We start from the raw sequence: 72,089 nt of genomic DNA on the forward strand, positions 1-72,089 counted from the left end.
TTTCTCAAATAGAGGTATTTCTTTTACCAAAAAAACTTCCTATTCGTATATGAAAGTATGTCATGACTTTTTTTCACCTACCTGGATACCGCAGGATTAAGCTTAGCACAGCTCAGGAGATTGTCCTTCTAACTTAAACGGGGTAAATGACTTACTAGAACCAGTGTTAACAATGATAGGTAAATGAAAACGGTACAGAAAAATACGATACGGATCTTTTTGTGAAACATAAAAACAATAATTTATTAAACAAAAAAAGTTAATAAAAATACATAATACTAAATCATACAATATATATATATATACATCTTCGTACAGGGTTGATACAAATTATATCAGAACTATCCCAAGTTAGGCCGCAATTTGTTTTAGAATCTATTAATAAAAATAAAACTGGGTTAGGATTAGTTTCTGGTTTAAATACTTTAAATAATAGTCCCTACTATTAGCGTGAATATAATAAGCGTTGATGTCTCTTTAGCTGCTGATTATGGGTTAACCACAGAAGTTCATGTTCAACCTAGATAATTATGATAGGATGATGATGATAGGACTAATATATTTAATTGAACGGAGTGTCAAAAAACGAAGGTCAGATTGCGCATCAGAAAAAAAGCTCATCTGAACGGAAGGTGCTATTATTGGACGCCGTCTCATCCCCAAAACTGTTATGAAACTCCAGAAAGTTCTACTATATAAATCATCTATAAAAATTAAAAATTGTATAGGAACCAAAAATTGAACTTTTGCAGTCCCACAGATATTGCGATGAGATATTTAAATAATTTATTTTTATTAATACAGTTACCGCTGTAAGGAAAAAATATATAATACTTAATTCCACAATACCATAAATCTCTTTAAAATAAAGTTAATAGTGTAAATGATAATATTTAACGTTATTGTCACTATTTGGCATATTAAACTGAGATTATGTACCAAAAAGATAAAAGGGGGATTGTTTTAATAATTCTGTATCAACGTATAAAAACAGAAAATATTTTATCCAACGTAGGGCTCAAAAGACTAAATAAGATTATTGTAAACCTGGTGTTCTTGTCAAAAAAATAATTAAGCAATACGGGAGAATTAAATGATATTTCGGGTCCAAAATTAGGTATTCAAAGTACAAATATTCCAAAAAAAAAATCTTTTATGTTAGGAAATACGGAATTAGGATCTTGTAGTAATTCTAATAGATAAGGAAATATTTGTTGACCTAATGACTTAACTACATTTCCAAAGTCAATTATTTTAGATTTAAAATTACGGAATTTAGGACTAAATATAGCTAATTTTGGCTCTAAGCCTTTGATTCTTGGGCGAAAACCGGACACTGTAGGCATTGGTGAAGCATAACGAGGTATTTTAGCCATCATATTTGTTACACGAGCTTCAGATACTTTTGGGTCATTAGAAGGAATAATAGTGTCATACCGAGCTATATTTGATCGAAAAACTGGCATTATTCTACCATTCGCTCCAAGATCGCTATACTTATAACGAGACTTTCCAAGCCAAAAATCAGTATGATCCAGCCCAAAATCATGCATTCTCGGTCTAAAACCAAGACCTTTTCCTTCTTCTTCTCCAGTGGATCGTGCTTTTCGTTCCTCTGAAAAAATTACCATTTACAGACAATGTTATTATTTAATAAGAATTTAAAGAAGTTAATAATTATGAGATTATCTCTAAACAGTTACTTTAGTTAAAAGTAGGAAAGTATTTGAACTTGGTATTTAAACTCTGAGAAAGAATAAAAGTACCTACAAAGCCTACAGGATAAGAGCTCTTGCTAGATCAAAATGATTCCGAAGACCCCGTGGTTCCCTGCAACCTCCCTGTGTAACTAAACCTACGAAACTGGATTGTGAAAATGGAATTATGAAACTGGATTGAGGAAAATTAATTATTAAATGGAATCAAGTTTTAAGACGAATAATCTTCCCTTACAGGACATAAGGCATGAGATCAGTTTCATGGGCTTTTTCGGTTAACAGGCGACCATTTCGAGTGTACTTCCAATTTGAGGATCGAATATTTTTCCCAAGAGGTAGCAGAAAATTAATAAATTATTTGTAACGAAGATTTCTCAGATTTATGCTATAAGAAATTGGTATTCTTCTAATACCTTAAGCTCGTCTGGGAGAGGTTTAAACTTTTCAAGGAACGCTCATCGCTAGAATTATGAGGCCCACCAAGAGGAAATATTCGTATAACACGCAGAGTTCCACATGTATAACAAAAATTATAATGTCGTATCTGACCGGGCGTAAATTGCGCTGTGAAGTGGAGAATGGGATAGTGGAGTGAATCATCGAAAGGGGAGTTCCGCAGGGGTCGGTACTTGGACTAACTTTATGGAATATTGCGTATGACGGGGTATTCTGGCTCCCGCTCCCCCCAAAAGTTTCCTTACTGGGCTATGCTGACGATCTGGCCCTCGTGGCTGAAGCCAAGAACACAGAGACAGAGGCAGACGAGAAGATAACCAATGCTTACAACACAATAAGCGGATAGATGAACGAAATTGGGCTGCAGATGGTGCCCGAAAAGACAGAAGCTGTCGTGATCACAAAGGCCAAACGAAGACCACCATAGTGATACCACAGAAGAACAAAGAATAGTGTCACGACCGACAGTTAAGTACCTAGGCGTCTGGATAGACGCCCGGCTTCGCTTCGGCACACACGTAAAGGAGGCATGTGAAAAAGCTGAAAGAACAAGGAAGTTAGTTGCTGCCCTTCTCCTGAACTGCTACGGCCCGAAGCAGCAAAGGTGGAAACTACTTGTAAGCGTAGTTTATTCAACGCTACTCTATGGAGCAGAGGTATGGGGGAGAATAACGAAGTATCAAAAGTACAAAGGCATGATGGAGTCCTTACACAGGAGGTGCTGCCTAAGAATCACCGCAGCATACAGGACCGTGTCGAAGGATGCGATAGAAGTACTTGCGGGAACCCTTCCGATAGATTTGGTAATCGAAATACGGATAAGATTACGTGAGCTTTGGGCTCTCTCCTCCGCAGACAGAAGAAGATGGACACGTACACTGACGGAGGAGATGGAGAATAAGTGGCAAGAACGGTGGGATGACAGCACAAAAGACAGATGGACACACTGCCTGGATAGAGATGTAAGGCGCGGCGAGGGAGAGCTCATGGCTTGCTGGATTACAGCCTTACCCAGTTTATTGCGGGCCATGGGGGATACAGAGCATACCTTCATAAGTACGGCCTCGACGATGAACAGAACTGTCCGGTATGCGAGGAGGAGGAAACGCCATACCACGTGTTCTTCCACTGTCCGAGATACGAAGAACCTAGGACAGAGCTACTTGACGTACTAGGCAGGGAAGTGATGTTCCAGCCTGAGGAGGTGATGGACATAATGATGGAAAAAAAAGAAAACTGGAAGGCGATCACTACGTATGTGAAAATCATGATGAGGGACCTCCAAGCATGTGAGGTGACACGAAAAATAGACGGCGTCGGAGAGTGCGGGGGCGGACAGGTTCGTGGTGAGCGACTAGGGGTTCCCTCGTACATGTGGGGAGTCGCCTTGACGGGAAGAGGTCGCGGACACTCCGCTCCCGTATCTACTGGCGTCCACAGATATTGTGTGACTTTTTTCTTTGTGTGTAGTCTGTAGTATGTAGTTTCATAATCTGTTTCTGTATCTTGATGTTTCTTGTTTGCTGTTATTTTGCTGTAACTGATGTGTTTCTGTTGATATTGCACTATGACGTATGAATGTGTGAGTGGACGTGTAACCCCCCTTCCAGAAGGAATGCTTCATTAGCGGTTCCAGGAAGAGTGGTAGCCAGGGGTGGCGGTTTAGTCGGTAGTGCGCAGGTTTATATACGCATATTAACAACATCTTGCGGCACCTGTTAGCGAGCCCGACACTGCTTAAGCGTCCTTAATTGGGATTCCCCACCTCTTTTACAAAAAAAAAGAGAGAGGAAATATTCGTTGAAATATCAACCATATTTTCAGACTCCATTAATCTAATAGTAAATGCTTATAAATCCTTTCATAAAATAATAATATATTTTGTATTTACGATATTTGTAATTTAAAAAAAAAGAAGAAATCCATAGACAAATATAGAAACAAATTTGTTCATTTAAACCAATTGCCAAAATTTAGCATTATAATCAACATCTATGTAATCTTTATTTTACTAACTAGCTATATTTTTTCTAATATTAAAGTTGTTAAAATTTTGTTATAGAAACATTTTTTATTTTATGTACAAAAATAAATAAAAAAATTAACAAAATATGGAAACTGTTAAATTACTTTTCATCCTTTACATGTAGAAAACTGAAATTTAACAGCTGGTCTTAATTCAAAATGAATATTTATTGATATGATACCACCATACCACTAATTCCTCATGAAGGAGGGAGTTAAAGTTTTCAAATGGAACGAGTAGAATTGTGATAAATCATATTAAAGTCATTAAACAAATTTTTCCTGAATGATTTTTTCCTGAATGAATTTGTTAAAAAGGTTGTTTTTAATTAATAATTTTTTCTTTTTTAAATTATTATAAAATTTACTTCTCATGAGCAGGGTGTTCTACAAAATATATAATTTAACTATATTTTCCAATGTTCAGGAGCTAATAATCCTTCTCTTCAGAGTTACTTGGAGGGCTGAAAGCTAAAGAAGCTTATAGAACAAAATTGCGAAAAAAAATTTTTAATATTTTTTTTTGCTTCTCTGATCTTTTTTAAACATCGAACTCTCTCGATCTGTGATCCGTAATTACACTACTAATTTTACAACATCTTTAATTCCCATTCCACATAGAGAGTCACCTCTTAAAAAAGTCAGTTTTTGAAAGTCTTTTTCTCAATTTTATCATTTTGTGGAGTGGATCTAAAACATATCAAATGGATCTCTGCTCAAATAAGAAATAATTTTTTTTTTTACCATATGATTTAATTAATTTTTATTATAAATACTTTTGACGCAATTAAATATTCACAATATATTCCTTCGGTACAATGAATAAATGTGTTGAATGTATATAATTGACTTGAATGATAAAAGAAGCCCAACACCAATTAAATACTGAATATTCCGGTTTATTCTGACTGGGTAACAGTTGCCGATGGATGATACTGAAATTAATTTTTTGTAGCGAGTAAAAAAATACCATTTATTGACGGAACTCGAATCCAGAAACCCCCGGATGAAAGGTAGAGGTCACTACGCCAAGAAAACTGGAAATTTATTAAACCATGCAAATTTATAATATTATTAAATATTATTATAATTAAAGTAAATTTAAATTTTTAGTATTTTAATTCCGTTTTTTATGATATGTTGAACGTTTTGTACATAAGTTTTATTTAATCCTCTTAAAAACTAGGTAAAACTAGCTTTTAAATTTTCATCCAGGGTGTTTCTATGAAAAGAAGACAACGCAACAAAACCATGATTACAAACAATTCAACTCTGCATAACTTAGTTTGCAATTAAAAAAAAAAAATATTTCTTATAATAAAAAAGGGGTTTGTAACGAGGACTGTTTGAAATTACAAAAACTGTGATAACTATTTAATATACTATAAATATTTTATTTTGTTAAATTTGCGGCCATCTTTTTTATTTATATACCCTGCGTACAGCTCTAACGATGAGCTTTACAACGCCTTCCTCCATCGACAAGAAGCGGAGACTAAACATATATTCCAATTTTTTTCCAACCATTTATATATGATGTATAATTATTTCGGTTTCATATAGAAAGTGAAATCAATATCTCGAAAAATGGTACAAAATTGAAATATTCTGTTTATGTATTTTACTAGTTATAAAAAAATTAGTATATATCCAGACGTAAATTTCAGAAGATTCTCGTAACAAGCAATATCTCATACCAATTAAAGAGCTCTTGTGTTCAACTACATCATATGAAACACAATAAGATAATTTTTTGAGCACATTCTTAAACTACTCCTGATTTATTGTTTTTCGAATATACAAGTACACTCCATTTAATAATACCATCCATTTTATGATTTCGACGTTTTCTGTTCATGAGAATCTGATGAGATTTCATAAAATATCTATTACACAAATTTCATTTCATTTCTTAATGTTTTTCTGATAAATATGTTTTTCTGATAAAGTTAAAAAAAAAAAAATATTTTGTAAACTCTGGAATGCTCATTTTATAAACTAATTATTATTACTATTTAAAAGTGAAAAATTAAACTTATTAAGTTACCTTTAAATTTTGGTAATATTGATGGATAAGCTGAAGCTATGGTGAAGAATACAATCGATAAAAGAACAAAATTTGTAGTAATAAAGCCATCTGGGTTGAACTTCATTGTCTTCGATAAAAATTAATTGTTTCAGTATTTTCACTGAAGAAACTCAGTAACCAGATGCGTTATATACGATTGTTTTCAATCATTTATTTACATAAAACAAAATAGAGCAAATTTATATAATCGAAACAGAGGAAATAATTATGCGTCAAGTCATTTGTACGTGCTATAAATTTATCATTAAAAAATTTAATTTATAAATAATACATCTTTTTAATAATTCTTTTATCTACTTACTAGATAGCTGACGTCAGTCAGCTATTAACGTAAATATTTTAAAATCATCAATAATAATTTGGAAATATTTTTTGCCATATTTTGGACATTTCTTAAGTTATCTGTATTAAAAAAAGATTATTAACTATATAAAATATATTTTTTATCATTTCGAAGATTGATTCGGATTAATAAATGCAAATTAGAGATTAATTAGGGACCATTACAAAGATTATATTTTTATCAATAAATGGATTACATTAATTAGGGTAGTCCAGATAAACATGTGCTATAAATTATTGAGCGACCAGGTTAATTGCTTTTATCTCTTTTATAGTGAGATCCGTGTGACCTAACACAAAAGTAACTAAAAGCGTTTTCCATGGTTAAAACATTTTTTGGAAAACGTTTTTTAATATGGTTTTTAGATTTTTCATCGGGACCTCTCAGATCTAAAGTTGTGATCCTTAAATCTCTTTCTAGTTTTAGGACTAAAGAGTAAGGTATGTACGGGAAACCTCGGAAAACGCCTGTTTTATTAAACAAATTTCTATAAAGTAATCTGCAAAAGCGTTGTAATGATGGAATTTCCATCTACCGGTTTGAAATTTTGAAGTAAACATCTAGAATACCATGCAGAAGTTCTTGTTAATGTCATATTTTACTACTTCATAATTTGAATCATATTTGTGATGTACAACTCTACGGTAGTAAAAACAAAATCACCCTTGCTTTCTTTAGAGAAGCATAGTTTGAAAATGTCCATTGAAATGACTGAATCTTATTTATTCACCTTAATTTCATCAATACTAATTATGATCTAAAAATTAATTTCCTTGTTTCCATTAATAGAATTCCATGCGTTATAGTAGTAAGAGCTTATACGTTCAGTAGAAAACAGTTTTGGGTAGAAACGTTTATACTCTTTTTCTCTGCTGAAAATAATCGGTTAAAATTTCTATGCTAAACTTTCACTAACACTAACGTCAACCCAACATCTTTCATGACAAAATTCCGAAAGTTTTTGAATAACATTAACATTTTCTATTGTCGATACGTTAACATATTCTGTTGTTAATGCATTTTCTGAAAAAGTTGTAATTCTGTAGAACTATTTAGAAATAGTTCTACAAATAGTATACAAGTAGTTATACAATAGTAATAGTTCACAAATAAAGTACAAATAGTATGTAATTCTGTAGAACTATTTACATTATTTTCAGCAGAGAAAAAGAATATAAACGTTTCTGAAATCTTACGTCTCTTTGCTTCTCTAACACCATGCATGGCACTAAGAAACTGTTTTTCTCATTCATAGGTAAATTTCTTAAGTATCTAAATATCAATTTCTCAATTGTTGTGTTGTGTTGACTCGGAGAACAAGTAGCAAAAACGAAAAGTAAATATTTAAAGGTTTCAGAGAAACTTCTACAAGACATGCTTCATTTAAGTATTCTTTAAATACAAAATCTACTAGCCAAGTTAGAGTATGTTTAAAAAATCTGTGTGACATTACTGGCATAACACCTAGTAAAATGCAAGTTTTACAAACTAAAATAAAATGTGTTTTGATAGATTTCTCTGACTGTAGCGGCAGACATAAAAACAGAGCCAATAAAATTGGAGAGGATAAATCTTCTTAGACAACATATGAGCTTTCCTAAGCAAAAAAGCCATTATTCTCGGAATAAGTCTGCCAAAGAATGACTTCCAGCTGATAAAATGTATATTTTATTTAAAGAAAAATATCCCGATTTAAAAATGACTGAATTTTATTATAGACAAATTTTTAATGATGATTTTAATTTACGTCTTTGGTTACTAAAATCAGACGCATGTGCTACATGTGACTGAAATTTTATGTTCTTACCGCTGCAGAATCGGATAGCAAAAGAAATAGAATTGCTTTGGAAAGTAAATTGCATTACAGAAAAGCAGAAGGCGCCTGTAAATCTTTAAAACATGATACAGAAGCAGCAAACTTAAATAATTTACCTTCATGTTTTGCGTACTAACATGCAGCAAGTTTTGTTTTGAACCACACTTGCACATTCAACTATATTTTACCAAAGATCTATCTGCAATAGCTGCATTCATGACCTTGGAAGAAATAAAGTAACAATTATTGTATGGGATGAAACGTGGCCAAAAGAGGCTCTAAAAGAGGCTTCTGTGTTATTAAGTTACGTGTTAGAAAATTTTAAACTTTAAATGCTGGCCAAGATCGAAGTTGATAATACGGTCAGACCGTTGTATTGGTTAAAATAACAACTGGAAAATCGTTGCTCTTTATCAAATAATGTTGGTGAATAAAGGCTATTTTACACAAATTGACCAAATATTTCTAGGAAGTGGACACAGTTTTATGCCTTGCGATCGTGATTTCTCTTTAACTGAAAGGAAAAAGCGATCAGCTACAAAATTACAGAATCTTTATTGAACCAAATAACAGCTGACGATCCTCGTTCTATTAAAATATAATCAAAACAACATCCTGTGTACATCAAAGCACGTTTCAATAACTAAACTAAAGCAAGGCAAAATGGACAGAGTTACATACGTATGTAATGCCTAATGATTTACCTCCACTTTATACTGAGCCATTCTGTATCAAAAGAAAAGAATAAAGATCTTTGTGACGTGATTAATTACTTACTTCCTGGCAAAGGATGTGAGAAATTTTATTTAAATTTTACTTAAGAGTGATAATAATTAATAATTTTATATGCTTAATGATAAAAATAAAAAAATAATGAATTTTTTATATTTTATAACTATTCATCATAAGTTATTTTATTATTTTTTTAATTTACCTTGTCAGGAATAATTTAAAAATATATGTTAACTGTTTTTGACTTATAAATTATTAAAAGAATTATTATTTTTAAATGGATTAATTAATAATTTAATTTATGACTTACAACATTTCATTTTCTTGTACCTTGCAACTTTATTCCACAACTGAAATCTAAAAATTTCAGATTATTATTCTAGTGAGTATTTTGCAGCATAAAATATACAAAATCACGTATATTTTGTCTAACCGTATCATTTAAGATAAATAAAGAAGAAATATATTTTAATTCTGGGGTAAAATATATTTTTTTAAATTTCTGTAAAAGTTTATTTAGCCTTACAACATTTTTCCAGGCAGCTATTCAATTGTCAAGATGTATCCGTAGAACTATAGCGATTATATTAATATTTTGCTTGTTATTAAATTTCAACTGCATCATTATTAAATTCCTGTATTCAATATTACAAAAAAACTATAGAACAGTAATAATGTGATAGGCTTGAAATAAAGAAAAAAACTATAATTAGGTGAATAAATAGAATAATACATTAATTGGATTGTAATTTTGTAAAACTTTATTGACAAAGCCAGGTGAGGCGATTTATTTTGATATGTCGTTTCCTTTTGAGTATTTTTGATTCAGACACAACACATATTTATCTAATATTTTTACCATAAAATTTTCTGTTTTAAAATTAGATTTTTCTTACCCAGAGGATAAAATAATTATGAGGAAAAGCTTACTTCATCAAGCCACAAATTCTACAGAGAGAATATGTGGTTTCCTTTCCGCTCCTAACGTCACTTGTTTCCTATGTAACTCACTGTTTTTAGTTTGCCTCTCAGCGAACACTGCTAATATATTTTAACTAGTTTAACTAGTTTTATACTATCATTGGTATCTGAAACCTTCTTTATACTGCCGTACAGAGTCATACTTCCATACCTTTCTTATTTCAATATTAAACACTTAATCTTCGTTGGTTTTCGATAATGTTTTTTATCCCTTACCCATCTGTTATCATTTTTACAAAAAATTTGCAAATAAAAAAAATGTCATGGGGATACAATTGAAGTATATATCTTTTCGGCAATCATTATTCAGTAATATTAGTTAGTGTCCTTGGAAACAACGCTAACGAAACTCTCGTACATTCAATAGCGATGGAATATTTTGTTCTGTACTTGATTTTAATTTTCAATTTATTAGTCGAATTTCATTTGTAAATGGGGCACCAAATTAGAGTCAACTATCCGATAAAATATTAGTATTTTAAGAATAAAGGAATAAAAATGAAAGCATTATAATTTTGGTTTGTTTTTTGTTTTCATGTTTTGCAGATACATGTTTTGGATGAGGGTACATTCGTTCTTTGAAAATAGGTCTATTTATTTTCTATCAATTGAAGTTCTTAAACCGTCATCTTGTAAATCTTGTTGTATTGGGTATTCTTTACAAAGAGTAATTTTAAGAAGATACGATAAAGAATCATATGTTTGTAATTGCATTTAATTAATAAAAATAAATAAATAAAAGTAATTACTGATGGGAGGATAAATGACCGTCCGGTATTTTCATTTTAGTCTTTCATTATAAAATATTGTGTTAAATTATCGTTGCAATAACTGTTGCTTTGAAATTACTTTAATTTTATTATTCATCATTTCCATATGTAACACGTACTAATTTATAACACAGAACCTGCAGAAAAATGTTGTTATATATTTAATAATATTATACTCTTTCCTCCTCTTTTCTCATTATCCAGAGTCGGGAGGGATCAATTTCAATTAAAACTATTATTTTTGTTATATTTGAAATTATTGTTAAAGACTACATTTTACATTAATAAAGGTTTCACTTAATTTAATCGATTTTTTAAATAAAGTAACATAATAAATTTAAAATTAGATAAGGCCTCTGCCGTAATCCAACAATAAAAAAAAAAAATAAATAATAATAATAACTTTCTTTTTATCATTAGAGGTATTCCAATGATTCAGAACTGTGTTGCAGTGTAGTGCAGCTTAACAACTTTTGTGGGAGATTAGGCGAAATCTCATTGAACTTCACCTTTGTAATAAAACTGGACATTGCAGAAATTGTAAAAACCTTTAGAAAACCTTCCAAAATTGAATTTCTTAAAATTATATTATATTTTAATAAAATAATTTTATTAAATATAATGAAGACAGAAGACACATTTTTTTTTGTAGAAAAATATCTAACAAAGACAACAGTCGGTGTTTGACAATGATACAGTTGCTTTGTAGGACTTGTGTTTGTTTCATTAATATTACAATTATTAGTAAAGTTCACTCAAAACTGCAAAAATATGATATAACTGCCATTGTAATAATGCAGAACACGATCCTTTTATTACAGTAATTTCTTTTTGTTTCATCTGTCATTTGTCTGATTAGATGGTATCTTCTTTTTATTCCATGATAATTTTTACTTTCCTGGTATTATAGCTCTTTTATTTAGGCAACATAACTCTAAAATACTGTTTATTTTCCTTATTTTAATTTTCGGCTATATTAAAATAGTTCAAATGAGGCCATTTTTATTAAGAACATGGGTTGAATAAGTGAGTTGTAATTTTTTCAAGTTTGTTCAGTATCATTCTTTATATTTCTTATAAATAAATTTAACTACTGTCTCGTCTTCTTCTTTATAGAAAGCTGTATATTCAGTTGGCTTAATTACAGCTGATATTTAATATATTTTATTATTTTTCACTGTATTCTTCACTCTTGTTTATAACTACAGACAGTCAAGATCATCTCATATCATACATCATAAACATAACACAACAATAAAATTCATATTACTTGTAATATGTATATATGTAAATGTATAATTTTTTTTTCTTAATAACAATTATAATTACAATCGGTTCTACTGCGGAGACATAAGTAAGTTCTTGACAAAAACACATGATAAGGGGGTTCTTCAGGAATCCCCAAAATAAGTAATACACAATAAATAGTTGCAAGTAAACTTAAAGTCCAATATGAAATTTCAAGCTCAGTCATAAATCACAAAACATTAATTCCAGCACCATGTAGTACACAAGAACAAATATTAATAACAAAGAATAAAAAGAAAGAGAAGTAACAAACAAATTAGATGCAACATCACTAAACCTGACGGTGTTGGATTCCAAACTGTTACGCAGATCCTAAGTCGAGTACATGGACACATCTCAACCGTCGGACGTCACTCTGTTATCGAGTAGATTAATTGCAAAGTGGTTGCAATCTCGCGAATCGACGGGAGCTCCAGATAATCTTGAATCTCATCATTCCGCGTAAACCATGGCGCTTCAGCAATCACCTTCCCTACTTTGTTCTGGAATCGTTGTATAATTTTCACATTATCAGTATTAGCTGTTCCCCAAAATTCTAAACCGTACGTCGAGAGGGTGCAGGAAAGCCTTATAAATTAAGATCTTGTTGGATAAAGTCAGGCCTGAGTTCCTCCATATATACTTAAATATGTAAACGTTAACAAGAAACATTAAATAAAACATTATTGAACAAGTGTAACCAGTGTATTTTATTTGATATAAAATGATCCTGTGGATTACAGTATTAGAATAGTAGGAAATTTACTCGGATGCTATTCAATTTACAAATAGTGTGTTCATAAAATTTTATAGATATAAGTCGGTTAAAATTTAATTTAATAACTTATATATGTATATTCATAATTTTTTGTATATATATAATTTCTTAAACAGGGTATAATTTACTGTTCATAATTGATGACTGTAAAGAGGAACACAGAAACAGATTCAGGTCGACTAACATTCTTAAATAATAGATCGTCGTTACAACTGTACCGGATTTTCACTTTCACGCTCTGACCGTTTAGTAAAAATATAATTTTATTCGCGTATAGATGTCAAGTGATGGGTTTTAACAATCTTATGTTGATAATTTTGGAAGAGTTTAATATTTTATGCGCTTTGTAGTATATTGATTCAGAGCTAGAAATTATATTCTTAATGCTTTTATTTTTGTAAATGTTTTTAAGAAATGACATCTATATTCACTAGGTAAATAATTTTAGTAAAGGAAATTTTATATTTTAATTATAAGTTTTCTCTCTTCTCAAATAGAGGCAATTATTTTACCAAAACAACTTATGATTCGTATATGGAAATATATCATAGCGCTTTATTATTGCCAGTGTTAACTAAGGATATGTAAGTGAAAAAGGTACCGAATAAAATATATATTTTTCATTAGTTAAAAACAATAATTTATTAAACAAATTTACGAAAAATACATAATACTAAATCATACAACAATATATCTATATATATATATATATCCTCGTACATGGTTGATATAAGTTATATAAAAACTACCCCAAGTTATGTCGTAATTCATTTTATAGTTTACTAATAAAAATAAAATTGTCTTATGATAAATTACTGGATTAAATATTTTAAATAGTAGTTCCTACAAAATAATAAGAGTGAATATCTCTTTAACTGCTGATTATGAACTAACCAGAGACATTTCTCTCAACCATGATATTTGGTTACACTAAAATCGCAACTACAAAAAGAACTCTGAGGATCAAAATTAATATTATGTTAATTTGTATGTATGTTATTGTATCAGATGTATTAATTTATTTATGTTATGGAGCTCCTGAAAATAAATCATTTAAATGGAGTTTATAAATTTAAAAAGATTACAAATAGTAGAGAACCCCAATACTGATGAAATTTAGCTGTCCAACAAATGTTACAATGAGATTTTTGAATAATTTATTTAAATTAATACAATTAACAACAGTAAGAAAACAAAGACATAATTACAAAATACCAAAAATTAATTTAAAATGTGATATGTCCCTACAGCAATATTCAACTTTGATATCACTATTTTTTATATTGAGTTTATAAACCAAAGATTAAACAATTACCAAAGATTGCTTACTTCTGTGTAAAATTATAAAAACAAAAATTACGTCATCCAGCTAAGGACTTAAAAAATTATACTTCGATCAAAAAACAGGTATTCTGCGCAGAAAAATGAGATAATATGAGAAATATTCATATTAAGTAATATTTTTGAAAATGTGGTGTTCAGAAAAAAAAATTAATTGATAAAATTATGGTAATTTATCTGGTATTGCAGGCCCTGAACTTGGCTTAGAATTAGAGAATCCAGGCATCTCAGATGGCTCAGTTATAGTTTCAGGTGATGGGGGTAATGTTACGGGATCTTTAGTTCCAAAATTAAACAATTTCGATTCAGAACCAGGTATTTTAGATTGAAAAATAGTTACTTCATGCTCAAAGCCTGTAATTCTTGGACGAAAACCATACATTCTAGGCGTTTGTGAACCATAGCTAACAATTACTTTATTTCGCTGGTCATTTTTACGATCTTCAGGTATTTTAGGGAGAGAAGTAGGACTCATAATGCCATATTTAGCTATATCTGATGCAAAAACTGGAATTCTTCTATCAATCGCTCCAAGAACGCCATGCCTAAAACGATCCTCTTCTGCAGTGGGTCCTGTTTTTCGTTCCTCTGAAAAAAATTACCATTTATAGACAATATTATTTAATAAGAATTTAAAGAAGTTAATAATTATGAGATTATCTTTAAACTGTTATTTTAGGCAAGATTAGTAAAGTATTTTTAACTTGATATTTAAATACTGAACAAGAATAAAAGTTCCACACAGCCTACAGGCTAGGGGCACCAGGTAGATCAAAAAGATTTCAAAAATCCCGTGTCTCTCTGTAACCTCCAAAGATCCCTAAGGTTTCGTAGAATTGGGTTTTAAACCAAACCTGCGGAACTGGATTGAGGAAAAGAAATTGTGGAACTGAATAAGAAAAATGAAATATGAAACTGAATCAAGTAGTAGTATCTTCCCTTACAGATGGTAAGGTATGGGGTAAAAATACATCAATTCATAGGCTGTTCCGGATAACAGTCCACCATCTCCAGTGTACTTCGAATTTGAGAACTGACCATTTTTCTAAGGAGGAAGCAGAACATTACTAATGAGGATTTTTCATTGATCACTTGAAATATATGTTGTAAGAAATTGCTTTTCTTCTAAAATCAAATGCTTATCTGGAAGAAGTTTAAATTTTGTTAATGATCGCTTACACTTCAGTTATCTGTCAAATGGAAGTATTCATCTGAACTATCAAGCATATGATCAGAATCTATAATACATATATATATATTTTATAGCCTTACATACTTTATATTTACGACCTTTGTAATTCTAAAAAGAAGAAATCTATAAACAAACCTAGAAACAAATTTGTGTATTTAAATCGAATGTCAAAATTTAGCATTAAAATCAACACCTGTGTAATCTTTAATTTCACACTAGCAATATTTTTTAATATTAAAGTAATAAAAATGTCATTACATTTTTCAATGAAAATTGTTATTTTATAAACTAAATGTTAAAAAATACAAAATTTTAACGAAGTATGGAAATAATATAGATGAATAAATAACTTTTCGACTGAAATTTAGCAAATGGTCTTAAAACGATCTAGTTTTTTGTTATGATAACCCCTCATCCCTAATTCCTCAAGGATAAGGGTGGTTTCTACATTTTTAATGAAAAGGGTTGGATTGTGAAATATCATATTAAAGGCACTGAAAAAAAATAAACTTAAAGACTTAAAAGAGTTCAGCTTATGAAAATCTTTGTCGAAATGCGCTCATTTAATTTGTTGACAATTTCAATACAATTAATTTTTTTGAGGTAGGAGCATTTGATAAATATTATTTTTCTATGATTAACGATACAAGTTATAATTATGGGTTCTTATAATTAATTAAAATTTTATATTAACAGATTAGACAAATTAATTTCACTTTCAGTATAAAAATGGATTCAGAAAAGTAAACTAGATGATAATTAATTTTTTTTTTATAAAGGCGAATGTGAAATCAGTAATTCATAAACAATTAACTAATCATTTTTTAATAGTGAGAAAGCACTAAACAACTAATAACTAACTAACATATTTAATATACTAGTAATATATAACTAATTCTGATTAATGATAATAAAAAATTACAATGGCATTTAATTTTAATCACTTATTGCGACAAGTAATGAACGAGTAGTTCATTACTCTCGTATTTCAAATTACAAAAACAAAGAAGAATGAAAGTCAGGCGACTTAATTAAATAGTTTTAAAATTTACTAACACAATAAAAAAATTTCAATAAAAAATATTTTTCTGTTCAGCTACTACACAGTAGAAAATGCAATTCATAAGGCCGGAGTGATGCTGGTTACTTACTACCCACGTAAAAATGTTTACTCCACACTTGATAATTACTTCGAATAAACTGTAATCATTTAATTAAATCGATTAATTTTTCGTATATTCGGTAGAAATTCTATCAGGTTATTTTTTTCACATGTAATAATAAATATTCTCTGAAATTTTTAACAAATTGATAGGATTCCACTTATGACTATTTTTCCTGTCGATAGCCTAAAATATTGGACCCTCTCGAAAGCTTCTGTAGCTTCTGTAGTGTTCTAAACACTTTTTTAAAGTGTTTAGATATAAGATTATTATCTATCCTTACAAAAATGTATTTCTTCCCCAAAAATTTAATTTCAACTACGAGACCCCTGCGGTCGGTAATAATTTTTATATTTAACTTTATTTATTAAGAAGAAAAAAATAAAAAGAACAAATCACTTGTTTAAAAGATTTAAGATTGTGCATACCTAATATTAAGAAACGATAAATATAAAATATAAATATCGTGGACGTTTAAACATTGTATAATTTTATAAGCAGATATGTATGCATAAGAAACAGAAAGAGAAATTAAGTAACATGAATAATTACAATTTGATAAAACTATAAATTAGTTAATTGAATTTTATAATAGAGATATGTTACGCAGCTACTGACTGTTGGTAGATAATTAATTCAAAAAATAATAGTTAATAATAAATACTGACGTGCCCTTTATATTGTATGATTTCAGTCGGGATGACTGATAAATAATTTTCCCAGCTTATGAATTGCTGGTTAGGGCTGTTCGATAATGTAGCGAGCGTCATAACATTTTACTAATAATAATATAAATGTGGTTAAAAAAAGGATAAAATAAAAATTCAAATCGTCGCTTGAAAATCTTAATTACTTAAAGACAATAAACATCTGCACAATCTTACTTACACTGTCTAAATGATATGAATCGACATTAAAAAGCTATGAAAAATTGGTAATTGGTAATTGGAAATTTTAAATGTTTAAAAAATAAAAGCTTTTACGTTTATTATAAAGGCTAATTTTTTAAAATTAAGTTCAGGCTAAGTTTATTGGTTCCAAGTCAGTCGGCTTTGCCGGCCTCCGTGGCGCGCGCGAGTGGTAGCGTCTCGGGCTTTCATCCAGAGGTCCCGGGTTCGAATCTCGGTCAGGCATGGCATTTTCACAATTGCTACAAACCATTCATCTCATCCTCTGATGAAATATCAAACGGTGGACCCGGAGGTTAAACAAAAAAAAAGTCAGTCGACCTATCATTTTCATCCGGAGGTCCCAGGTTCGAATTCCGGTCAGGCATGGCATTTTCAAACACGCTGCAAACCATTCATCTCATCCTCTGAAGTAATACCTAGCGGTGGTCCCGGAGGTTAAATAGAAAAATCTGATGTAGCACCATATGATAGATTTTCAGTTAAGAAAAAATTCAAAATTCAAATTGATTTGGATTTTGGGCTTTTTTGTACACTTTTGGTTCAGTAGATTGCAATCAACAAATAGATGTTACAGCAGTCCTAAATCTAAAATTCAACATCTTATGGCTAATCGTTTTTGAGTTATGCGAGGTACATACGTCCGTACATTGAAAAAATGGGGTTTCGAAGACAAAAAAGAATCATACCAACCTTAATAGGCACAGTATCGAATCGGTTTAAAGTGTTTGTTATTCCTCTAAACATTACCTAAAACTTTTGTCTGAAACTATTTTTGATATGACAACTATTACGGCAAGCGATGACCAAAACATTGCTAGAATTGTAGAAGGTGGGGCTTGTCGTATGCTAAACATGTGAAACTTTTTTCACATGCAACCATTGTCGTATTGAGTAAATTTGAATGAAGTTTTTTTTAACTTTGAGGTGGAAATCTTTTTTATCCCCTACATAGCACCGGTGAAATCTATCTCTGCCTTCCGGCGTGCCGGAAGGGATTTTTTTATTTTATATTAATTTAAAAATTAAAAAGAACTCGAAATTTAAAAACGTGTAATAAAATTAATAAAAAATATTCCTTTTTATAAAACTTACTTCTCATAACGTGGTGTTCAACAAACGTGTATAATTTAACCATATTTTTCATCATTCAGGAGCTACTACTAATTCTTCACTTCAGAGTTACTTGGGGTCTGAGAGCTAAAGAAGCTTATAGAATGAAATTGTGAAAAAAAATTTTAAATATTTTTTGCTTTCTCTGATCTATTTTACAGATCGAACTCTCTCGATCTATGATCCATAATAACACAACTTATTTTACATTTTGAATTCTTATTCCGCATACAAAGTCACCCTTTAAAAAACAGTTAGCTTTTGAAAGTCTTTTTCTCAGTTTCATAGTTTTTTTGGGGTGGATGTCTATAATCACAAACGGATCTCTGCTCAAATAAGAAATAATATTTTTTAACATATGATTTAATTAATTTGTATTATTAATATTTTTGATTCGATTAAATATTCACAAGGTATTTCTTCCGTACAATGAATAAATGCGTTTAATGTTTATAATTGGCTTGAAGGATAAAAGCCCAACACCAACTAAATACTGTATATTTCGTTTTATTTTGATTGGGAATCTATAATAGTTCCCGATGGATGATATTGAAATGAATTTCTTGTAGCAAGTTAAAAAAGAAGCTCGAACTTGTATTAACGGAGCTCGAACCCAGCAACCCCGGATGAAAGGCCATAGAAACCTCTACGCCGAGGAAACTGAAAATTTATTAAACCATGAAAATTTTAATATTATTAAAATTAATTATAATTAAAATAGATTTAATCTTTAGGATTTTAATTTACTTTTTTATGATTTTTTGAACAATTTGTACGTGATACTAAATTTTATTTAGTTCCTCTAAAAATTAGGAAAATAGCTTTTAAATTACAATTCAGGGAGTTTCTATGACTGAACAAAACAATGCAATAAAACCAAGATTTGAAAAATGCAGCTATGCAGAAGTTAGTTCGTAATTAAAAAAAATATATATTTTATAATCAATAAGTTTTTGTAATGAGGACCGTTTGAAATTACAAACATATAGAAGATAAGCTTATATTTAATAAAGTAAAAAAAAAATTGTTTTATGACCATCGTTTTTTAATGGACTTTTGAGTACATTTCTAATGAAGAGCTTTCCAACGCCTTATCAACGCCTTCCTGCATCAGGTAAAAGATGAGATGAAACATGTATTCCAAACTTTTGTCCAACCATTTATACTCGTACATATAAAATGGTATATAGTAACTTCGGCTTGATGGATATATTTAAAAACACTATCACGAAAAATGGTACAAAATAAAATGATCTGCTTATGATATTGCGAGTTTAAAACAAAGTAGGATATATGCGGTTGTAAATTTCAGAAGATTCGTAACAAGTAATACAATATTCCATACTGGTTAAAAAGATTCATTCTCTGAGTTCAAATACATCATATGAAATACAATTTAAGATCATATTTGAATTCATTATTAACCTACTCTTGAGTAGATAATTATTGATGGAATATACAAAGAATAATACCATCCTTTTTATGATTTCGGCGTTTTTCTGTTGATGAGATTTCATAAAACATCTATTATACAAATTTAATTTATTAATGAAATATAAAAATACTTTTATCTGGTAAAATTTTGTAAATATTGGAATGCTTATCTTATAAACCAATTATTATTATTACTATTTAAAAGTGAACAATTAAACATATTTAGTTACCTTTAAGTTTGGATAGTATTGATGGGTAAGCCGAAGCTATGCTGAAGAATATGATCGATAAAAGAACCGCGTTTGTAGTAATAAAGCCAACTGCGTTGAACTTCATTATCTTCAATAGAAATTGTTTCAGTATTTTTGCTGAAGAAACTCCGTAACAAGATCCGATGTATAAGACTGATTTTAATCATTTATTTATACAGAACAAAATAAAAGACATTTATATAGTCCAAACAGAGGAAATAATTATGGAAAGTCATTTGTATGTGTTATCAATTTATCAATCATAAATAATACATCTTTTTAATAATCCTTTTTCTTTACTTGCTAGATAGCTGATGTCAGTCTGCTATTAATATTAATAATATTTTAAACTCATCGTTAATATTTTATAAATAACTTTTTGTGTCATACTTTTGACATTTCCTATGTTATTTACATTAAAAAAAGATTAACTGTTAAAAAAAACATATGTACTATAATATTTATATAATTCTAAGATTGATTTGGATTAATAAATGCAAGTTAGACATTAATTAGGGACCATTAGTAATTTTTATTATAAAAATATATATATTTTTAAATATCCATATTTTTAACAAAAAATGGATTATACATTAGTTAGGAGAAGCCCAACTGTATATATAAAACTGTATGTATTTTTATGCAATATTTTAATCTGATAATACCGTATAATACTTAAATGTAGTATTACTCGTCAAAGTTTAAAATTGTATAACATAGATATACGCGAGTTCTACCTGGAATTTTTGAAATAAGTTTCTTACAGCAAATATTTAGAATAATAATGAACTGGATATTTTACCACGACAGGATAACGTATTTTGTAAGAATTCAGTCGCAATCCATTTCTACCTTGCGCGTCAATAGAGTTTTTGAATTTTGACAAGTAATACTAAAGGATGATTATATTTCTTTTACAATAATATTAGGAGGAGCAGTCAACAATAGTTATTTTAATATGCGGCCGTCGATTTTATAACTTTTTTTATTTTTATATCTTATTTTAAAGTACGAGTTTTGTTCAAAAAGTATTCGTTTTTAAGTATTAAAATAAAATAAAAAAATTAATGAAATCCTCCCCACTATAATTTTAACTCTTTGCAGTATCATAATTATTTCAAACAGTTCAGGCTGAACTAACAGTTACCGATGTATTTACGATTTTATACTTTGAGCAGTAATACTACATTTAAGTAATATACGTTATTGTCAGATTAATACCTGTTATCTCCCTTAATGTGTAATCCTTGTGACCCAACACACAACTAACTCACAGCGTTTTCCATGATTAAAATATTTTTTTAGGAAAACGTTCTTTAGTTTGGTGTTTAGGTTTTGCTGGGAACCTCTCAACTCTAAAGTCGTGACCCTTAATCCCTTTCTAGTTTTAGGACTAAAGAGTAAGGAACGTACGGTTAACCTCGGGATTACAAAATTTTGATAAAGAAAACTTCAAAAGCGTTGTAATAATTAAAATTGCAGCTGCTCGATTTTTTAGGTTTGAAATTTTGAATTTTTTGTTAATGTCATTTTATACTACTTGACCCTTTGAATCACATTCGTGATGTACAGATCTACGGTAATAATAAAGCAAAACCTCTCTTGTTTTTTTTAGTGAAACAGAGTTTGAAACCTTCAATTTTTGTTAACCTCCAGAACCACCATTAAGTACTGCTTGAGAGGATGAGATAAATGACAAGTAGCGTGTGGAAATGCCATGCCTTACCGGGATTCGAACTTGGGATCTCCGGATGAAAGGTCGAGACGCTACCACTTGCGCCACGGAGGCCTTCCATTCAAATTGAAATTTTCGATTGAAATTACTGAGCCTTACACATACACCTATTTCATCACCACTAATTATGGTCTAAAATTACGTAAATTTTCAACCCAAAAATAAAAAAAATTCTATTATAACCGTGCTTTTTTTTATTGATGATATCGCCGCATAAGTACACATCGCCACGCTTTTGCGTGGGATATGGTAATAGAATTTTGTAACGTATGAAGAATGCCATGCCTGACGAGGATTCGAATCCGAGACCTCCGGATGAATGGCCGAGACGCTACCACTCGCACCACTGAGGCCGGCACCTCCGTGGCTCCCTTAATTTCCCTTACTTGGGAAATCAGTTTCCGAGTTTACGTCCCCAGTTTTTCTTAATTTCAGTACCAGTTTTTCTTAAAATTCTTAAAATGATTTACAGCCGTAAGAAAAAGTGGGATAAATGTTTTAAAGGAATAAATTAATATAGGGGGTATTTTATATGTTTTTCTTTACTTTGAGTTAAGCAAAAATTTACGTTCAACATACTATTATAAAGTAGACAAGGAAATGTTATTAAAAATTTTCTATTTTAAGGAAAATAAAAATAAAATAAAAATAAATAAAGTTTTAACATTTTTACTTGCATATCACACACACACACACACACACACACACACACACACACACACACACACACACACACACACACACACACACACACACACACATATATATATATATATATATATATATATATATATATATATATATATATTATACACAGTGATTCAAGAAGAAGGGAAGGATAATTTGGGAATTGTTTCTAGAGCTTGAAATAAGGAAAAATTTCATCCGAATATATGTCCGAAAACTCTTTGTTATCTAGTTACGGCTACCGAAAAATTTCGCCTGTATTTCATTTTCCCTGCTGAAACGAGGATTCACACTGAAATTTTGTAAGGCGTTATATAAGGCATTAACGGTTTTTTATGTGTTTTAACTAGAGAAATCGAATAAAACAGTCTATAAGCTGTATCTTCTATAGTTTTCATGATATCCACCGTAAAACAGAAAAAGTTTGTTACGGAATCACGTTTTTTTTAGGTTTGAAATACAGTAGCTTTGTTAAATGACTAATAAATACGTAAATTTTATTAACAAACCTTTTAGAGAATTTAATTATGGGAAAATTGATATAATAAAATGTTTGAAACACAAAAAAATAAATGAACTTTTATTATTAAAAACATAATAGAAGAAATTTTTCATCTACAAATTGTCTTCATTCCTGAAATGTGTCGGTTCTTCATCAAGTTGATAGTAATAATAACTACTACCCGACGACTACCCAAAAAAGTAATCAAATATATTTTTGTAATTTTTTTTTGTATTTTTTAAAGACTAAAAATAAAAGCTTTTAAAAAAGTAAAAATATATAATTTTTAAACTACGAAGTTACATCCGTGTACAAAATTTCAATCATTTTCATACGATAGTTCATGAGAAATGAAAATTTTCAACTAAATGCATGAATTTAGTGTAGGGGTAGCGTGTGGTGGCGTGGGGATGGGTCATATCAAATTCCGACACCGTAGTGCTGTATAGTCATCGAAGTTACATACGTGTACCAAATTTCATTGATTTTCATACGATAGATCAAAAGATATAGGTGTTGCAAAATTTGATTATTCCTAAAGCGAGTTAAATAAAAGCTATTAATAAAGACTGTGGAATAAAATAAGACAATTTGCGAATTTTTTTATTATTATGAAATAAGTTATTAAACTTCAAATTCATTGGCACAATCTAGTATAAATCCCTGTTATTAATAATAGACTTATGTTAATTTAATGTTTATTACTCCTTTTACTATTATTTTATTATCATAAAACATATTTGGAAAAAAGTAATGGTAACAGCAGTTTTTAAAATATTTTTTATTTTTAAAGTTGCAGATAATATATCTTCTGGTTTTTTTTAGCTGATAGCGTAATTTTATAATAGAAATATAGTAATAATTAGTTTGTTTTTTAAACTAAACTTGATAATAATATTTAAGTTACAATTAACACATTATTCATCTGTAAATATTAACACATTTACACTCTTTATGTCTGTTACAAATTCCACTTGTAAATCCTGCAATTTGACAATCAACGTTACATGAGATAGTTTCTACAAATCCTCCACAATAATAGAAAGCGCGTGAGCTGATAAGCTGGGAAAAATATACATCATCTGTTGTTTGAGGATCTAAATTAAAAAAAAATAAATAAATAAACAAGGTGTAAATGTACGAGTAAATTAAAAATAACAATAAATAAAAATAATAAAACTGTTGTCAGTATTAAGAATCCAAAAAAAAAAATTAGTATAAGAATTCTATATTCTTTAAGAACCAGTATATATGGTAAAGGATCAAAGCCTTTTATTTGTACATAATAATAATAATCATTTTTTTTTTTTTTGTGGAGGGAGGTGGGAATGCATTTACGCTCGGAGTGTCAGACTCCCGCTAATGGTATTATCCAATCACCAACAGCAGACTACCTACTAAAACCACCCTCCTTTTTACCAGGACGCGACCGGAACCGTTTAACACATTACTCCGAGTCCTCCTATACTAGCCTGAGAAGACCGCTATCTAATCTTCAGGACTATCCAGGTCACCTTTCTTGGTCCTAAGAATGCTACCGACGAATCGGCTACACTCTCCCAGCTGCTCAGGTTACGGAGCATCATCGCAACCACGTTGTGGGGGCTCAGTGCTCTGAGATCCGCCTCTAGTGTCCCTCGATCTGCCAAACTTGTGCAGCGCACCCAACCAAGACAGACTCTTCAGGCATCTCCAGCATCAACAAGACATCATAGACGGTGTTCCAAAGGTCGGGGCCGAGAATTGACCCCTGCGCCGCCCCGTGATCGCAGCCTACGCCAGCCTGTTGCGGTCTCTTAAATGAGACCGCGGTCTCTCAGGTATGCGTCCACATTCTGAGGAGGTATTGAGGCACATGGAACGAATGCTCCAGAGCCCGAATCATATCGATCCACCGTGCAGAGATGAAAGTGTTTTTAACGTCCAATGTAACGAGAAGTTGCGCAACGTAACCACACGTTGCGAAAAATGATTGTGATCCTTTGCTCGCCACACTATCTCTACAACCTCTTAAACTGTATCTAGGGTCTGTCGACCCTGCCGGAAACCGTACTGGTTGGGTGACAGGCTAACTGCCTGATTTATCGCCGCAGCCAGTCTTTTCTTTAACAGCTCCTCCAATACCTTCCCAGCTGTGTCAAGCACACACAATGGGCAGTAGGAGGAATGCGACTCTGGATCTACTTTGCCCTTGGGAATCAGCTCAAGATGCGCAGGCTTCCATCTGGTACTAAAAGCCCCAGCCTCTAGACATGCATTGTACATGTCTAGAAGCAGATGGGGCTGCAGGACCCCACAAGTTTGAGCATCTCGGCCTATGGTTTCAGCGACCATAGGACTCCCTCCAGTTCCTCAATCGAGAAGAGCGAGAAGTTGCCCACGTCGCCGAAGTCTAGCTCGGCGCGGACAGAGTGAGCCTAGAAATAATAATGCCCTGAGGTAAATGATCCCACGTTAAGTAAATACCATCTACGTTCCACGTCCAGGGCAGTAATAGCTCTACGTAAGTACAATACATGTACTGACTAACGGAGCTCCGAGTGGTTTCCTCGGAAATATTAACTTACTTTTGACTTGATTTCCACCTGCAGCTCACTACAAGTATTGGACTTTTCGGCCACCTTCAGATCATCCAGATTTGAAAACGATTTTGGATACTGACTTACACCATCTTCAGAACTAATGATGTGGTGGGCAGGGTCGATGTGATACAGAGACCTTTCCATTGTTCACATGTCCCTCCCGATTGCAAGCATGTTGTAAGGTGCCCATGTATGTCGGAGCATGGTAGCCCTGAAACCTTCAGTGAGTAGCACCTGCCCGGAAACAGTTCAGAGATTGCGCATACACTCTCTGCCAGTTTATTTGCGGTTCTACCGGAGTATCGCACCGGACCTCAAGGGTTGGAGTGAGGGTGTACCGTCGCGGCTGGTCTTCCTGCATAAGGGATTAACTGATCATTGTGGAAGAGGGTTCACGTAAACACCCTCGTTTAGAACCAGCCTTATTGCTGGAAGTGAAACGGAAGAAGAGTGCTAAATCAGGAAAAATTCGATATGAGGTGAGGAGTCTACAGGGAACTGCCTTCAAGAACAGTTCATCCAGACCTTAATACCTTATGATCACGAAGGGAGCTGGTAATTTTGCGAGTTTAATTCCTTTTCGTATCGCTTGTGAAATAACTAACTATGCTGAAGGCCCAGAAAGAAAATGCAACAAATTTTCATGGGTCTTTACTCTAGGCACCAACGATATTTAGTCTCAGAATATTCTTGGATTAAAGAAAGCAGGTGAGTCTGCTGTATGCAGATATCCTCACAACACTCTCAATACTTCAAAGGTGATGTGACTTGTTGATATCTACTCAATTATTCTGAGCAAGAAATTGTGGAGGAGTTGTCACCGCAGGGAGTATTAGAGTGCCGAAGGCTAAACATAAAAAGAAATGGCTAAGTTCTACTTTCTACCTCTCATACCCACACTTTTAATAGACCGACTCTGCCGGAGAAAGCGCACGTTGCTATACACCGTCTGAATGGGCGAGCTTTCGAGCAACGATAAATGCGATGCTTCAAATGCCAGCGATTTGCCCACACATCGATTCGATATGTGAGACCGCAAATATGCGTTTGTAGTAAAGAGACTCAAGAAGGCGAAACCATGAAAGGATCCTCCTGTCTGCGTCAATTGCAAAGGACGACAGTCATGCCAATCAAGAAACTGTCCTATTTACAAAGAGGAATAAAATTATTATTAAATAATATTTTAATTTAATAATATTTGTATATACATGTGTTTAATTTTTTTTTTTTCATTAAATTAATATTATTTAAATATTCATTTTATAAAATTTAAATAACTCGAATTTTTTCGAAAAAGATTAACTTATTCGTCAATCTCTATTAATGTCACTGGAAAAAAGTATTTATTAAAAAACAATATAATTAGTTCTTTTAAAAATAACCAGTCTAGAGAAACGGACTCATATATAACTTGGGCAATAAATTTAAATTTAAACGTGTAATTTTTTATAAATAACAAGTTATATGTATATGTAATGTGTATATGATAATGTAATGTGTAATATGTATTCGAGTATTTTTTATATGTATGTAAGAATTTTTTATATTATAAGAGTATAAAATAGGATTTTTATGTCTATCAATAAATAAATAAATAAATAAATAAATAAATAAATAAATAAATAAATAAATAAATAAATAAATAAATAAATAAATAAATAAATAAATAAATAAATAAATAAATAAATAAATAAATAAATAAATAAATAAATAAATAAATAAATAAATAAATAAATAAATAAATAAATAAATAAATAAATAAATAAATAAATAAATAAATAAATAAATAAATAAATAAATAAATAAATAAATAAATAAATAAATAAATAAATAAATAAATAAATAAATAAATAAATAAATAAATAAATAAAAAATAAATAAATAAATAAATAAATAAATAAATAAATAAATAAATAAATAAATAAATAAATAAATAAATAAATAAATAAATAAATAAATAAATAAATAAATAAATAAATAAATAAATAAATAAATAAATAAATAAATAAATAAATAAATAAATAAATAAATAAATAAATAAATAAATAATTATTATTAGTGGAATCATTCACCCTTATTCACAAAAATCTTTAATGCAAGGTGGAAGATTTATCTTCCACCTGGCAAAATGAATAAGGACAAGAGTTTTATAAGTTATACGAATTGGGGTGTCCGTTAAGTTCATAAATGTGCTTCACGAGTTATAAAAATATACACAGGCGAGTGTATGATGCACGCAGTGTACGACAGGAAATTTCAGAACTTACTTCGGATTAAAACACGAATGTCTATTGCCACCTTTACTTTTTCCTTTATTTATCAATGATAAACGTAATAGATTGTTTGGAGGAAGGTTTATGGGTTAAAAGCTTAAATACTAGCGACTCTTATACGCCGATGACTTGGTAATTTTGCTGTACCTCCAAAAGCCCTACGATATAATAAATAAAGCCCTGCAATTATATAATAAAAAAATTATTATCCAAGTAATTTTTATTTATTTGTTTTTATTTTACAACTGTTGTGTAATTTCCAGTTTGATTTGTTTTTTTTTACAAATTTTTTACATCACGAAAAACGGATTTGGTTTTTGTTTATATTAAATAAGTTCTTTTCTGACAAATGCAGTAACGTTACTCTTTCTAAATAAAATTCAAATTTTTCTAACTTTTCTTTGTTTTATTCAACTTAAACCATTTTGTTCAGAACTAAATTCTATTAAAACATTTTTTAAAGTTTTTTATGTTTACTAGAGGTTATCTCTAAAGTAAAGACCATCTCATGGTAAAAAAAAATTATTCTGAAAACTTTATAAATATATTTTTTTCTCTTAAACTACATATCTTATACTACTTCTCTATATAATCGCCACATAAATTAATACATTTATCGTAACGATACACCAGCTTTTCAGCATACCCTCGTCGTAGTCTTCTGCCTTCAGTCCATTTAGCCACTGCTTAACAGCATTTTTACATTCATCGTCACCTGCGAATTGCTTACCACTCAAAACTTCTTTCAATTTCCCAAACAACTGGTAATCAGAAGGAGCTATATCCAGACTATACGGTGGGTGATCGTAAATTTCCCATCCAAATGTTCTCAGAAAATCACGTGCCGGACCCGCAACATGTAGACGTGCATTATCATGCAGCAGGACGACGCCGTCGGTCAGCCGCTCACTTTGCCGATTTTGAATGGCGCGCCGTAACTTTCATACAGTTTCGCAGTAGGCTTCTGCACTTATAGTCGTTCCACGCGACATGAACTCAATCAGCAGTATGCCAAACAGATCCCAAAAATCTGTAGCTATCAAAATGCGTCAAAATGGCTGCGGCTTGACCTTTGTTGGTCTGGTTGGTGATTGAGGTTGACGCCATTCACTTGACTGCCATTTGCTTTCTGGCGTGTAATACGAAATCCATGTTTCATCGCCGGTAACAATCGAATTAAGGAACTCAGCATCTTTTTCTGTATAGTTCATCAAAAGTTCCAAGAAGATCCCATTCGGATTTTTTTATGACGTTCGTTAAGACGTGCGCACCGAACGTGCACAAACCTTTCTGATGCCTAAATGTTCTTGAAGAATGCGACTAATAATAGCTCTTGAAACATCAGGAAACAGAAGGGCCAGGTCGGAAATCGTTGAGCGACGATCTTTCTGATTTCATCATCGACGCGTTTCAACAAGTCCTTGGTAATTATCGAGGGCCTCCCCGAACGTTCTTCATCGTGCACATCAATTCTGTTATTTCTAAATATTTCACACCATTTTTGGACGTTTCTTTCATTCATTGCATTATCATCGTACACAGCAACCAACTGCCTATGAATTTCAGCCGGTTTAACATTTTGATGACTTAAAAATTATGACTCCACGTATTTCACAGTCGGCGGCAACATCGATTTTCCTATTCATTTTATAACTTAATAACTCACACGTAATCAAAGATACTACAACGCGACAACTTGCAGACCACAATGCAGTGTGTACATTACTAGCGTAGCCATGAAGGACACAGGTTCGCCAGTCTTAAGGAGTCAAAAATTTCCCAGCGGTCTTTAGTTTAGAGATATCCTTTTGAACGAGTAATTTAAGAAAAAACTTATCATAATTTTTTGTCTGTTAAATTTTTTTTTTTTAGATGGCAGTCAAACGGTAAATATTTCTAGCGAAGAAATATTAGATATTGCTAAAATTTCAACCGTGTAATTGATATCCCTTGTTAAAATCAATAATTTATTTCAACATATTTCGTTGAAATGATTAAACGTGGATTCTAGAGTGGAAATTCCTTTTTCCTTCAACATCAAAAAAAAATTTTTAATTTACAAAATTAAATTTAATTACATTATTCATCACTCTTCTACTTAGAGTAATTATTTTGCAATAAAATTTTGTATTGGCTCTCTGGTATATAGGTAACAGTTTAGTCTATAAACGAAAGCAAAAATAAAATTTTGTCTATTTTATAAACTGAATTTCCAGAAACCATATAAAGAATATTGTACGAAATAATGATGATGTAAAATAAATGCACTGATTTTTTCATTTATATTAAAGAAAAAAACAAAATTCAAAATACGTATATAAAATATAATAATTTTTTATTCATTTATTTTAAACACCCCTACACACACTAGCAAATGTTTTGGGTGCACAATTTCAGCTTATTCACCATGTTGTATTCCTTTTCAAACACACTTTTTTTTAATTTAAATTAATTTATTCTTTAATACGTTTTTGCCTGCTCTTATATTAGTAATATATATATACTCCAGTTTTTACTAGACATAATTTTACATTAAATTTATTTACTTACCTCCCTTTAAAAAAAATGCTCTTACCTGCTTCAACGAATGAATTAATTGTCATTAAAATAGATATAATTATTGTTAAAGATATGGTTTTATCCATTGTTTTCTTATAATTAACGATTAATATAATTTGCTCTTTATAAAAAATAATATATGTTTTAAATTATTAAATTTAATTTTACTGCATAGAATGTTTTAAGAACTGTGTAAGTTTCAAACACGTGTGTTCTTTAAACAGTTACGTTTTTTATAAAATTTACTCTATATTTAGTGATTCATTTATGAGCAATAGTAATTTTAATATAAAATAAATTTTTAATGTTACCATAAAAATTAATTAATTATTCTGCTGTGATCAAAGAATTTTTACTTTTACACCATTTATTAAGATTTTATAAAACATTTCAAGCTGATAAAAAAAATAAAATGATTTACAACCAAATTATACTTTACGAATAATTAATTCTGTTACTAATCGCTCATAAAATAGTAATATTAATTGTTCTAATTTGAATAACCTTGATAAAACACTTATTTTAAGCTTTAAAAAATAATTAACTTTAGTTCTGTAAACCAATTCGATAATTCCAGAAAAAGGTACTTTAAAGAAAAAAATTATATTACCAAATGTTAATAGTTCTATTTTTAAGCGAAGCTTCTTAACCCAGGTCTCGGGATAGGGAGTCAACTGAGAATAAAGGAGCGTCACGAAAAAGCATCATGCGCTTTATTTCGATAACTAACACGATAACTTTCTATCCATAACTATATATCAATACTAACACGCGCTTTCGGTAAGCGCGCGCTCTCTCTCTCTCTGTCTTATACACGGCTTATGCGTGTAGGTGCGTTCTCTCTTTTTTATAATATCTGTATTTCATTGTTAGTTCATATTTCTTATTGATAAAAAATCGTATCATTTGTATTGCGTATACGTTATTTTGCACCATTAATTCATATAATATTGCGTACGAAGCTTCACTTCGTGTGTCCACGCACCGACGCACTAGTTCTAATTTTTTATTTTTTCATTTACGAACCATCATCACCACGTTTCCAAGGTTAATCTATGGAAAAAAAGTCGTGCATAATAAATTGGACGGGCATAAATACCATTACTAGAGTTTTCAACTTATTGAAAAATAAGTAAAAAGTTGAAAAATCTGGCAAAGATATTGTAAAACTTTGAAAATATTTACATAGAAATGTAACTTTCCGTTAGAAATAAAATTTTATTTTATTAACGTTTTTTCTATTTATTGATTTACGTCTAAATTATTACAGTTTACTTTTTTCTAATTTATTTCTTTATTTGTCTATATTTTAAAATTTGTTTGATTTTACCTTGTACAGAATAAAGGAAGGTTCGGTTTTCAAATTTTAACGGAAATATCATTTTTGACCATCCCTGAATCCATTTTGACTAGTTTCGACGTGACTGTACATCGTACAGTACATACGCATGTACATATCCCATCCGCATAACTCAAAAACGATTAGCCGTAAGATTTTGAAATGTTGGATTTAGAACTGGTGTAACATCCAGTTGTGCATCTTCCTTTTGATTGCAATCCACTAAAAAAGTGTCCAAAAAAGCCTAAATCCAAAAAAAATCTGAATTTTGGACTTTTTCTTAACTGCAATAAGCCCTTTTTGAGAGATTTTCAACGATGTATCATAAATGGAACTTATTTGATTGGTTCCAGAGTTATAGCCAAATAAAATTTTAATTAATGAAATATTTGGATCTTACAAGGGAATGAAAATCAGTTCGACTCAGAATTCATCTTTTTCTTTTTTTTTAACTTTCTTTTTTTAAATTTATTTCTTTCAACTTTTTTTTTTAATTTAAATATATTGATTTATTAATTATTACTAACCCGTGATTGTTAAAAAAGTTTTTTACAATAAATAATTATTTAATAATTACAATAAGAAAAAAATGCAAAAAAAATCAGAAGTTATTAGTAAAATAAAATTTTATGTACTTTTAAAAATGTGTATACGAGTATGTAATTTAATAGGCATTATTACATATGTGTATGAGTAATAGATTTGGTGAAACATCTGATTATTTAATATTAATTGAAGATTATAATTTAGAATCGAATTTTGGATTTTCTAGTTAAATTTCTGTTTAATTTTATAAACGAGTACATTAAAGTTAACTACAGAGTGACTGAAAAATAGACCCTCACAAGACAATATATACAGTGAGGCATACATACCCGATCTTTAATAAAATGCTAAAAATTCTTATCTTATAGTTCATTACTTCTCTGACATTGTCGGACAATATTCTCCCTAAGTCGAAGCTGATCATCATTTCGTTTATTTGTTTTTTGTTGCCAATCATTTAATCGCTCTTTGGTTTGATATAATTTTTCTGATCTTAATTTGTGTATACGTTCTCTAGTTTTCAAATTTTCTCTCTCTTTATATTCATCATGCTCTCTTAATCTGTGTTAACGTGTAAATGTAATTTATAGGCGTATAAGAGTGTTGGGACACTAGCTACTTACGCCGGTTGGGGGAATATTTTGGCAGAAGGATTAATTGTAAATTCTATGTATTCCTTGACGACAAGGCATCGAGTGAGCAGGTGCTAAAGAGTCGTCTTCCAGAGAAGAGGCCGGTGGGGCGCCTACAGCGATCGTTGTGAAAGCGGCGGGGAGGTCCTATGCGGACCTCCTCCGAACAGTGAACGGGGTTTCCCCATTAGTGACAAGACGGGAGGGAATGTAAGTCTGCAGTCCCGGTGGGGGACCGTCTGGGGATTCCTTACTAGAGGCAAGGCGTAAAGACCGGCGTCTTGCTGAGGAAAACCCCTTGCGGTCCTCTCATTTGAGGCATGACGAATGATCAAAAGACCGGGTCCAGGCTCCCTGGGTGAAAGCTTGAGTTCTACCGAGGTAGTTTGAGGCGATGGCGTCCACCGGAGCTATAGTTATGCTTAATTTTGGGTCCGACTATGGGGGCCGGGGTAAACAGAGAAAAAAAAGGAAGTCATGTGACGTCCACATCAGATTATTTTGTTATTTTCATATAACACAATATATGTTGTACTTTATATATATATATATATATATATAAAGTACAACATTTATATATATATATATAACGTATACTTTTGCTTACATGGATTCTTTTTGAGGAGTTTCAATGGAAACTTTCTTATTCATGCCATTTAAGTTACTCATCTAATTTACTTGTAGTTTCATAAATAAAACTATTTGAAAATAGAACTTGGCATAAAAAATAACATAACGCTGTTATTGTCGTATTATGATAACCCAGCAATGATGTCAAGAAATGAAAATTATCCTGGATTAGTGTATGTACTATATTGTAAATTTTTTTTTCCTAAAAAAAATTTCTTGTTAAGGTAACTTAATAAAGGACCATTAAAGATAAAAAAATAAAAATCGAAATTTGTGTATCTTTATAACCATGTGGAGCTATTCTCTACATGGGCTTCCTCAGAATTAAACATAGATTTTCTTAAATTAGAAATAAAGATTACAATTTAAAAATTTCAAAGAAAAAAAAATTGTTTAATTAAATTTAGGTGGCCAGTAAACAATCATCAGTGGACATTATGGAAAAGTTTATGTATAAATATTGAAACAGAACAAAGAACTCATAAACAATAATAAATGAAAAATAAACAATAGTTATGAAACACTGTAAAACAATTATTTTAGCTAGAATTATAGAAAAGAAGAAGAAAAAATAAAACATTACAAACAACTGTTATTCGTTTTAGATAATAACATACGGCGTAAATTCATTTTTTTTAATACTTTTTTTACAGTCGCATCAACAATTACAGTCAAATTAATTTAGTTTATACTATTTTCACCATTTAAATTTCCCATCCAGACGGCCCACCATGACTTAGTGGATATTTTTTTTATAGATTAGCCTGATAAAACCTGACAAAAACTATAAAGACAGCATTTTAAACACGAGAACAGATTGTTCGTGTGGAAAATGTATTCCTCGTAAATCAGTTGATTTCGAAGTCGAAGGTTCTTAGGTTCAAATCCTAGTTAACATAGTTGTTTTTATTCGGATTTGGTGACTAGAACGTGGATACCAGTGTTCTGTGGTGGTTGGGGTTCAATTAACCACACGTTTCAGTAATGTTCCGCCTCAGTCTGTTCAAGACAACACGTTTACTGGTATACTTACAGTAACATTCCAATCGTTAATGACTATAATTTTTGATGCGACTTTAAATAAAAGGTTATTAAAAAATAAAAATATAGAATTAATTTTTATTCTATTTCTAAAATCCAGTTTAAAAATGTATTTTTATAGTGTTCCATAAGTATTGTTCATTAGTCATTTAATAATGTTTATTATTTCTTATCTTGTGATTTTACACATTTTTTTGCGATTTTTTTTCTGTAAAATTTACTGATAACAATTATTTAATAATCGAAGTGGTAATCTAGGTTTAAATTTTAAGTAAAAATTTATTAAATTGGTTTTTGGAGGTGTAATTTTTTTTTTTTTAATTTTCTTTACCACTGGGAGTTGGTCCTGCGCAGCCACAGTGGGTAGTCATGGCCTTTAACCCCCGAGGGGACTCCATGAGATCCGGCTATGCCGTGCCCCACAGAGGTTCCCCGCTGGCCGGGACTTGGTCCTTTTTATGTTGCCTCGCCTCTTATCGGTGCCCTCCGGTGAGGGTGGATTCCAGCCGGGTCTACGGTCTTTTGTTTCCCAGCAAGAGAGGTCCTCGGTTGCTCATCAAAGACGGCCCACCTTAGCGAGCCGCCTTCTCCCGAGCAAGAGCTCGGGATAAGTCCCGAACCTACCTATCTTCCCGACCTTGGAAGTCCCTATTTTTCAAACACCGTCCTACTCCTTTGCTTCCCGATCTTTAGTCTTAAGAATCCGCGTAATTAACTTCACATCCGATTCTTACTGTCTCCTTCCAGTTATCTTGTATTCACAGGTCAATTCAGGGGTACGCCAACTCAGCCTCAACCCCTGTCAAACAACGTCCCACCTTTTACACCGAAAAATAGTATGTTCAGGTGTGTCTAACACACCTGAACATTCGGTATGTACCTACAGTCAGAGGAATCCCTCTTACCAAAGCGATGGAAATAGGTTTCAAAATCCCCATTTTCAGTCAAAAGCTGGGAAAGGTAGAAGCACACATCCCCAAAGCCTCGCTGCACCCAGTCATGTACTCGCGATATTATTTGCCTAGTCCATACACCCGTTGAGGAGGCATTCCACCCGTTCTGCCACTCATCCAGTAAGACAAGTTTAGCTTCAGTCTTAGGCATGTCGTTGTATACGCGAGTTACAACAACATCTGAGCCCTCAGTTTCACTGGTGGAATACCTGTAATCTAATTTTCCAATTTATTTCAGTAACTGTTTAGCATATCTCTTTATTTGTAAGTAGAGTTCTTAGTTTCGTTTGAGTAGAAAAATAATAGATCTCGATTTAAAATTTTATTTATTTATTCCCTATTAACAATTTATACATAAATGCGCTCAAAAAAAAAAAATGGAAGTTTTTTGTACGGCTTACCTGCTGCATTGATATTTACTAAGATAGATGATTTACATAGATATCTACTAATTAAAATACAAAAAATACATTACAAATTAATAAAGTAGTTTTGTATAATTATATTTCCTGTACCCATCACTATGCAGAATATTCTATAATCTTGGCTAAAGGGTAATATATTAATATAAATCATAAATGACAAAGATTTGTTACGTATTTTTAATTTTTATTTATATTTATTAAACAATTTAAAATTAATTGTTAGTTATAATATTTTATAATTTAAGTATCATTCTATTTAATTACAATGATAATCTAATTGACAAGTATTTAAAAAATATTTTTCTTAGGTCTATTGCAGCAGCATACACCAGTTGTATCACTTTTGTCATCCATAACTACTTTTCCGAAAGTCTTACAAATATCATAACAGTTCATTCCTGCAGGTCTAGTAGAAGCACATCGTACATAATAATGAATATCTGAAAAAAATTATTACTTCAATTTTAATAATTTTTTACTAATTTTTTGTGATTGAATTCGTAAAAAAATAAACTATATAATATAATAAATTAAGTGTATCATATCTCAGATGAGAAACGGTAGTGAGGTACAGAAAAATGTAAAAAATAAAACCATATTTCTTTCAAAGAGAAATATTTAGTTATTTGTTAAGGAACAATTTTCAGGAAAGTACAAGATAAATTCAGTTTTTTTGCCTCGATTCATTGTATTACAAAATTTTTGTATTTTAATTCCATTAATACACAAGCAAGTGTTTTAAAGGACACTGCAAAATATGATGAACATGGTATAAGTCTGTTCCGTTTCAAGATGTATTCCTTTTAATTGAATCTGAACGACAACTTACTTGTGAAATTATGCCATTAGAGATTAATTAACGTTGCTGTTTTAGAAGTTTAAGATTTTAAAAGACGGACAGCAGACTGCAATAGGATTAACTCCCTACAAAGCTTCTATAAAATCTGAAAAATATTAACTAAATTTTTATTTTTAAAATATTCATTACTATCCTAACCTAACTGTGTTTTATTTAATTTATAAATACTAATAAACACCATATTTTCTGATTCCATTTTACGATATTCCAGTTTTTATTTTATTGGAAGGATATTATGTAACTACATTCCTTGTTCGTGTAGGGATTATGGTTGTTATGGTAAACAATACTACAAGTCCATTACCCCATCACATTTGCTTTTTTTGTTTGACCAACTTTTATAGCTTGTGAAAAAATGCCAAACCTGATAGGAATTCGAATCGAGAACCATCCGGATGAATAACAAAGAAACTACCACTATGCCAAAGAAGTTGGCTTATTATTATTACTTCGGTAGCTTGTTACATTCATGTGGATTACCAACCCAGTGTATGTTTATAATTAATATCTACGGCTGTATAATGAATATGAGGAGCTGTTATTATTAAAGTACAATGGTCAGGGTTAACCTTGAATCCTCTACCAACCGCATGGAAAGGATGTACTGATTCACTTATCTACACCGATTTGTAACTTAAAAGTTAAGTGAATTTAACCTATAATCATTTTATTATATTTATTTGTACGTGATTTCACTAGCATCATATCGGAACAGTAGTATTGGCAGGTTTCGCTGCTGGACTATCGATAACTGGTTGTAATAAACTAAAATGTAATTTTTTTAATAATAATAATAATACGAATATAGTACAAAATGTTATGTGCTACACAGATAATAAATATGACTGAAAAGTTCTATTAGATATTTTTGTAAATAATTATATTTTCTATTTGTTCTCCGTTCGATTTGCTCGCTCTCCCTCAATTTTTTCACTTAATATATATATGTATATAATTATTTTAACGAAAAAAATTGGTTTTCCATGAATTTTAATCATGCTATTTTGTTTTAATTTTACATTTGTAATCTTATTTTATGAAATAAGAAATTACTTTTTTTGTTTTATGATTTGAGAATTTGACTGCTTGCATTAATTTTAAGAGTATTTTTATTTTTATTTTCATGGTGTGCATTTACCACAACTCCTCACTATGTTTTATTTTTATTTCTTATTTGAAGTCTTTTTTAAAATAATTTCTTTTATAAATTTATGGCTACTATTTTGTTATTTATTTAAAAATTAAATATTTATAATACATAAGATCACTGAGGGGTAGCACATTTGTTTTTGGAAAGAGGATAATCTTATTTGTAGATCCCTTTAAAACAGAAGAAAATAGAAAAATTAAATTAAACAAATGCTCCTGTACAAAACGATCGATCTTTCGGTATGAGACTATTACAACCCCAAGCTCCCGTGAGGAGATACTAAAATATTTTAAATTGAAAAAGTAGGTTGTGACAATCAGTATAAAGAACACTGAAAGACTAAAATTTCGACCTAAAGAATATCGAGCTACAATAACCATAACCAAAATAGTACTTTTATATTTCTCAGTTGGTTTCAAAAGTACACCCCAATTTGTGGTCTTTAGAAAAAAGTAGTTGTTTTGTAGTAAAAACAACTGATAAATTATTTTTTTTTTTAGTTTTTCATTGCTGATAGATATTTACACTTTTCAAACTAGCTGTGATAAATATTAGATCGCCGTCATTTTTATAAGGATTGTAATAAGTTGAAGATTATAGCCTTTATTTGTCAATGCCCTTTAAAATGATATATGATCCTACCTTTCCACATAAACATTTTCACTTCCAAATCCGATGTTAACTGATTCCTCTGAAGGCGTGAATCTCACTCATCCGGAAGAAGCTAGGCTCGAATCCCGGTAAGACGTTATATTTTTCATACACTACATAATTTCCATTCTCTAATAATCCAACGGAAAAGTCTTCAAAGTAATATGGGAATTTAATCATAAAAAAATATATTGGGAGAGCTATCTTCTCTTTACCGTATGTAAGCAAATGCATAACTTAATTTTATATTTTTATATACTTTATTATTAATATTTATGTCTAGAAAAATGTAAACATTTAATCCAACAGTAATATTAACCTATAATACATATGAAATTAGTTTTTTTAATTTCAAAATAAATATATAAAAAACAATTTGTACTTTAGAAGGGGACAATTTGTTGAATTTCGATCAAAATTAAGTGAAAATAAAATTTTAGTCTGTAAAATAATTGAAGTTATTTACTTAATAACAACAGCTGATCTTCTATAACAGTGCTTTATTTATGATGTAGTGTAATATTTATTTAATTTTTATTTTGTTTCGAAAGTAAATTTTCAGTGACAATGAAATAAACAATCAACGCAAACTATTCTTTTATGTATATTGTGTAATATATATTTTTATGCAGCTTTATCTACAAATAAAAGTACAAAAAGTAAATAATCTAACAATACCCGTACAAATTCATAATTTTTTTTCTCGAGTTCAGGTATCAGTGAATACTATGTAAAAAATATAATTCAATCTTTAAGCATCTTGCCTACAATCTGGCCTTTTATTATCTAAAAAATGGAATAATATATAAGAACCAAATAACCAAATAACTTGTGGCGCAAGTAGTAGTGCCTCCACCTTTTTTCCGGAGATACTGGGTTTGAATCTCGGTCAGGCATGGCATTTTTCACACGCTACAAACTTCCATTCTGGCTAAATGATCATAGCAGTCTATGCCCGGACATCTCATTAGTACATACATATATATATATAAACAAATTTTTACCAAAGAGAATACAGTTAATCACAAAAATAGAGGGTTAAAATACATTTTTGAAAACGAGTTAAAAAGGATGCATCTTAAATTGCGTTGGAATAAAGTTTTAGTAAAGCGAAAAATTAAAAACCAAAATAATGGAAACTGTATAAGCTTTAAAAAGCTACGCAAATTTATTATTTTTATAAAACCTTTATTTTTCCAGATATCTGAAAAAAAATGATTTCCTCTTTTTTACATCAAACAAAAATACCGTTGCCGTCAAACGTGTTATGAATTCATTTTTCTTGTAGAAAAAGAATATCTAAAGAAACATGGGTTTGCAAATTTTCATAGCTCCATTACTTTTAGTCTTTCTAGTCTTTCTTTATATTTTTATTGTGTTTAATATTAAAGGGATTCAGAAAAAAATAAAATCCAAAAAGTCAGTTATTTGAGAAACCCAATAATTATTTCGATGTTACTGAATCACATACAAATAATTCTGTGTACTTCTATTTTAATAATTCTTACTTCTTCGAAAAATAATTTTACAAAATTAAAAAAAATATATATATATACTTGCAGTATAGGTTTAATATATTTTTAATAGTTTATTTTTTAAAAAAGTTTTATTCCGGTTAATATTTTTAAAAAAATATTACAAATATAACTTACCTTTAACAGAAAACAAATTATCACGCTCATCGTTATCTGATCCGAATGTTATCGTTCTGCATAAGCTGTTATTCAACTGCATAAAAATAAAAAACACAGCGAAAAGAAAATAAGTGGAATTCATTTTATTTAAAAAAAAACTTAAACATGAAACTATAACAATTGTGATTAGCTAATTTCAATTAAAACGTTTGAATGAATTTAAGAATCAAGTGCGCAGTCAATAATGTGTCATAAAACTAAAATGTATTTATACTCAAGTAACAGGAAATTAATTCTACTATCTTTTAAAATGTAGGCTGTTTATATTTCAGTGACATGTATACCAGAATAATATTTTGTTACACTGATAAATATTTTGTGGTGTATAGAATCAGTTATAATATATTTCATTTTACAATTTTTATACCAAGAAAGGAAGCAATGTTATCATAGGATATAAATAAAAACATATGTATGTGGTTTATATGACGTGTAAAATATTCCAGAATAAAAAATAACTTTACTGCATTTCCTTGAGTATAGGAGTCCCCAAAATGAAAAAAAGATTTTTCGCAATTCAAATTTCAATGTTGAAAAACGTAGTTTGTTAAATTATAAAGTAACTTAAAATCACTCTCTTGATGGAAAACTCAATTTTAGTGAATATTTTAATCACTAAAATGCCCCGTGTTGTTTGAATCCTGAAATTCTGGAAACGTCGAAAACATATTTTCGAATTTGTGGTGCTGATATATCGATATTAAAAATTTTGATTATTGCTTTAATTTGTTGTGCATCTCACTAATTAAATATTAAACATTAGAATATTCGATATTAGAATGACAGGCCACCAACTTTTCTTTTTTCTTTTTCCTGTTTAGCCTCCGGCCACTACCGTTCACATAATACTCAGAGGATGAATATGTATGAGTGTAAATGAAGTGTAGTCTTGTACAGTCTTAGTTCGACCATTCCTGAGATGTGTGGTTAATTGAAACCCAACCACCAAAGAACATCGGTATCCACGATCTAGTATTCAAATCCGTGTAAAAATAACTGACTTTACTAGGACTTGAACACTGCAACTCTCGAGATTTAGGAAGACGCATTCACAACTAGACCAACTGACCCGTGGGTCAGGCCGCCAACTGCATTTGATTTAATCTACTAGTGACAATCTTTCAATTTGTTGTATCTATATTATAGTTTAATTTATACTGAAATCATTACTCCAAAAGAAAGCTAATTATACTACTTCTTTCAGTTGATTGTAGAAAAGATCGTATGAAGAAAAAAACACAAATTTTTTAATATTTGCAAAATTAAATAATTTTACTTATGTCTTTTAGTCGACTGTAGAAAAGATCTTGAAAAGAAAAAACACTATTGTTTTTAATTTTTGTAAAATTTAAATAATTTTTTTTTATCATTTTATTGCTGAGAAGTTATTTAAAACGTGCTGAATTCAGAAAAATGTTTAAACTGCGACAAAATTTTAGAAATTTTGAAACAAGTGATAAAATATTAAATGCTCTTTACGAAATCCTACCATTTCATATAAATTTTGTTTTGGACCTCAAATTGGTGGTGTGGTGGGACGGGGGGCTTTGTACGTGGTGGAATCATTATGAAAAATATATAAATTTCTACACAGAAGGAATTTGATATATTCAATTTTTTTATTTAATGGTTTTAAAATTCCCACATTTTTTCAAACATTATTTACATACCATAGATCCTTTTTTATTTATAAAAAATTATTTTCCGCTCTAGGATGCTATCTCTTTTTCTGTTTAGCCTTCGGAACCACCGTAAGGTATAACTTCAGACGATGCTATGTATGAATGCAAATGAAATGTTGTCTTGTACAGTCTCAGGTCAACAATTCCTGAGATGTGTGGTTAATTGAAACCACAAAACCACAAAAGAACATCAGTATTCACGATCTAGTATTCAAAACCGTATAAAAGTAAACTGTTTTTACTAGGATTTGAACCTTAGAACTCTCGACTTCGAAATCAGTTGATTTGTGATGACGAGTTAACCACTAGACCAACCTGGTGTGCTGCTGATAGATTTATATATTACTCGTCAAAGTTTAGAAAGCTTAACACATAGATGCGCATTAAACTAAAACCTGGGGTCTCTATAGTAGTGTTGGCGCTGCTACTTGTACAATGCAGCACTTTGAATCAAAACTTCCCAGCCAAGCTCCCCCAATTCATCAAAGAAGTGTGGTGGGGTCTGGCAAAATGATAGAAGATGACACGTTTTCTATTTATAAATTCTAATCGCTTTATCTCGATTGGCTTGGGGTAAACTTTCCAGTAGTTAGCTCAGTCGTTTGAACGATCATTACGAGCAGCAGCCAATAGTAACAATCCTATCATTTTTGTGAACTTTCCCATCACACAACACACTGTAGAATGACTCTCATGCCTTATCTTGATGTAAATTCTAGCTTTGTCACAGTTTTCGGAGCTTTACCTTTTTTCGACGACCTTTTGCTTTCATTTTTCCTGTATGCGATTAATTTTTTACCGTCAGTAATCAACAGTTTCAAAAATTGTTTTGTTTTCATTCCGTTTTAGCAACAATTTTCGGGTAGAAACTCGAAGAGTCTTTTTATCAGGATTACTAATATCATAGCACTTTTGCTCAATCTTTTCCATGATTTCATCGACTTTTTCACTCTGGCTTGATCAGAGCGAGGTGAATCATTGACACCAATAATTCTAGGTTGAAACCACAAAGCTTGAACCAGCTTTGTGCCTAGTATTCTGAATACCGCATTATTTCCATAAACATCAAACTTTTTTCCCATTCCCTTTATTTAAAATAAAATTACAAAATTATTCTTTATTTTACCTCATTTTCAGTATATTTTTAATAAATATAATAATTATAATAAAAATAATGTTTATAAACATACTTAATTGTATGTCACCTCTTTAAAGACATGCAAATATTGCCAGATTTGATTAAATTTTTCAGATCTATGCGACCCTAAAAAGCCATCTATCAGAAGAATACGAAGAAACTTTTTTCAACTCCAATATATTTAGAAAAAAGAAAAACAGAATAAAATAAAAATTGTGTAATTAAAATTAAACTTTAATTACTCAACAAAATTGTACAATAATAAATTACGATGAAATAAATAATTAAAAAATAAAACTTTATTTGATGAATGCTAATAATTGTAGCAATTAATTATTTATCTTCGTAACAACAGCAAACATTATCAGTATAATAATCAGCGTAATCTAGTTTTATTGAAGCACAGTAATTACGGCATTTTTTTTCTGCGATTTTGTTTAAAATAACACAATGATGAATCCTTCCTTTCTCATTGTCTTTCCGACGGTTTATTTCGTGATGCACTTTGGTAGAGCCTATTAAAAAATAGAAATAAAACAAATTTTTACATAATTTAAAACATACCATGTGAACACAATAGATTCACTCACTCGCTCACTTGCACATTGTTGTACCTACTGTACGTTATATACCTAATACAAAATTTAAGTGTAGTGATGTATGTTGAAATATATTTTCTTATAGTGATAGTATTAGGGCTGGATAAATACATCTTTATGTAGAGATTTATCGTCTTCGAAGTTATGGAAATTTCAAGAATTAAGCAGGTTTATAGTAGCTTTATTTTTGTCATTCCCAAGTTTATTATTTCCCAAAAATATAATGTTTGGTATAAATTAACGCCATATACCGTAATTTTTTCAAGAATATGTTCATACAGTGAGAATCTCGAAATTTTACTATCAATCCAAAAATGTAGCCAGGGATTTTTTTATGGGAATAATATACGTACTTTTTTCATAGTGGTCATCATTGAGAATTTTGTATAGGTAATATATATTTTTTAGTCAGGTTTCAAGTTTCAGCCATCTAGTGTAAAGAGTTATGAATCTACTGTTGTTAATTTTTTCATATAAATCTAACAGATGTTAGCAATAAGATTTGGTACTTGTCAGGAGCTGCCGTTAAAACTAAGAAAAACAGGCTTATACAAAAGTTTAGGTGTGAAAAAAAGAACTTTATACAAATAAAATTTTAAGAGAAGAAATCTTAAAATAAGTTTTGTATCAAAAGTTTTTATACTTATGTGAATTTGAAAGATAAAGTCTTGAAATATAACAAAAAATTCTAATCCAATGATGCATTTTGAATATTTAATTTTTCCCTCATAGAATTTCAAGTAAAAAGATTTCCAATAAAGTTGCTTGAAGGCAATGATGTGTTCCTGGTATTTTGTTTTAGTTACAAAAAATAAAAATATTTATTTTTATTTATGATTATTATTTGATAAATATAAGCAATAGGAATGCTGAACTGTATCAAACTATAAGAAATTTTAATAAAAGCTATAATGAACATAAATAACAGAAATTTCCAAAATATAGTACACTTATAAAGAAGTTAGATAAAAAAACTTCCTTCAGAAGATATAAGGAATATCCACTAACAAAAAAAATTTACAGTTAAACAGGCATGAAAGATGAACTTTCATGCCTAGATAAATTGAATTGTCAATATATAGGAGGGAATGCAAAGAGTTAAAAAAAATGAAGAAAAGTAATAAAAAACAAATTAAAACTCAGAAAAAAGTCTTAACTGATTTAAAAATTTGACTAGTATTCAATTTCACCAACATTTTCACCTAAAATGATACTGGTTGAATGTTCTAGTTTAAACCTATGAAACCATGACATTAAAGTAGATGAAATGCACAAAGTATATGACAGTTATCCTATATGACAGTTATCCAAGCCAAGCGACACATTGGACCATCACTAAGATAACTTGTGTTGTTGACCTACTATGTTCTAAAAACAAGTGCTATAGGATAACTTATGTTGACTGTTTTCAAAGGGACTGCATACTAAATTTAATATGATACAGCATATTGTTGACATCTATCTGTTACTCTTTTAGCTGATGTTAGGCAAAGCATATGTAGTCAGAATAGTATTCTTGAAAATGATTGAGCACAAATCTCTCTTGTGAGTTATATCAGCTTGTGCATTGCTCAGATTCTTATATGACTAAGGACCTAGTATAAAATTACTCACATTTTGTTATTATTGAGGAGAGAATGAATTCTTGAATGTTTACCATTATTATAGTGAGTGTATCAGTTAAGTTCCACCGTAGAAGGTGGTGTAACTTCATTTCCAACTTTATGAGGGGCATTGGTAAGATGTACATTTCAGCTGTAAATGTACTGTTATTGAGGCAGATCAAACACAAACTGCAAAGAAACAGCTAATGGAGTTGTACTGCCCATCCCATCAGTAAAAAATAACACTAAATCTCAATTCACATGGAAAAGAAGCATGCACTCTCAACAAAAACTCCTGTTGTATTCTCATATGATTAATTTATATTTTCTTATACTTAGGTGAAAATGAAGTAATGAAATTCATAGGAAGGCTAAGCATGTTGTATACCAGCAAATACAGCTAGCAATTTGATAATGTTGTGAGTATAAGCTGAGTTTATAACACTTAATAACACTCATCAGGGTTGTTAACTGAAAATGTTTAAAAAAATGGAATCCCAATGAAATCATAAATAAATATATATTTGTTCATTAATCTCCAAATTTCAGGTTTTTTTTAATGAGGGGACTAAGTATCTTGGGCACTTAGAGAATAAAGCTCTAATCGTTTTTGCAGTTAAAATTTTTAGTGGACTCTTGCATTATGATATACAAACGGATTAAATTAAATATTCCAGTATTTTAATGTAAATTAAAGTTGTCTAGAGTAACAGAATCTTAAAACTTTCTTCATGCCAGTTTTTTTTTATATAACATTGTGAATGTTGCAATAGTATCTTATTTTAATCGAGAAACTAGGGAAAAATGGTTGGTAATCAAACAGGCCTGAAGTTTTGGATACCAATAAGTTTCTTTTAGTTTCCATAGTTACAAATTTTTAATTTTTTTAATTTTCCCTATGCTGAGTATACATACATGATGGTTATGGAGAGTGTTCTGTGTATCCGAGGATTTTTGGCCTCCTACTCAGTACAATGATCTGCTAATGTTGAAAATTTTATGGATATGTGACAGGTGGTTTTTCTCAATCACATTTTAATTATCTTGAAGGGAGTCTCAAAGGGCAGTAGTTAGGGAGAACAGGTAGAATGATGGAATTTGCACACAACCTATGATACTTAACTTTTTAAATGTGAAGGAATTTCAGATTCAGTTACTACTTCCAGAGTTTATCCTGGACAAGCAAACTAACAAAAACATGGAGTTTTTACATAATAATGTAGATATAATGTCAACACAAAGTACAAGGAACAGAAATGATCTTTGTTCTACAACTGGCAAATTACACATTGCCAGTTGTATTATTATTTGTAAAAACAATATGATCCATCATTTAAAATGCGGCATAAGACTTACTCAGAACTGAGATAATGTAGAAGTATTGAATAAATGTGATGGAATACCATACATTTAAATAAATTTTGGTTCTTTGAGGATTTTAGAACAAGGTTGATCTTTTTAATTTTAAAAGAATATCTCTTAAAAGGAAGCATACAAAATAAAATAGAATTTAAAACTTTTTTAATATGCAATAAATAAACTTTAAAATTATAAAAATTATCCCATAATTATTACCTTGATCTCCTGATTCTTGATATAATATATTCATCTTATTTTTTTTATCTGCTAAAACAACGTCAAGGATTACAAAGTCTAAAATACAAATTATATAAATCATACAGAACATACGTAGTTTCATTCTGTATTTAATTTCAATTTCAAAATAAGACAAATTAATAAAAAAATTTTTCAGAAATTGATTTAACAGTTATTACTAGTTTATTAGCAAAATATTTACTTTATACCAGGTTCTGTGTAAAATTAAAAGGAATAATACTATCAATAAATAAATATATGTTTTAAAACAGCTAATTACATAATTTTTTTAGTACCACTATAAAAATCACATGGATTTCAATAAAATTTTATTTTTATTTTTTAATTTTAATAATTTTATGAGTTCAACATAATTAATGCAACAGCTTTAATTATGAAGTAATTATATTTTATTAATATTGCTAATGATTAAAAAAATTTTTTTATTTCCAAACAATACACTGCAAAACATATCACGTGATACTTTCATCAAATTAAACTTTACTTATTAGGAAGGAATACAAATAATGTAAAAAAAATCGAAAGCTACCCACTGATGAATAACAATTTTATCATTTTAAGTGATTATACTCTTTCAAACTGATAAATTTACTTTTCTTTTTTATTTTTATTTTTTATGCTTTTCTTATTTTTTATTTAAAAAATAAGGTGGATGATTAAAATGTATATACTTAGTTAAAAATTATAACCAATACTATGAAAAAAAATTAAATTAAAATAAATAACTTAAAACAATTGATAAATAAATTATTGTCACAATATCATTTGAATTATTTTTTAAGTGATATTATTGTTGTGACAATTAGAACTTTATTTTAGTTACAGGACCTTTTCATGATGGTGGGATTTGCATACTTATTTGATCCTTTGACTTATATAGGCAATAATTTAACTATTGGTAGATTAATATGGTTACTGAACCACATAGGTCAAAGGTTATGAGTCACATAAAGAATTGTTTCACAAAAGAATCTGTTTCTTATGGTCACAACAAAATATTTGTTCTATATGTTCAATGAAAGCAAGCAGAGTTTGTATTTTAGGTTAAAGGACAGCTAATGTGAAGGTTAAAGGTGATGGAATATGAATGCTCAAGGATTCTTCAAGTTTTAGATTCATGATGAATTTTCATTTTTGAAAATGAAAATTTTTGAATTGTCATTTTTCAGATGAAAAAAAATTCTCAGTACTCTTTTCTTCAATCATTTTTTTCTGTTAAATGTTCTGGAAGTAAGATTACAATTAATTCAGATCTCCAGGAGGGATACTACGTGAGAGGTTGCAATAACCAGCTGCTACAAGAGAATTAGAGATATAGATAGGTTGAGGGAGGGGGAGGAATGAAGATATGAATAAGAGAAACAAACTTGACTGTATATAAGATATGCAGTCAAGTAAGTTATATAATTTAAAAAGAGAAAAGATATGATTAGATTAATTGAAGAGAGATGAAAAAAGTGAAGTTAATAATAATGGTAAAAGAATTTATTATTTTGTAAAAACAAAGAAAAAAATGATACAGAAATCCTCCATTTTAACTAAATAAACCACAGAATGTGTACAAAAGATGAATTTTGCTAATAATAAGATTATTATTTTAAAGAAGGAATGAACCCAAACAATTTTCTTTTAATGTAAGAGTACATGCATACTAGTCAGTATGAGAATGATGTGATAGAAAGAAGTTATCTATAAAAATATACAGAAGATTATTGAAGAGAAAGGGAAGGATTTTTGTAAGATTATATTGGAAAATTGGAATGTTGTGACATGAAAAAGAAAATAAGATCAAGCAATTAGAAAGTGTTGACTAGGTGCACAGAATGAAAGGGGAAGGAAACAAGTTCTTGAGCATCATAAGGAAATAAAATGTGATACTTCCGCAAATTCCAACAATCGTTTTTTGTGGTTTAAACATCACCAAAATCTCAACATCTGGAAATACCAGGAGATGAAAAGGCATTGGTTTCCTCAAGCTCTAAATTAATAATATAATTTCCTGATTTGTGAACCATAAAATCAACATAACTTAAAAACAATTCTCATTTTTTATTGTTGAAAATGTGCTAATATTTATATAAATTTCTCTGAAATTACTACTTCTTTGATTTTCCATCAACTTATTCATCTCCTTCACTGTAGCAAAAATCAAAAATTTTCTTAAAGACCATGTCAGTATCCTAACTTTATTTCAGATTATTTATTGGTAATAATTATTCATGTAATGCTACTGTATTGCTGGCCTCCATTGTGCAAGTGTTAGCATCTCAGCCTTTCATCTGGAGATCCCGGGTTCAAATCACGGTCAGACATGGTATTTTTACATATGCTACAAATCATTCATCTCATCCACTCCCAGAGGTTAAAAAAAAAATGCTTCAGTATTATTTTGCAAAATATAGGTCAGAGCTATTGCTAATATATTAGGAAGGGTATTTTAAGGTTAGACCAACAGAATTGTTTAAGTGGACCTTTTTAATTTATGGACATATGTTAAAAAAAAGGGGTCAACAGTTGAAAAATAAAAGGTTAGTAGTATATAATAATACTTTTTAATAAATGGCATTTATACCATGAATTCTAAGAATGCTAATTTATGTGATTTTATTACCTTCCCACAATCACACTCTTAAATAATATTTTGTTGCCATAGATCCAGATGCAATCATGATTCTTTTGATTAAGATCAGGTTAGATTTATTATTTTCCTGATATTTTTATTTGTTTCTTAAATCCATTTTTGAGCAAAATGGCTTTAGAAATTCTATACATAACAATTACATTCCTTTGAGTCAGTATACTTATAAAATTATTTATCTTGATTATTGTTCAAATTTGTTGAGCTTGAGTTTTTGCATAGATTACAGAGCTGTAAATTGAATCTTTCTATCATCCTCAGTTTAATATAAATGGCACATTAAAGAGCTATAAAAGTAAATATAACTAACTAATCTTATTGATTGTCATGTACTTACATTAAAACCTAACTTCTTAGCAGGTGTTCTCCATTTTTAGGTAGCCTCAGTTAAATTTTGAATTAAAGTCCAACAGAATTCAGCTGGCATGTTAACAGTTAATTTGCCATTGTAACACTTTTCCAACTCTTCATCACTCACTAACCCAAGGTTTGACAGTAAGAAATACAGATGTGACTGTAGGAAATGGACTTTTAGTGACATATTACATCCCATAGCACTGAATGAATTTATTAGTTTATCTACAATATTCGGGTAATTTTGTGATGGCACCCAGAAAATCTATGCAATTGTTTTTAAATGCTGTGGGCAGTGAGTTCTACATTGATTAAAACAGAGTTAAACACTTCATCTCTACTAATGCATTTAACTCACTGCTATTCGGGTGGATATCCTGAGTGAACTTAAGAGAAGAGGGGGTCAGCCCATACTTGCGGCTCCTTATTCAAGATTACTTAAGTGGACAAGTGGTGGTAGGCTGTGCTGAGGGGACCCAGATTCAGATTGAGATGCAGGCCAGGATACTCCAGGGTTCAGTACTGGGGCCAACCTTGTGGAATGTAGCCAATGATGGGATCCTCCGCCTGGATTATCCAGAGGGCGTGTACCCGACCGGTTTTGCCGATGATTTGTCTCTGGTTGTATCAGCTAAAACAGAAGATGAATTGGTGAGGAAGGGCAATGAAGCCATGCAGATGGTACATACCTGGTTGGAGGAGAGAGGTCTTCATTTGCCTTAGAGAAGATCCAAGTTGTGGTTATGGCAGGAAGGAGGCGGTTGGCTCCAGTAAGTTTAATAGTAGGAGGTGTGGAGATTGTGCTGGTAGCCAGGCTCCAAAGTACCTTGGAGCCTGGCTTGATAATAAGAGATATTTTCAGGACATATCGTACAGTCTTGACCAAGGCGGCGTTGGTGGTAGCTAGGATGCTGCCATTGGATCTGGTGGTGAAATGGTGGAAAGAGCAGAATAGCAATCGAAGAATCAGGTGAAAGGGGAAATGTTGGATAAGTGGCAGCAGAGGTGGTTCAGGGTCAGATGGGTAACTGGATGAGGAGGCTAATGCCGCAGATTAAGTCATGGCTGGTCAGGAAACATGGTGAAGTCAACTATGAATTGACGGAATTCTTGACTGGCCATGGCTGCCTTAATAAGTTCCTCTGTGATAGGAGGAGGAGGAGGTTGCCGGAGAGTAAGTATTGTGGGAAATGCGATACGGTTGAACACATGGTTTTTAGCTGTTTTAGCTGGGAGGAGGCTAGGAGGGAAGTGCTGGCTACTGTTGGTGCCATAACACTGGATAATCTGATAGAGACAATGTTGCATAGCCCTAGAAACTGGAACCTAATTAGTAGGATGGTGGCAACATTTTGAAAAGGAAGGCGATGAAGGAAGCTGATGAGGAAAAAGATGGTACATAGTGGAGTAGTGTAGAGTGTGGCTGGATAACCCCATTCATGAGGAGTGCAATATGCTGAGGTGTCGCACTTCCGATGAGTGAAGGAGGACTCCTGGGGTGAGTGGGAAGGGAAAGCTTAAAGACAAATCGTACCAAGTACAGATCGGAAGTACCCTGTTTTGGGTGGACTTCTGATTTGAGGCAGGCAAATAAAGACCGAGACCCGGTTAGTGGACCCCGTTGGGGGACCCCTGATTTGAGGCAGGCAATTGAGAGGACCTAGTCCCGGCTAACCGGATGGTACCCTATGCCGGGGACGGCATTGCCGGCTACAAAATGGTCGCCCAGAAGGTTAGAGCCAATGGCATCCCTAGACCGAGTGTGCTTGAGCGGCGGGTCCGAGCCTAAGCGAATCGGAAAACAAAATTTCATCTCTGACCAGTTGGCATATTTTTGGGCCAACAAAAATCACTTCTTTAATTTTTCCTTCACTTGCTTTTCGGAATTTTTGCCTTATATAAAAAATCCTTACTGTCTTTCATTGCTTTATAACATTTTTTCTTGATTCCAATTTAACATGAATGTGATAAAAATATTCTTTTTAGTTTAACTAGTGGCTCATGAATGTTTCTTCACCAGGAGTTAAGTTTTCATGTTTCTTGCACTGTTTTATTAGTATTGATGATCCCTTGCTTGGCTGTAACATTCCCAAATAAAACAGCAGTATTTTGTGCACCCTAACTGCATGCCTAACAAAAGGACTATTACTTATAAATTTCCACCCTCGTTCCAACTATGTTTTTTATAATTTACTTTTTCAATAACAGTTTTCATAAAATTATACATTTCTTTCATATTAATTAATCCCATAATTAAATAATATGAAAACACAATACTAAATAACCTTCAGTATTGGGTATTTATTATTATTGTGAAGGGTATTTATTACTATTGTGAAACAGAACTAGTTTTAAGCTACACTAGGAGGAATCAATGAAAAGGCGCCACTCATTAAGTTCATGAACTTGCCCCAATTATAATATCTAAGCTCATCAATATATTTGTATATTAAACTTAGTAATTTTCTTCAGTAAAGCATTTAGAAAAAAATGTAAAATTTTTTAATTTCAACTCTTGCAATCTTGAGAGCTAAAAGTTCAGATTGATTTTTTGATAAGCTTAAATCTCTTACAGTCATTTAGCTCACCTTGTAATATAAGATGTGGCTCACTGGACTGTAATTCTAAGTCAGATTGTAATGCAAAATCATGATCATCTTCTTCCATAATATCTATTTCTTCATCACTGTTTTCATGAAATAAGTTTTTCCGGAACCACAGGAACTGTAAGGATTCACTGTGAAGTTCAATTTTGAATGCAGATGCGAATGAAAAATAGAGTACATGTGTTTAGACTTCTTAGAAATTCCATACACATTAGTTAAACAAAAATAATAATCAATTAAGTAATCTTTTATTTCATGCCAAACCATAGGGATACCAAATGGCAAAGCCTTTTGTCATCCTTATTAGTTCTTTGCAAAGCCATCCTCATAAGTTAACTGCACAGTTACAACACATTATAAAAGAAAGCCCATATCTTACCCTCATCACTGATTTTACAGTCAAAGTACAATTATAAAATTTTAATTAAAAGTGCAATGTTTTTCTTATGTTATTTTACTGTTAATTCACCACACATGTAACAAAAGCTGTCCAAATCATTTACAGACTATAAGGCTTTATAAGACTTCACTGTTCACTCAATATACTTATCACACAGATTGAAGAGATTGTACTATTAAGAATAGTAAGCTAACAAAGCCAATAAGCTTTGTGTGATTTTGAATTGTACAGACCTGATGGATCTTGTTCATGTACTCTTCAAAATAAAGGTATGATATCATGATAAGTGTTTTTGTGTTATGGTATAAGTTATTGTTTCTTGGTTAACAACTGAATAATAGAGCTAAAAATATGTACTGAGCATGTACAAAATAGAAATCACACAAAATAAAAAAAAGGCATGTGTATAATCATGCATCATATACCAACAACTTTGAAAATTTAAATTTTGGAATTTTTCAAAAACATAGGTGATGGAAAAATCTGACTTCATATTCATTTTCAGCAATATAAATAAACTGGTTTCACATGTTAAGAAACAAAAATTGTGTTATCACTGTAATTAAGCCTGTTACAGCTTTGTTAATTGTATGTAGTTATTTTTGGTGATTGGCAAAATCTTCTAACTGCGGAAAATTCCATAAATAATATTATGGCCAGAGATTATAATGTATCTTAAAAAAGAAATATAGATTTCTATTTAAAATAACTACTTCTCTTGAATATCTCATAGCTTTTGACACATAATTTTTTGTAATGAAAGGTAAAACGCTAATATTCCTAAATTTTTTCTTCCTGACGCACAGAAAATACAAGATGATTTATTACTGAATAAATTATGTTACAAATAATTATCTAGCATCAGTTAATTAATTCGTTGATTTTTTATTGGTCTTCACCTTTGTTATCAATCAGAACTAGCTGTATTAATCATCGTATTTGAAAGTAGCTGAAATACGTTTGTTGAGACTATTAATCGGGTGTTGGGAAACTCAGAAAGAGAAATAATGAAGTTAGACTGAGGTGTCAAAAACGTTACGGATATTAATATAGATATCAAACGACAAGATTACAGTTACTCTGATTGCCGGTATATCGCATTCCTCAATAGATGTTAAATTATTTGCTTCTGGGACGACGCAATGTTGTGTTGGCTGGCGTCGAAAAAGATGAGTTTCCAAATTGCGAATCATGAATAAATGATTTGATCTATAATTTTCTCCTTCTTGTGAATTTTTTTTATGTAGTACTATTAATTTCTCAATTACAAGTGCTAGAGATACGCAGTAGAGTTTAATATATTCATTACCAGATCAGTGTAAGAAATAAAATATTGAGGTAAATTTATAATGAACGGTCTTTACTTTTCCGGAGAATATAGCTAGAATAACTGTATTAAAGGAGAAATGATAATGATCATGTCAGAAATGGGTATCAGGTTTTTTACAAATCTTTACATTTCAGAGTCCAACTATTTCATCTAGATAAAAAAAAACATCTGTGTGCGTACGTATGGACGTTCTACATATGTGTGACGCTCTGCTTTGGGTCTTAAATCTCAGGATTGACAAAACGATTTTCTTCAAATTTGGCTCAAATATTTCTATATATGGGCACTGATCTTATTTACTTTTTTTCAAAATCCGTTAAGGGAGTGGGGATATCGCAAAAAAACCAATCTCAACTTTCTTCAGAGGCATTCTAGAGAAAACTTTATTAAAGCAAATTGTTTACTACAATGTACATATAATAATCCAAAAAAAATATTTTTCAAAATATGAACGCCCACCTCTTAAAATTTAAATATATGTATTTTGTTGTTTTGCTCTACCTCCCTTCTGTTTAAATATTTCTCAAAATTTTTTTGAAATTATACATTTCGTATACCTAGTACTATCAAGAAATGTCAACAATTTTTTTAAATTATAGACTTAAAACGCAGAACTTTTTTAAAAATACTCTTTTTCTTAATTTAGACTTCATTGAAGGGGGTCTTAGATTTAGAGAAAACTTTACTTAAGCAGCTTAACTATACATGAATAATTTTATAAAACATTTTCCTTAAAATTTATTTTCCACCTCTAAAAAAAAAAATATATTTTGTTTTTTTTTTGGCTCTAACTTTTAATTTTTATTATTAATAGCCGGGAAAGTCGTGCAATAGTTTACCACCTTTTTTAAAAATATTTTTTTTCTTTCTTATAAAGTAGTTATATGTTATTGAGGCCGTAGTACCTGAGGAGACATGGAGAGGTTATTACTTTCTGACCCAGCTGCTTACGGGCCATGGTGAATTTGGAGCCTACTTGAACAGATTTAGGCTCAGAACGAAACCAAAGTGTTATTACTGCGGCGAGATGGAAACTGCATTTGATTGCCCGAGATAGGAGCATGTGAGAGGCGTAGTTAGGAGGAACGGACTTACTCCAGAGAACCACAACTTTATACTCGGAGAGGAGCAACAGTGTGATAGGAAGTGAGGAGTATGGCCAAGAGTATAATTAGTAAGAAAGAAGAGGAGGCCAGAGAAAGAAGACATTAAACGGGGGGGGGGAGAGGGAAAAACCCTCTGTGACCATTATGAGGGTGATGATTATGAAGATGACCACGAGCGTGCTTCCGCGGTAGGGAAGAACGAACAGTCTAGGCGAGGAGGGGTTGGTCTGCCCCGGCGGGTCACCCCTGTTGAGGAGCCCAGGACTCCGGGGAACCGTTGTCCCGATGGGTTAAATTCAAGATTGAAAACTACATAAGAATCTAGAGACTAGAACAGGCTGTGACTCCAGGGTAGGAGTACACATATTGGGGCCCCATGTCAATAGGTTGGGGTATGACCGCTGTCTCCCTGCACAGCCGTCGAAACACCACTCGGAGTTGTGTTATATCTTACGTAAAGGTCAGGCCCCGAGTGGGGAAGAAAGGAGGTTTAGTCGTAAGGGCGCAGGTCATATTCGCACTTTATAAAACCTTGCGGTTCCTGTAAGTCCGACACTTCGTCCGTAACTGGGATTCCTCCGGTCTCGGTAAAAAAACGACAAAAATAATATATGTTATTATAATAGTGTTTGATCTATGAATATTAAAAACACTAATCAATCTAAGAAGCAAAAACACAACAGAAGACCTTCGAAAGTGGAAAGAAAAGTTCTAAGTATTAACCAAAAACATATATTAGATGGAAAATCTACGTCTTTTCCGTAATGAAATCGTATATCACGGGAACGAACCCTTACTGAACATCATAAGGAAATGAAGAGCAGCCTTCTAAAGTCATCTAGCAAGACTCGCAGAAGAAAGACTAACCGAGAAACAACTAATTTACCGACAAAAAAATAAAGTTAAAAACAACTGGCGAAAAGAAATATAAGAAGATTTTAAAAGAACGTAAAATTACAAAAGAACAGGTTTTAAAAGGGGAAGAAAAACTTATCCTTAAAAACAAGAAAACAAAATTGAAAATCAGAACTCCGAAACAAAGAAACTACAATATATTCTTTTAGACGAACGATCTAAAAGAAGGAAAGAGTATTGGACAAAGAGAACAAATTTCCAGTAAAGATTTTTCCAACATTGACTAGAATTCCTCGAATGAGGGCCTAAACCACATAAAAAAAGCGGCTACGTTGGTAGGCGCTAAATATACGATGTTACCAGATTCTCCTTAGTAAGGAGAATCGATTTTTAAAATGAAAAAAATTCACTCGGAACTATTTAAAAATACATTAATTATTTACAATAATCTGATCTTCGATTTTGGAATGACAAAAAAAAAAACAATAAAACAAATGTCATATGTTTGGATTGTAGGTATCTCCTGCAACGAACCGATTCTCCACTAACCACAGAGAAAAAGGCAACGTTGTGTCCCCTTCTCCGTAGCGTCTATTTCTGCCACCTTTTTATAAAATAGAGAAAACAACCTTTTGTGATATAGAATTCATTATTGAAGTATATATAATAATAAAAAGTAACTCTGTCCTTAAAAACACTTATACATTAATTTTTAAAATTGTCAATAATGAGATTTTGAAAATTAAAATTCCATAACTTAGAAATCAGGCAAAAGTGGGGCAATTTTTATTTCTTCAAATATGGAGTGGAATCCGAAATAATGTAAAAAAGAGTAAATTTTAATGTGGTACTAAGTTCAACCTTTTTAATTTTTAATTAAATGATCTGTAAAAAACAACTATTCAAAAAGAAACATTTTCTTTCCTGGTGCCTGTAATAATCTTCCCTTTAACTGAAGGTAGTTAAAATTATATTTGATTTAAAGAGCTTATTAAAAAAATAAATGAACAAATAAACGTTAATGTAAAAGAATAACTTTAATTATACCGATCTAAAAGTACATAAAAATCACAAGAAAACTTTTTTTCATTGCAAGATTTTTATCCATGGAACTTACCGCCAGTTATTAAATATTACTGGTGGTAGCATTTCAGATTTTCTTAAACAACAACAAAGATTTTCATCGTGATAGTAACCTGACATTCTTCTTTCCAGACCCTCACAATGTGAACGACAATTATTCTGTTTTAGATCTATAATATAACAAAGGTCTTCTCTTCTGTGCCGACGTTCTGGTTCAGATTTACTTATTGCCTCATAATCCTCTAAAATAAACAAATTAACTTCTCTTAATTATTTTAAATTAATTTGGGGTCTACTATTACTATTATTGTTAAAATGTGTACATACACACACACACACACACACACACACAAAAAACACACTTTGCTGGACCCAAAATTATGTAAAAAGATTCAGGATTGTTACTCAATGTGAAAATTTTTTTATTCAAAGCGACATACAATAAATAAAATTAATAAAAATAGTTTGAAAGGGTTGATGTATACTTATAGTTAAAGTATGCCGGGTGATATTTAAATATGGAAATAGCTTTATACTACGTATCTGAGAGTTGTTTGAAGGCAGAAAGAAATGGAGTTCTACATAGTTAAAAAGAATCTGCATTATGGTGCATTCTGTCCGCCATATGGAATAAAAAATAATTTTTTAAAATAAAAAGGTGGACATATGACTCGTGATTTCGATTTAAAATTTTACGAGGAAAACAATGGTGAACCCCGTTTTTCAGTTAATGTCTTCGTTATCGAGTAATAAGCATTCAAATTTGGAATGAGGAAAAACCGTGTTAACAATAAAACGAGGTAAAATGCAATGTGTGAACAATTTTATTGCATTTTACAAACATAATGCATACAAAAACAAACTTTAAACAGTGCTATAATATTGATAATAATAAACAATAAGTAATAAATAGTTTACAAAACAACAAATTAAACGGCTATAACAATTGATATTATTTACTTTAAATCTTACAATATTTATTTTAAAGTTTTAAATAAAACGTTTTCGATCTTAAATTAGTAACGAAATAAATTTTGAAAGCATACAATTCTACGATAAATTTATTTATTTAAGATTTTTAAAAATTAGTCAAATTTTTCTAAAAAATTTCTTTTAATTCGATAATTATAAAAAAAATTGTTTTGATAAATAAACTGAAAATTTTTTTAACTTAAAAATATTTTTACTCAACTGAGAAATTCTTTTTTATTTAAATAATTTTTAAAATAGTTTTTGGTATGTTAACATGTTTTGTTTTTTTTGTATTAGGGGTTCTCCTTTTTGTAAATATTTAATGCAAATTTTAACTCTTGTAATTAAAAAATTAAAAACTGTTTTAATCATGTAGGCAACAATTTACATAGTTTTTTGTTTTATTTTTATAATTTACTTCATATTCTTAATTAATTTATGTATATATGACGAATTACAAAAACTTTGTTAAATGTTAAGTGTAATTTTTTTTGGAAAATAATAATAAAAATATAATTTCCGATTAATAGAATTTAATTGGTGGAAAAATATTCAAATTGATTGAGCATATCGATGAATGTTTAGTCATTAAAATGTTATTAGTTCATATTTTAACAGTTTATTTGTGGAAAAAAATAACAGGTTTTTAGTTTTTCTCTAATTTATTTGAATCGTTGGATTATAATTATGTTTGATTTTATTTTTTTTTTGGAGGGGTCTGAGGTTACTTGACTGGTTGAGTTCATCATTAATTTAAATAAATAATCATCTTTCACATTCTTTACGATTATATCTGATAATTAAGCGATTAATTGAGATAATCTTTGTGGTTTATAAACGTGTTTATTAAGCGAGTTATATTATGTTTGAAACTTAAAAGCAAAAATACAACTCCCGTATTTAAATTCAATTTATTGTATATCTACACAATAATTTAATTCTACGCGTCACAAACTTAATATACTCAAAAATAAGGGGGAAAAAACGTGATTAATACCTGTAAAGAAAAATAAAAAGTTTGTCTAAAGTTATTAAATAAGACTAATACAAATTAAAAACACAATAAATTTCAATTCAATAATGTTATTCTTCCAAAGGACTTTTCAGAACTAATTTGCAGAACCTTTTTCAGTGAATGAAGTTCTTCATCAATAAAGTTAGTGTGCGAATTACTAGCGTAATTTTTAGTAGTTCCTTACCAAATTTTACAGTAGGAAAGTTTTAAATAGAAACTTTTAATGAACTTTAACAAATAAAAGTATTTAAAAAAACAGATGATACCTTTGATCTTACCTTCAAAATAAGTTACATTTTTACAAATATTCTCTTGAATTAACATTGACAGTAGAAATATTTCTAAAAAAATAATTTTCAATCCGTAAATTTTTTTCATTTTTTTTTTGTAATGAAAAAAACGTTGTAGTTTGAAAAAAAATTCCTGGAACCGTCTGAAATTTTAGTAAAACTTTTAGTAACGTGTTTCTGATTAGAAATGTATTTGAAAAAAAAAGAAAACGTGTGATAGTGTATAAAAACCGGGGAGGTCAGATGTTAGTATTAAAAAAATATAATTAATTTTAAAAAAAATAACCTTTTCATTTAATTTTACGATGTATTAAAATGCTTAACAACTTTAATTACTGTAATAAAATGTATTACTACTAATAATTATTAATATTCATATCATTGATAATTTGGTAATAAAGTCACACATGATTACCAAATTATGACTGTAATCAATTTTTTTATATCTGATAATATAGAGCTAAATTATTTATTTATTTAAAAAATATAAACTTAAAATCTCAATAAAATTTGGTTTTAGTTTAACAACATCGTTAAAAGATTGAAAGTACTCTTCTAAAAATTGTACAATATATCATACTCCCAACTTATATAAAAATTATTTCACAATCTTCTTTGTTACATTTGGAAATATACTCATTGGTGCACAGTCCTTTTTGGAATCCAGAGGTAGAACCCTTCTAAAGATTATACAAAATAACGATTCAGCTATCTGTACATCACATAATCTGTCGTCCTCAAACATTTTTTTGTTTAAATTTAACATCCTATTTCAAAATTTGAACTCAATTTTCTTTAATTTTAAAATTATAATATTATTTTTTTATTTTGAAAACGTGATTTTAAATTATTTTATAATTAGATTTTCTTTGAGTAGAAAAAATTATTATACCTTTTTTCATTTTTAAATGGTAATTAATGAAATATTTCATTCTGAAGTGCTGCTTTTTATGAAATTCCTTTGAAGGAGACACAAGACCTTTTGCTATCTTATAATTAACTGTTGTAGACTACGAAGTTATTTATTTCTAAAGCAGCATAAAATTCCTTGTAATATAAAGAAAAGAAAATAGAAAATTTAGTATTTATGAAATTTTAAAATATTAATTTTATGTAAATAAATCTTTCAAAAGTCTATAAAATGTGTAAGCAGTTTTTGTAAGTTTTTTGTTATGTTTATTGAGAAGAATAATTTTGAAGTCGCTAAAATCTAACCTTACACCTATTGTGTAGAAGGTTTGTAGAATAAATCTTGGTTGCGCAGTAGAAGAGCCGGATAAACCCTGAGGGCTTTTAAAATATATTAATGCAGGTATATTAGAAGTTTTTTAAATTTAAGACCAACGACCCTCATTGCTGTTTGTTATGCCGGTGACATTGAGAGGAGAGTTGCAAAACCATGTTAGATTTCTATTTTTGTCATTCTAATTTGAAAGCTATTTACACCGATTAATATAATTAATTAACTGAATTGAAAATCTGCTTTAAAACTTCATTTACCATATATGTACACACCAAACAATATGAATACTTATAGATGATACAGTTTAAATATCTAAGTAATTGATATTTGGGTTTGTTGAAATCCAACGAACAAGGTGTTAGCGATTGAAACACTGATTCTGATTTTGTAATGTATATGTCAATAATTTTAACTTAAGAAGAATTAAATAATTTGTTAAGGGATCTAAATTTATCTAAAGTGCAGTCAAAATTATTAGAATTTCGTTTACAAATTTGGAGTATTCACAATAAAAATGTTACAGTAATCTCATTTAGAAATAAATAAGTAAATAATGAGAATTTTTTTGTGCTAGTGAGTATTGTAGCAACATCCACGATTAATTCGCAGTTTTAAGTCAAACTTACAATCCAGCAGATTGGAATCCATTCATTGCTCAATGTTGAGCTTCAAACCGGTCGTTCAACATTATAATAACGACCTAATCTTCAGTGCCCGTGGCTTATTCTGTACATTTGAAGGAATCTTAAAAAAATATGCATAAATTATTAAGAAGATTACAACAAGGTTAAGTGTGATTTACTTGGTTATTTAAAAGTGAAGTTAGATAGGGTTTCTGCTTGGTACACAACCAAGCTACTTGCCGTTTTTTTTTTTAATAATATTAGGATAATCACAACAAAACCAGTCTATTTAATTATAAAGATTGGCATCAAAAAAGGAATTACAGCCCAGGTTGAAAAATATTTTTCATAGGCCATTACAGAATGAATTACGATTGAATATGTTTATCTTATTCCATTTCACATTTACAACTGAAATTTGAAGAAATTATCTGCGAATTCCTTAAAAAAAAAGAAGCAGAAGGTGTGATAAACATGAAAATGTGAGGTTGAGGCATGCAAAATAAATGACTATGTTTCTGGTTTACAAATAATGATAGTAATAAAGAATAAAAAAATAAAAATAAATAAAGTATATAAAAAAGAGAGGCATGAGCTTCATTTACATGCCAGAAAAAAGTTTTTTACAGAACTAAAAATTCCGTTCGGTAGAGATTGAGGTTGCATTTTCTACACTAGTTGGATCTTTTCTTTCCGGACGTTAAGTGCAAAGTGTTTGATTATTGTAATGAAAGTATCCATCAGGATGTTACGATGGAAAAGATACATTTGAAAATGGAACATTCCTTTTCTATAAGAATGATATTTTGATTGGTCAAACAACTCTTTATACTTTATTTTAGCTTGCAGTGACGCCTATTTATATATATAATTTTTTATTCAATTCTAAAGACAGGTAGAAAATAAAGTACTTCAGTATCATAAATACCTCAGCAATGTTTCAAGTAAAAAAAGCGGCAGAATGTTTTTTCTTGTGTTTTATAATATTTTGGGGTGATTAAATATACACGTAAAAAAATTAAAAATGCAAAGAAAATATTCTGACTTGCAAGAAATCAAATTCAGCGATTTTTTTTAGACGAGCATTTCAAAAGTTAAATATTCTTTCGCTGTTCCGTACTTTTAAGACTTCAGAAAGGAAGAAGTACTCAATTCGACCAGTATATTTTTTTCGTTTGTTCGGACATAATTTTCCATCAAATACACCCAGTTTGGATGAACTTTTTTTAAACAATATGGATATGAATAATCCACGGTGTTCCTATACCGTTACCGGGTGGACCATTAAAAAAATTATTGGGTGATAAACTCCGACTAGGTAAAGAGAACATATTATTGTTTTTAAAGAAGTTTTTACGCTGAGTACGTGGCGTTGATTACCCTATGACTGACGCATTCTCTGTAAAAGAGTATGTCTTTCATCGACTCTATCGTTTCGCAATTTTTCGCGTTGACCATCTCTCTTACAACAGTCAATCGATTTGTTCTCCAGGCGTTTCATTACAAACATATTTACGAATCAACGGAAACTTTTTTCTTTTTGCGTTGAAGGAGGGAAAATCTGCTGCCAAACGCCTAGCGGCCCGTACCGCTGGATGTGTGGGGTTTCCCGCGTAAGGCGGGAACTCACTAAAAACCCTCCCCCTCTCACGGTGTGGTGGCGGAACCACTTAGTGAGATACGCAGTGTCACCATGCGTGCCTACGGATACTCCGGGTATGGTCCTTCCTCAAGGGCTTCCGGCGTCCCCCGGGGGCACTCAGCGTTGACGATCCTCTTAGACCCCAGCCGCCCACTCCCGAGGGCTGGCCTTCCACCTCCACTTCGGGACTGTACACTACCTTATTCTCTTCCTTCTTGTAGTGTCACGGAGAGAACCATCTCGAGCATCTGTCCCAACCTGCGCCCGAGCCGATCATACTCTTTATACTCTCCATCACCTCTTCAGGTGAAACCGCCCTATCAAAAGGTCGCTCTGAAACCCATCTTGGACATCTGAGAAAAGTATATTCTACGTCGTCCTCTCGTCAGAGTAGCGACATAGAGGAGAGCCACGCCTGTCCTTGGCATGGAGGTAGACCTCGAACGATCCTTAATTTGTAAGCCATTGGAAGCCTTGGCATTGTAAGCCAGGTGGACTTGTAAGCAAAAGCCAACCTCCGCATGTCTTTTCTCGATCCAGGTCTTGGATCAACCTGAAGGTCCATCTACCGGTAACCGTGTTGGACCATCTCTCTTGCCATTTCATTATCAACTCTTTTCTGGCAACCACGGTTGCCAGAAAACCATGGTTGCCGTGGCAACCACGGTCTACCTTCATATCTTTCTAGACATTGAATCAACGGAAACTATGTGATCGTTGCACTTGAATCTCATTTGAATGACTTGCGGTTCAAATTATGTTAACGTTCTCTTTCGGACTGTGTTTCTTTTGACAACTTACAAATCATGTATTCCCGCATTTTAGATAGCCTCTTCTCGTGTACGATGTCAGACCCTACACTCCGAATTCTACTCATCCTTCTCCTCGAATTTTTAATTCTGTTATGTTTTAAGAAAAAAAATTGTTTTCTTACGAGCAATATTTTTTGTAGGCCTGCCCATATTTCTGCTTCGATGGAGTTAAAAAATAAAAAAAAAATAAAATTAACAATTTTTGAAAAAAAGAAAATATATTGCACTGAAAAGGAAAAAATAATTTTTTCAAACGCCCTCAATATAATCTTTGAAACTTAATTTTTGAGGTCGACGCTAGATTTTAGAATTATCCTGAAGGCTTAATTCAAATAAATTTCCTAATCCGTATCTGGAGTACTTGTAATTCTTTAAAATTTGGTGCCGACTTGAAAAAATAAGTTTTAACGATTATATTGAATGCTTAGTGAAAAAAAATATTTTTTTCCTTTTCATTGCAATGACTAAAAACATTTATTTTTGGAGTTATCTCGATTCAATTTTTTTTTTTTTAATTTTGCATTTAATATTCAGCACCTCCGATTAAAGTTAACTACTCGTACACTAAATACGTTTTCAGTAATTCCTTCCACAATTACATTAGGTCAAAGAATTCATTCATATCCGGCGCATAATACCGTTATGTTTTATATAGCATAAAACATAAGTTTTATCACTGATAAAACATGTTCTTTCAAAATATTCTTAAAATTATTTATATGTTTTTGTCTTATCAGCACATATCAAAATATATGAACGTTACAAGCTTTTCGAAAAACACCAATAAGAATTTCAAATTATTTATTACAAAAATATTTCAGACAGTAGATCTTATTACGTAGTATTTATAGTTAAATGATTACTGTAAGAATTAATTTGATTACCAATTTATTTATTTACCAAATGCAATTCTTGTTTTAAATAATAACTGAACTGAACTGAATAATTAATATCATTTTAATACGTAAATTTAAATCATAACTTAATTGAGATTATCAAATCATACAAATCTTACTAATTTTATAAAAAATGCCAGTCTGATTGTTATGTTTCAAATTTAGTACAAAACATTGCAACATCACATTTGTGAAATATTATTTTATATTTATTAATTTCTTTTTTTTTTACTCTATTGTAAAATATTCTGTTTATTTTAGTTATTAGGTTTAAATAGATTTATTTTATATAATTTACTACGACTAAATAAATATAAAATAAGCTTTCAATTTCTAACCGTAAAACCTTTTAACGTTCCATACATAAGACATAACAGATCCATGTGATTGCGTTTGTAACTGAAAATACTCTGTTCCATTAGAAATTTATGTTGATCAAGCAATATTTACGGATCATTAACATGAGTTGGTTGTATGTAGTTAGTCCGTAGAAAGAGATGGATCATCTGTTAGATTTTACAAAGATTGTATTAGAAAATATTTCATTAAAATAACTCCTGTAAAATTTTCCATTTGGATGTAAATAAAAATAACAGTGGATGGAAGTTATGTGCATTCTATCTAATTTTTTTTTTTAAATTTATTAATCTAATCATATTAATAGAGTATTTTACTTATTAAAATAATCAGTGTAATTTGATCAGATAACGCGATTATTATTAATTTCTCTTATCTTCAGAATCGTGTAAAAATTAATATAAGTTACTGGGCAGCACGTCATAGAACACAGAAGGATGTTTTTTACAGTACAAACAACCGTTACGATGGAAATGAAATGACCCATTTTATCACATGTTTAATTTCCTTGTTTTTTTTTTTTTACTGCATATTGAGCAACATTCTAATTACAACGGAATAAAATAACATTAGGTTTATTTTTTATGATCTGTTTTGTGTAATTTATTTGTATTTTTAAGAGAAATTTTATTCAAATAAAAAATAATAATTTAGCTGTTTATCCATTGTAAGTGTTTTGTTAAAAAAAAATCAACGAGATTTTACATAAAGCCACAATATTTATTACTGCTGTGACAAGTAAAGTTCTTGAATTACAACAGGCACCAGTCAAAAGTTGTTTTCTCTGAGAGTAATAATGCTTTCAGTGGACTTGGCATTAGGAACTGAACTCAGGGATGTTGGGGATGTTTAACCCCCTATTTATAGTAGATCTTTGATATGATCTTGTTGCTTCTGGTTCTTTCTATTTATCTAAAGAATTCGTTCTTAAAGTGAGCGACAACACCCCCTTGTGGGCGCTGGAGGCCTTCAGGAGGGTCGGTAGAAAACCCACAGAAAATTGGGGCGTTCAGACGGTCTAGGAAGGCAATGGCTAATAAAAAAAAGGCAAAAATTATGTTTTCCTGATATTTCAAACTAAAACTAAATTCTTACTACACTAGCCATAATTAATTAACTAGTAATATCAGCAATAATTGCAATTGCTGTTTTTAAGGGCTCATCTTAAAAACAACAATTGCAGTTATTATTTTTAACAGATGGTAAGTTTAAAAATTTTGTTTAAAATTTTTAAAAATCAATGATCTAACGAGTATTTAATTTTTTAATGACGGTTATATATTTATTTTTAGTTAGTTTTTAAGATGGATGGAGTTTGAGATTCCTTTCCTGTCCTTTGTAGATCGTGTTTTTGAAAAATATTTTTACTCAGATTATTCCTTGAGAGATTAGCAAGATATTTGATTCCTTCTCCTCTCACGAGTCCCCTTCAGTCCGTCCATTCTTTCGGGAAGGCCTTTCGGTCTATTGGGAATTTATCTGATAGGGACCTAGTTTTGTGGAGGGTCTTTCTCAGTACATCTCAATGTACTCCCTTCGATGAATAAAATAATTAATCAGGCGGTTGCCTGACTAATTATTTTAAGGTGAAGGAAGTATAGGAATTCCAGGTTGTTAGCTTGGCATGCTGATACGCAGCAGTATATTCGGATCAGTGGGGAAGATAGCAGGAACATAATTCTCTCTTTCTTTAGTTCGCCTTGGATGGAATGCTTTTTATTCTTTGTCGTTTTTGAAAATAACCTGTCTACAGTTATGGTATTTACAAATGCAGACGCATTTTTAGTTATTAAGTATATAAAAATATGTAATTTTTGTGAAATATATTTTTGGAATTAATATATTACTTAAGATATTTTTTTGATGTACTTTCTGTAAGTTTGCAACGTCGTTTTTGCGTACTCGTGGATGTGATATCATGATAACGTAGCAACAGGTCAGATAGAAGGCATTCGATAGAATGACAGGTATGCTAATCTTTTCCATCCCGAGGTTGTGATTTTAGAATAATATATGAGTCGGGTAGACAGTGCTAAGAAAGAAGATACAGTTTACATAATTTAATGAATTGATTGATTAAAATGAATAATCATGACATTTTAGGTTTATTTTTTTCTCGGTGATTAACGGTTTAAATATAACGTTGCCTTGTGCATTGTTCATTATAAATGAACAATTATGAATGAATCTCTTCGGGATTGTGAAAATTGCCGGCTTTTGCGAATTTCTAATTAATTAGAAATCACATTTATTCTGATATCATTAAATACTGAATAGCTTGTTTTGTAGGCGGTTTTGCGGGAGAGAGTTCTGTTGATCTCTGCTCAAGAGCATGTACATAACATCTAATGGCACCTGCGTTCAGAGACTTATTTGAACAGTTATGAAAGGCTTAATTCCTGGGCTGCGCCGCGTCTCTTGTTATGTATAGTGCGTATGATGAAAATAAAAGCTTGCTTGGATGAGGTACACAGTCGCTGTGCAAGGGCATTATATTACTCTTTTCTCGTAACATTAGACTCATTTAAAAACCGAGTATTCTGCAATACAGTGTGTGTTTAATTATTTTTATAAATAGCAAAAATCTTTTCCACAGTCAAAATTTATTATCATTTTGTTTAATTTCGGACCATAATGTCTTTAAAAATATTTAGCGTACTTATAAATATTTCTTACTGTATACAGCACAAAAAAGGAAAAAATATACTTTTATTAATAGATTATTACACTCCCTCCATTAAGGGAGTCATAAAATGAATGACCACTTTATACGAATGAAGGTTATCAAAATATTTCATTTGAGTTGTATATGTATGCACATACTGTAATGGGTATTAGTATTTATTAAATAATAGATCTACACCTTACAAATTATAGTAATTTGTTAATAACTTAGTCATTTTATACGTAATAGAATAGCTAAGTATTTTTTTTTCGTAGTTGGCTAATATTTAGTACTATTGTTTACTTTTCATTTTCAGTAAACCAATTTAGTTCAATTCTTGGTGTGTCCCGGTACGAATGCCATAGTTGTTTCCTACTCTAATGTGACGTGTTATTTAATATTTTTTGTGTATTAATGAATTTGAATGTTTTTTACGTTTTTCATTAGCGAATTTTTTTTACAATGGTAGAATTTAAACCCATAGTTAAGAAAAAACGCTCCGTAGTCAAGCTCGTGAAGTAGTTGATAATGAATACGATTTTATGAATTGAGAAACTATAAAGGTAGAAAGGAATATTAGAAGATGACAAACATTTAATTAGCATTCAAAAATGTGAAGAAAGAACCGTGTACAGCTTGTGGTATTTCAAGATCACAAGTTCAAAAACACCGAAAAGAAAAGCAGGATTTTCTTAAATCTAAATTGCAATCGTGCTCATTCAGTACATCAAAAAAGTATTAAAAACGTTCAAAACCAGTTAGTAGATTGTCAGATTGATCAAGAAGATCAGTAATCCAGTTTCACGTAAAACATGAACTGTCTACATTAAATAAATGACGGGAAGAACTTCAAAAGAGTATTGAATTTGAAGCTTCTAGAACTACACTAGCAGCTATACTGAGAGAATTAGAATTAGAATTAGAGTCGGTTTAAAACTGATAATAATAGGAAACCCTTGATTGAGAAAGACATCCGGTGGAAGAGGATATAATATTTTTTAAAAATGGCCGAATTCAGAAAAGAAGATTCTTTGATTGTTTATTTGGTCAAATCGTATATTTTAACGTCCCATTCGACGAAAAATTCTGGTCGGATGACAATGGTACAGGAGTAAAAGTGCCGATTAATAAAGGTAATCGGTTAATCACAATCCACGCTGGAGGAGAAATGGGGTTCATTCCAAACGCGATGTTAACTTGGAAGATGAGTCCAAAAGCGATGACTATCACGACAGCGTCAACAAAAATTTTAACTGGGCACCTGAAAAATTAATTCTTGGTCTTCCCTTCACAATCGGTGGTTATCGATAATACGCCACATCACAATTCGCTTCTAGAGAAGCCTCCGAATTCAAATGATAGAAAAATTGGCATCATTGATTGGTTAGAAAAAAAACAATATTCCGTTTAATAAAGTAATGCTAAAATCACGATTGTAAGAAAATAATTAAATCGTAGAGATTAAAAAATAACATATCATTTTGATAAACTATTAAAAAAACACGGGTATCAGGTTTTGCGACTTCCATCTTACCATTCCGATTTAAATTCAATCGAGATGATATGGTCAGCTCTGAAAAGATATGTTATTAGTAATAACATAACATTTTTAATGTCAGGGTATTAAAAAATTAGCAGAGGAAAAATGAATGAAACGAATAAGAATGACTGGAATCCATATTGCGAAAATTTATAAAAATACTGAAACTGAGTATAAGAATATGGAACCGCAAATAGACGAAATGACGGATAAATTTATCATGCATCTAGACAGTGATAGTGAAAGTGGCTGTCCTGATGAAGACAAAGAAGATGGTGAGCTTGCACAGGGAGTGGACATATAATGCGAATTTCAAGTAAGTGTTAATAGTAGTAAAATCAACAATGAAGATAAAATTGTAAATAATAAAGAAACATTTAAATATTATACAAAGAAGAATTGTACAATAATAATATTACATCTAATTTAGTATACGGATTTGGTGTACATTCAAGAACTAGTTAAGATCTTTTTTAATTTTAAAAACAACCTAAATTAAAAATTTTGTTTTTGCAGTCTTTATAGAATTATTAATAATAATTATGTGATAATGAATTATAACGAATAAAATATGAAAACCTGCATAAATAGAAGTACATTGAGTATTATTGTTGTCCTATTAGATGGGTGTAAATGTTTTCAGGTTCGGTAGTAACACAGTCTCAGTCAACTCAAGCTTTCATTTTCATTGAACGCATTGTACATTCGTTGCATTTCATTATTATTGATACAATCTTGCTTTCATAAAGCTGTTTAAGTATTTTGGTAAATCTGTTTATTTACTTCGTGTTTAATAATTATTTACTGGAGCAACTTATTTTGAAGCAGCTGCTTAGATAGGTGAAAAAGTAATTGTAGCTTCACATATACATTGTCTAGTATGTGATATATAATATTTATGAACATTTTAAACTTTATTTAATTGATCTATTGTGTGTTAAACTCAAAGTATTTTCCGTGGCGTACTCCTAATTAAATCAATCTTCATTGTAGGTTAAACTAAAGTTTTTAATCTTCATTTGTAACCTAAAAACTGGTAACGATGTTATGTATTGAAGAATAATCTTGTACTGAAAAAATATTGTGCCTTAAGATATTATAAAATTTGAATAGAAAATTACTATAAAAAATTAAAATTTAATACATAAAATTGTATTAAATTTTTGCGAAATGGTATTTTTAAAAAATTCAACGTTATCATTTGCCATTTTATTATTTTTTGATAAGGCAGTGAATAAACATAAAAATAAATCAGTCTTTTATTTTGATCGGTATATATATATATTACTAAGGAATAATAAAAAAAAAAATGAACTGCCATATCTGTCTGCATTAATCAAGCGAAACAGTGATAAAATTTTGATAAGAGCATTAAAAATGTATAGTCGATTATAAAGATAAAAAAATAGTTATGATTAAAATTCATATTAATTATTATTTAAAATATAAAAAAAATAAATATTTAAATGTACTAAATATAAAAAGTAAAATAAATTATAATTCAAAAGGCATTAATGAAAATTATTTGAGCATTTTAAGTGTACAATATTTATGTACATTAAAAAAATTGTAATTTTTTAATTTTTAATTAATATACTGTTATCTAAAAACTAATCCACACGAGTAATATTGGTTTCTGTAAAAGAAAATCTTTTAATTTTATTTTAAATAAATAGGAAGGAAGATTTTTTAAATGGTTTGGTAATTTATTAAAAATAGAAACGGAAACATAATAAGGTTCTTTCTCGTAATTATTGTGTTGATTTAGACGAAAATAATTGTATTATCTAGTTTGACTCATTCGGATCTTATTGTTTTTTTAATAACAATGTCGAAGAGGCGTCGCTAGCGCCCCTTCTGGCAAGTATGACAACTTGACAGATAGGCTGCGATGCTACCTCTATAATCATTAAAATAGAGCCGGCCTCCGTGGCGGGAATGGTAGCGTCTCGGTCTTTCATCCAGAGGAGGAGGTCCCGGGTTCGAATCCCGGTCAGGCATGGAATTTTCACACACACTAAAAATGATTCATCTCATCCTTTAAAGCAATATCTAATGACGATTACGGAGTTTAAAAAAAAAATCATTAAAATAGGGTTTTTCGATACCTTCCGAATCTTCAAATTCGTTGTATTAAATAAGTAAGAATGATCTTGGATATACGAATTGTATTTAAGAATCCTGAATAAAAAAGCAATATTATGTGCAAAACAGCTTTTCGATTAACATTGTTGTTTTTTTTATTGAAGCGCATTAAAGTCTCACAGTAACTATTATAAAAATATTCGGACTTTAGAAGTGGTCCGACCGAGATCAGCTGTTACTGATCGGTCAACAACAACTCAGGAGCGATTCAACCAATTTACA

General features: G+C 30.5%; 2 protein-coding genes across 2 annotated transcripts; both read right to left on the minus strand.

Annotated features, from left to right (window-relative positions):
• Positions 1-214: 214 nt before the first annotated feature.
• Positions 215-6,480, minus strand: LOC142324493 (uncharacterized). The gene is made up of 2 exons (XM_075365322.1): positions 6,247-6,480; positions 215-1,615 (listed from the first exon to the last, which is right to left on the minus strand). Exons 1-2 carry the CDS (start codon positions 6,350-6,352, stop codon positions 1,122-1,124), a joined length of 600 nt encoding a protein of 199 aa, XP_075221437.1. The 5' UTR covers positions 6,353-6,480; the 3' UTR covers positions 215-1,121.
• Positions 6,481-13,611: 7,131 nt separating this feature from the next.
• LOC142324494 (uncharacterized) lies at positions 13,612-20,564 on the minus strand. Its single transcript, XM_075365323.1, has 2 exons — positions 20,377-20,564; positions 13,612-14,924 (listed from the first exon to the last, which is right to left on the minus strand). The coding sequence occupies exons 1-2, from the start codon at positions 20,480-20,482 to the stop codon at positions 14,500-14,502; spliced, it is 531 nt and encodes a 176-aa protein (XP_075221438.1). The 5' UTR covers positions 20,483-20,564; the 3' UTR covers positions 13,612-14,499.
• Between the last annotated feature and the right edge of the window lie 51,525 nt (positions 20,565-72,089).

Source organism: Lycorma delicatula, chromosome 5 (genome assembly GCF_047948215.1).
Source record: "Lycorma delicatula isolate Av1 chromosome 5, ASM4794821v1, whole genome shotgun sequence".
In the NCBI taxonomy this organism is placed as follows: domain Eukaryota; kingdom Metazoa; phylum Arthropoda; class Insecta; order Hemiptera; family Fulgoridae; genus Lycorma; species Lycorma delicatula.

What these genes read in the sequence shown, in the direction of transcription:
- LOC142324493 (XM_075365322.1), bottom strand. Translation starts at nt 6,352, where the DNA reads ATGAAGTTCAACCCAGATGGCTTTATTACTACAAATTTTGTTCTTTTA. An exon ending in AATATTACCAAAATTTAAAG is followed by an intron (nt 1,616 to 6,246) that starts GTAACTTAATAA and finishes TAATTTTTTCAG; the next exon opens with AGGAACGAAAAGCACGATCC.
- LOC142324494 (XM_075365323.1), bottom strand. Translation starts at nt 20,482, where the DNA reads ATGAAGTTCAACGCAGTTGGCTTTATTACTACAAACGCGGTTCTTTTA. An exon ending in AATACTATCCAAACTTAAAG is followed by an intron (nt 14,925 to 20,376) that starts GTAACTAAATAT and finishes AATTTTTTTCAG; the next exon opens with AGGAACGAAAAACAGGACCC.